The sequence below is a fragment of the Oryza sativa genome, chromosome 12 (genome assembly GCF_034140825.1).
Source record: "Oryza sativa Japonica Group chromosome 12, ASM3414082v1".
NCBI lineage: Eukaryota > Viridiplantae > Streptophyta > Magnoliopsida > Poales > Poaceae > Oryza > Oryza sativa.
This window is the reverse complement of record NC_089046.1, coordinates 28,010,130-28,076,176: the sequence shown is the minus strand read 5'-3', so window position 1 is coordinate 28,076,176 and position 66,047 is coordinate 28,010,130. Positions and strand designations below refer to the sequence as shown.

The window sequence follows — 66,047 nt, the reverse complement described above, 5'->3', positions numbered from 1 at the left end:
TAAGACGAACACCTACAAGAAATTATTTTCACTAGCGGGTCTTGACAGGGATCCCCTATGTATTTTTGCAGGTGGATTTGCTTTTTTTAAAAAAAAACACATCAACTTTATTAAGCAAGAATAGAATTAGGGGATAAACCCTGTTACATAACCAAGGATAAAAATTGAAAGCAAAAGAGCCACCCCTGAGAAGGGAGGGTTAACTGAACTACAGAAGCAATCTTCCTGAAATAACCTAACAGCAGAAAAAGGAGCAAGTCAACAGGGATCTGTGGCGAAGCCGCGACGACTGCTATCCTGGGCCTCAAAAGATGTGCACTCCGCTTGGCAAACCGTTAATCCCCATCGGCTGCATCTACGGAAACGGCACAAGACTGAGGTTTGTTGCTGAGCCGTAGATTTTGGTGTGTGCGTCACCGGACTCAGCGAAGGATCCCCATGAGGCTCATCATTGAATCTAAGGAGCTCTAACATCGACCCTGTCAACCGAAATTGCGCAGGTGGTCCGAGCTCAACCCGAATGACAAACCCGGTATGGTTTCTTCTGTTAGGGAACAACAGGAAGGGTGAATCCGAAGAGCAACCAACCTTCAACGATGGAGCACTTGAATGGCTGCAAATCAACTTCTGTCTTGCTGAGATGATGGAGATGGTTGAGGAAGAGGTGGATTTGCTTTCAGCCCGCGTGCAAAAGTCAAGAGATCATCGGGTGTCCGCGAAAACCATTTGTTATAGTGTATTAAGACCCGACATAGATCATCACTGCACCAAGCTCATCACAATAGACAAGCAACTCTAACTTATTATGACGGACAACTGTCTCAAACCACCCAAATATCCCAACCGTGGAGTAGAAACTTCAAAGTGAAGTCCACCTTCCATAGAGAATACAAAAAAAAAAAGAGAATACAACATCGATCTAGGATGCTGGCAACACCCGAACACTGAACCTGTTATTTACCCGAAGAGAGAACCAGGCCACTTAAAACTCCTCCATCATCGCTAACACCAGTCAGAGACTGGGAAAAGCTAGCTTTCACCCGCCTACCACAATTGCTTCGTCTGAAGTGTAGCAATAATATGTCCCTGTTTGGTTAACTGATCAGTGCCAAACTTTGTCTCGATCACGTGTGACTAGCTAGCAAGTTTGATCAATCGAATTGAAGTTAATTAGCGTTTCATGTAACAGATACGATGTGCCACACGGTCTTAGGCTGCGTTTGACGTAACGATTTGGTAGAGTAACTTGGTGGCACGTGAAATAAGATAAATTGTTAGTATATAATTAATTGAGCATTAATTATTATTAACTTAACAATAAACTATTTTTTTTAAAAAAAATGCATCATGTCGTTTAGCGGTTTGGAAAACATACTATCAGAAAGGAAGTAAGTTGTCGTTTTGTGTAGCTGGAAAGAACTCGGTCTTATCCAATAGGCTCATACGTCGTAGACACGTTGCTTTGACGCAACTTAACACGAGTGTCTTGGCACATTATACAGAAGTTTGTGTGGCAAAGTGTGGAGATGTCATTAAAGCAGAGTCCTAATCTTGGGATCGATGGAATATATATGGCGATGAGATCGACTAGCTAGTGACACCATCTTGCAGTGAATGACCGATGGTGATCTTCATCAAAGATCACAATTGGGACCAAGATACTGTGGTCCGAAATTAAGCAGGAAAATCACTTGCCAACGGACAAATTATTTTATTTAAGCAAGAAATTTCAATCCATTCCTGCCTAACAACTCCACCCAACACTGCAATCTGCACTTATGCAGTGGAGATGCGACGTGGCTGCAATCATAAAGCTTTATTGTAGCTAGGGGTCAGCTTTGTGATTAAGCCCATGGTTGTCTGTAGCATGGGCACACCATGGTTGCTAGGATGGGACTCAACTATTCATTCCCCTTTTGCGTCAAAAAGAAAAAAAAATCCAGTCAAATACTTGGACCACAATAAAGTGTACATGAATATAAAAAATGGATTTTTCTTTTACACTTTAAAGTGTAAAAACTCCAAGTATTTGAAATACTAACTACTACTAGTAAAGTGTAAACACTTTATATAATTAAAAAAGAGAAAAAGAAAAAGAATAATGGGCAGTAGACGGGCCCCTTTGGTTGGCCCAGTCCAGTAGTACAGGTAGAAACTAAAGCCCATTCCATTGAACAAGAAGGAGTAGAAAAGCAAAATTGAAGGAGAAACGTACGAGCGTGCGAATTGGATGCAGCTGAGAAGGTGTTCGTCCGCTGCATCCGCATCCAATCCTTCCCGGCGACCGAATACCGGCCGGGAAACCTCCAAAATCGAGCTGGCCGGCAAGGCCGAATTTCGCTACATCGGTTTCATCTATTTAAGTTGAGTAAGAGGGAATCATGCGCTGGACTTTGAACTATGTAATGAACTTCATTATCATTATTATGACGATGAACTTTAAGGTTGTGGAGTATGTAGGACTTTAGATCTGATCGTTGTTGATGGCTAAACATATAGTTTCTCAATATTTATTCATCAGGACAATATTTCGTTAGAATATTCTACTAGTGAAAAATTTTAGTCTTCTCAACTGTTCATTAGTACCAACTAGGAAGGTGGCCCGCGCGTATGCGCGGGCACTTATATTATTGAAAGGTAAGATTTTTATTGTTTGTTCAAAGATTTTGTCTCATAGATTAAGGGAAAACTAAAGTTCGGATAATGTAATTTTATAATAATTTAAGGTTTCTATTTTTCTTAAAGTATCTTAAAAATCCATTCACAAATTTTTAAGTAGGAGATGGATTAAGTACTTACGACTTTTGAATCATGTTATTTTCTCGAGTAAATAATAAACTATATATTGCTTGTAGTATGGCTACAAATTAAAAATGTGAGAGCAAGATACTCAAAATTCTTGTGATTAAATCGTCTCATGAAGGCGCATGATATAGTAAGAAAGAGAGGGAAGCGTATACATGAAGAAAAGAAGAAAGGGAAAAATGATAAAAGGGAGGGGAAGCATAGGTACCCACGCGTACGTAGGTGCGTATCGAAGGTGGAGAGGTGGGACCTTGTAGTATTTAGTTTCTTCTAAGATCAATTTAATCTAATGGTTTATAATATTGAACCCACCGATTTAAGTGAAAATCAAGTAATAGATAATTTGCTTTTTTTCTTAGAATTTCTAATATGTTCTCTAATTTATTAGAGCACCAAGTGGTAGCTTGAGGGTATTTGAAATTTTAATGGACTTACCACATGTAATGAGAATATTAACATGTAATATATATGTATGGGATATATGTTAATATTCATTCTAGCTTTGTCCATGTTTATATACATGTAGAGAGAAATTAAATATGTTGCTAGCAAACCATTAGATGTCTAATTAATAGCAAATAATTTTGACACATATTTGCAATTGTTCATAGTAGCTCTTAAGATTCATGTTACCACTTTGATTATTCGTTGATCACCATGATTCGCACGAAAAAAATATGTACTACTTAGGGTTTAGGACAACAGAAATTGATGAATTATCTGATTTATGTGATAGCTATTTGAGATTATAAACAAATGAATTAACTTCTAAATAGTTAAAAAGTCGTTTAAGAAAAGCACCATTTATAAACTTGGAAAAGCGTGGAGCGTGCAAATGAAAATGCAAAAGATGGAATCAATAAAAAAAATAGGGCCTTAAAACTCCCTTATTACTCTTATCCTAGTACGAATTCTATTAATATGTGTTAATATTATGCTGAAAATAGGGAGGAGATTGGAGAGGAATGAATAGCATACAACTCGAGCCAGAGATGGGTTGGCAGTGTAACAGTGTTATGCACATGTGATTGGAGAGGGAGGTGGAGGGGACATTGTTTTTCTAATGTTTCTAAATAATGTAGGTGAGAACTCGTTGTTTTCTCATTCTAAAAATCTTTAACAGTTGACATATATGTGGTGGCTTAAGATTTTTTATTAACAAAAGCGGTAGCGTTGCAGCGATCGTGATCACCTAAGATGCCTCAGACACGATGCTTTGTCACACGTGCGAAAGGCAAAGGTGTAGACGTGCATTGTGCAGCGGACCAAAAAGAGAACTTTGGACACTTTAGTTATTAACAATAGATATGTTGATTTAAATAATGGGTCCACCGGTTCTAGTGTAAATGTAAATTAGTTAATATATATTTTAAATTGTTAATTTAATGGGTACACAATATGATGGTGTAGAATTTATTTTAAAATAGTACATTATTTGAGAATAATAGTCCAAATTAATAAAAAAAAAGATCCCATGATTTAAATAATGGGTCCATCTGTTTAAGTGCACGTATAATTAGTTAATATAGATCTTAAATTATTTATTTGATAAGTACACATTATAATTGTGTAAACTTTATTTTAAAATAGTGTATTATTTGAAAATAATAGTACAAATTAATGAGTACACCGGTTTAATTGGAAATTATATTGATTTAATGGGTAAACATATAATGGTGTAAATTTTATTTTCAAAGATTGTAGAGCTAATTTAGTTAACTGTGTTTATAAAGAATTATATGATGGTATATTCTTTGTTTGTAAATTATGTTTATTTAGAATATATATATCAATTATATAAATGGAAAAAAGAAGAGAGAAAAAGGAAGAAATAATTGGAGGGAGGCGTACATACTACATACCAAAATAATTGGAAGGAGGCGTACGTACTGCATACCCATGTACGTACGTGAGTTAGGTGGGACCCATAGTATTTGGTTTATTTTAGGATCAATTTTATCTAACGGTGTATAATATTGGACCCACCAATTTAAGTGAAAATCAAGGGGTAGATGTTTTGCTTTTTTCTTAGAATTTACAGGATTTTCTCTAATTTATTAGAGCGCCATGTGGTAACTTGAGAGCGTTTGTAGGAAGTTTAATGGACTTTTAGTATATAATAATAGAAGATAGATAATAGATAGATAGATTCTACCTCCGTCCTAAAATAATTTAAAATAAGTACAGTGGGTATCCGTATCTAACGTTTGACCGTTCGTTTTATTTAAATAATTTGTAGAAAAACTAAAAAAATTAGTCACACATAAAATAATATTCATATTTTATCATCTAATAACAATAAAAATACTAATTATAAAAAAATTTTAAATAAGACGAACGGTTAAACGTTGCACATTAACCGTGTAAAATTACACTTATTTTAAAACGGAAGGAGTACTGGTCCTAATGAACAGTTGAGAAGACTAAAAACAATCTGCTACATTCTCTCATTCAAAGCTAGCAGTGTATTCATTTATGATTATGAGGTGGAGTAGCTACCTACAGTTTATAGAATATTGTCCATATATATTGAAATTTTCTTAACTAAGGGTGCATTTGGGAGGAAAAGCTCATAACTTTTATTTTCTCATTTTTCATGTGCACATTTTTAAACTATTAAACATTACTTTTTTAAAAAAAATATAGTAAAGTTGCTTTAAAAATAATTTTAATTTTTTTTTATTTTTTAGCTAATACTTAATTAATTGTGTGTTAATGTGTCGCTTTGTTTTATATGGGGAAGAAGTTTTCAAACTTTACATTTGAACACAGCCTAAGGCGGCTGTGATCTAAAGAGAAGCTGGGGTGAGATACTCTATCATTTTTTGTGAGCATACTTTTTAAACTGCTAAACAGTATATTTTTAATAAAAAATATACAAAAGTTTTGACAAATCAAATTTCCAAGTTTACAATAGCTAATACTCCATTTAATTAATTATGCTTGTTTTCGACGTTAACAAAAGCGCAGCCCCAACCTCCATTTTAAACGTATTGTATACTAATTTAGTATAGGTTGACCGGCGGTTGGTGTACTAATATTGCTTGTTTCACCGGTGAAAAATAACAGGCAAAGGTCGCAACCGTCACAGCAACCTATATATGAAATGAATGCATATATATATATATCGTGGAAAATGTTAAGAAATGCACTCTATAAACTAAAGTGAGTGGAGTGAAGTGACAAGCAGCTAGCCCATGCGTTGGTTCATAAATTAATATTGCGGCCCCGAGGGCCACGAGCTGCGGACTCCACACGAAAATGAAAGTGATGCATGCATGATATCTCACTCAGATTCAGAATGCATGCATGGCAGCTAACCTAGCTAAGAAATTAATCTTTCTTTAATTTAGACAACAAAAGAAAGAGTGAAGGAGCTGAACAAAACAAAGAAAACGATCGAGGAGCAATATTTGCAGTGACAAAGAAAATCCAAGGTGGTTGTTAATTAAGAAAGTGGAAACTACATATAATTGAAGAGAGATCATATCTAGTGGTAGGAAGGAATTGAAGGTCGCCATAAGCAGGCAGTTGGTTAGTTGGGGATACGTACAGGTACACACACTTCCTTCCTTGAATCATGCAAGTATGGCAACTACAGATGTACCTCTGCTTCCGGGAAAAAACGAGCAATTGCCAGGTCAATCAGCAATTACAATCGCAAATATATGAAAGCATTGAATTGATGTCAAATGGATTAGCAAGTCATCAGGATCGGAGTACAGTAGCAGTATGTAATGGGTAGTTAATCATCATACATATGTGTCAACGTTGTCATCTCACATTAACATCCTGCAAATATGGAGGGTTTGCCTCTGTCCTATTTTAAGTGCAGTTGATCTTATTTAAATTTTTTTATTAATATTTTTATTATTATTGGATGATAAAATATGACTAGTATTCTATGTGTGGCTTATTTTTTAAAATTTGTTTATAAATTTTTTAAATAAGACGAACGGTCAAATATTAAAAAAAAACCCACAATCATACTTAAAATTAGACTGATGGAACAGCATCTTGTTGGCTACGCCCTCCTACTCCTGCCGGCCTTCAATTATTTGTCCATGAGTTCCTGAGTAGCATTGCTAAATTACTGTTACTCCTCTACTGTAGGTAGATCCTCTGCTCGTCTATTCATTCCCATTCATGTCATGCCCCCATAAATACTTGTATACGTACGTACGTACGTGGCACACTCGTATACATACATATACGTACGCACGCATATATCATACGTGAAATTATTTGGATTTGGAGGTGAGATATACTAGTCCAGTAGGTTTGTAAGTTTGTAGTTGTAGTATATAAATGGCAGGTGGAGGCAGGGATGAGCCGGCGCCCGGCCGGCCGGAGACCTCTTCTTCTTCATCCATCCTTTCTTTCTTTCTTTCTTTCCTAGGCCTAATCTTACATAAATTATTCACACGGACAAATCTAGCTAAGCACAAGGTATGCCGCCGGCGCCGTCGCAGGAGCAAACTAAGCTGGCGCCGGAGAAGCAGCAGCACATCTCCGGCCATGGCGAGCAAGCCGTCCGGTACCATGGATGGAAGGTCATGCCGTACGTCATAGGTATGTACTACTGTATCTTCTAGCTCCTCCATGGTTATATATATATATATATATATCCTCCCGGCCTCCCTAGCTCTTAATTAGCTCCTCACCCTCAGCTCTGTTCTTCTCCTTTAACTCTCTCCGGTTTGGATCCTACTCTTCTCTTCTTTGAGCATGCATGTACTGTATGTTTTTATTTTGAACACAAAAAAAAGTAAGATGGAAATGGACATCCAACATGGCTGCAGCTAGCTATAGCAGATGATGACCTCCTGTAGTTTAGTGAAGTGCATAGTCTCCTACATCACTAGCTAGATCTCTTCCTTTTAGTTAGTTGCTGGCTCCAAATCTCAGCTATCAATTCATACGCAATTTGTGCGCATATATGCTTCAGCTCGCTGGATTTGCATTATTGCTTCATCCATACACCAAAGTACACACTTCCTCTTTTTTTTCCATCTCTTTTTTCCCAATTAAACGTCAATGAAAAAATAAAAGCTTAGTAGAGAAGTTAGATGGTAAATGTGGTGAAGTTATACAATCAAGGAAGCAAGTTAGTCCAAAGGCAACCGATGAAGCAGGCAGATGGAGAGGAGCCATGGAGGTAGAAAGAAGAAGAAAAGAAGAAGAAGAAAGCAAGAAAGAAGATAGACAAGATAGAAGCACTGTGCACTGCAGCTGCACATGCCTGATGGCACCACCAACAATCAATTGCATTAAAGTTACCCAACTGCACTACGCTAGGGAAGTGTCCTCTTCTCAGCCCAGCCCAGCGTGGTAGTACCAATCTCAGCACCTCTCTCTTTTTCGTTTTGCTTTTTCAACCACCTACTGGTTTCAAACTGATTTTTCTTTTCTTTCCCCCCATTGAAACCGTTTCAATTCCAGTAGAAGTAGGGAAAGGGTTCATATGCGTTCCAAAGCACCCCCAAAAAATTATCATCTGCACGGTGCAGTTTTTAAGACCTTGGAAAACAATTATCATTTGCATAGAGGAGTATTTCTCTACTATTATGTCATCCATATTTAAGTTGGTTTTTAAGTTTTTTCGTTTTTGGAAATACATATCCGTGTTTGAGTTGTATTTTAAGTTTGTTTTCTTTAATTGAAGATGTTTTTTGTGGTATTTTGGTATGCCATCTGTATTTGAGCCGGTTTTTAAGCTTGTTTCCTTTTGGAAGCATAAAAGGTGTCGTATAACAAATCTTTTAAAAAAACTTGCATGCTAACTTGAGATGAAATATGGACTAATAATTGCAACTCATGATTTTCTGAAAAAATATCAAGAGAATTCCTAAAGTAAATTTTATCCTAACTAAAACGTATAGCAATAATAAAATTTTAAAAAAATATTTACATGTTGTAATGCACGGACATTTTTTCTAGTCAAACATATATAAAAGAATTACTGACAACTCCCTATTCTTTTAAAATTATTTACCGGATTATGAAATAAATTATTCGCTGCACACTTCAATTTTTCTATAAACTTTTTTCTACTGCATTATTTAGACCACTTATTACTAAACGGAGGAGTATTTTGTTAAGTTTATTTATTACAATATTTCATCCATCCAAATAATAAGTAAATAATGTGCGATAATTAATTAATCCACTCACTAATCTATATCAAATGGGGCCTTTAAGATGATGCCATGTCTAGTAGATCTTATAATACCATTTTGCAAATAATAATTTGTAAATAAAAAAAGAGAAAAGTACGAATTACCCCTGAACTATTGGATGAGTATGAATAACACCACTAAACTCGAAAATCAAACATCGCTCACCCCGAACTTTCAATACCGGACAAGAAACCCCCTAGCACTATTGCGAGCAGTTTAGAGTTCGTATAGCACACGTGGCAGTCCAGTTAGTAATTTTTTTCTAAAAAAAATAGCGGGCCCACTTGTCAGAATCCCCACATCTATTTCTCTCTCTTCTCCCTCTCGTTCTAAAGAGCGCGGCGGCGGTGGGCCGGCCACGCGTTTCTGAAGGAGAGGGGGAAGAGAAAGAGGGTGTGGATTCTGTCAAGTTGGCATGCTATTTTTTAGAAAAATATTGCTGAGTGGACTGTGCCACGTGTAATATTCGAACTCCAAACCGCTCGCAACATTGTTCCCGGGGAGGGTGGGGGAGGGGGGTTTCTTGTTCGGTTTTGAAAGTTTGAGGTGAGCGATGTGTGGTTTTCAACTTTAGAGGTGTTATTCGTACTCACCCAATAGTTAGGGGGTAATTCTTACTTTTCTCTTAAAAAAAAGGGATGGAGTTTGACACGAGACGATGGATCAGGGAACGAGACATGCGAAAGGCTGGGGACGATCGGCACGACGGCGAACCTGCTGGTGTACCTCACCACCGTCTTCCACATCCCCAGCGCCGCCGCCGCCACCCTCCTCAACGTCTTCTCCGGTACCTCCAACCTCGCCCCTCTCCTCGGCGCCTTCCTCTGCGACGCCTACCTCGGCCGCTACGCCACCCTCGCCGCCGCCTCCATCGCCTCCTTCCTCGGCATGCTTGTGCTCACCCTCACCGCCGCCATCCCATCTCTCCACCCCCCACCTTGTGCCTCCTCCTCGTCCACGTCGTGCCAGGGCCCCACGCACCGCCAGCTCGCCGCGCTCCTCGCCTCCTTCGCCTTCCTCGTCGTCGGCGCCGGCGGCATCCGCCCCTGCAACCTCGCCTTCGGCGCCGACCAGTTCGACCCGGCCACCGCCGCGGGCCGCCGCGGCATCGCCAGCTTCTTCAACTGGTACTACTTCACCTTCACCATCGCCATGATGGTGTCCGCCACGCTCATCATCTACCTCCAGAGCAACATCAACTGGGCCATCGGCCTCGCCGTGCCCACCGCGCTCATGGCCCTCTCCTGCGCGCTCTTCTTCATGGGCACCCGCCTCTACGTCCGCGTCCGCCCCGAGGGCAGCCCCTTCACCAGCTTCGCCCAGGTGCTCGTCGCCGCCGCCCGCAAGAGGCGCCTCCCTGCCCCGGCGTCTCCTGCCGACGACCTGTTCGATCCGCCGCACCGGAGCAAGCTGGTGGCCAAGATCAAGCACACGGACCAGTTCCGGTGGCTGGACAAGGCCGCGGTGGTGACGGCGGAGGACGCGGTGGTGGACGGCATGAGCGCGGCGGCGGCGAACCCGTGGCGGCTGTGCACGGTGCAGCAGGTGGAGGAGGTGAAGGTGCTTGCGCGGATGATCCCGGTGTGGTCGTCGTCGATCGTGTACTACGTGATGCTGACGCAGCTGGGCACGTACACGGTGTTCCAGGTGATGCAGTCGGACCGGCGGGTGGGGAGGTCGGGGTTCGAGGTGCCGGCGGGGTCGATGGTGGTGTTCAACATGGTGGCGCTCACGGCGTGGCTGCCGGTGTACGACCGCGCGGTGGTGCCGGCGCTGCGGCGGGTGACGGGGCGTGAGGAGGGGATCAGCCAGCTGCAGCGCATCGGGATCGGGCTGGCGCTGTCGGTGGCGACGATGGCGGTGGCGGTGGCGGTGGAGCAGAGGCGGCGCGGGGCGGGAGGAGGGTCGTCGTCGTCGTGGGCGTGGATGGTGCCGCAGCAGGCGATGGCGGGGCTGTCGGAGGCGTTCGCGGCGATCGGGCTGAACGAGCTGTGCTACAAGGAGTCGCCGGAGAGCATGAGGAGCGTGGCGGGGGCGCTGTCGCCGCTGGCGCTGGCGGTGGCGAGCTACGCGAGCGGGGCGATGGTGACGGCGGTGGAGCGGGCGACGGGGTGGCTGGCGCAGGACATCGATAAGGGCCGCGTCGACCTCTTCTACCTTGTGGTGGGCGCCATGTCGGCCGCCAACCTGGCTTACTTCGTGGTCTGCGCGCTCTGGTACAGGTCCAAGAACATCGCCGACCACGGCGGCGTTGAGCTTCTTCAGACCAGCTCCAAGCACAACGCCGACGCGCCGCCGGCCATGGCGGTCTGACGACACTGACAGCTACTACACACGTACGCTGACTTTTCATACTTACTATATACTACTTGATGCATATGCATGTGTCCACTCCATGATGAACACAACAGAGACAGAAAGAAGAGAGATGATACTTGTACGATCCAGTTTGGAATTGGACTACATTAATTACATTAGGGATGAATGAATGTAATTGTAAATCTGTATTATGAATGTATGGGCCGGCCCATATCATTTCTTCTTAGGGCTGAAACGAGCCCACCGAAAGCCCAAAATCGCCCCGTAACGAAGGGACTCATGTCGGCAACACTGACAGGAGCAAAACAACACGTTTGGGAGAGCTGTAACTCTAAGATAATGAGAATTTCCGTTCCAATCTTTGCTTCAAATAAGCTACAACCTTTGCAGTCAACATAACTTTTAATTGCAAAGCACAATTTAATGAAAAACGAGAGAACTAACTGAAACACTAGCCTAAAGACAGATAATTGCTAAACCTTCACCCTGATTGACAAAATGCTACTTACATAAACAACATTTAGTTTTTGTCATCCACAAACCTTTATAGCAAGGTCTCAAAGTTAAAGCCCAAGTTCTGAAAATTGAATTCAAAGGTGCAAGTAGACTCACCGAAATTTAAGCCTAACCGTTCAGTCGACCAGATCTCGCGCGCACCAACCCTCGATAAAATTGTCTTCGAGCCGTGTGAAACATATTACTCTCTCTATTTCTAAATATCCGACACTGTTGATTTTTTATACATGTTTGATCATTCGTCTTATTCAAAAACTTATGTGAAATATGTAAAACTATACGTATACATAAAATGTATATTTAACAATGAATCAAATGATAGGAAAAAAATAATTACTTAAATTTTTTGAATAAGACAAACGGTAAAACATGTTTAAAAAAAATTAACGAAGTCAAATATTTAGAAACGGAGGGAGTATCAAAAAGTAACTACTAACTGCAAGGCAATGTCTCTCTTCACCGGGGAGAGGGAGAATTGGATGGTGTCGATCGCCGGCACGACCTAACGAGTACACGACACACTAAGGTGTTTGAAACTAATGAAGATAAATAAATTTATTTGATATTTTAAAGCAACTTTTATATAAAAAGTTTTCACATTAGCAGTTAGAAAAATGCGCTAACATAAACTGAAAGAAAATCTTATTTGATAGTGTAGATGAGTAAGATGACCGCAGGAGGTCACCACTGCTGCACTGCATGCAACGGCCCAAGCTAGGACGGTAACGAGGAGTAGTAGCTAATGGTAATACGTACTGTATACCCCTTGTGATGATTAATCCAACAAAACATTGGATTCTACTAGCAGTAACGAAGAATTTAATACTCCTGACGATGCGTGGTGCATCTAGTACGGCTCTCACTGCACCTGCGTTTGTCTTGTTGTTGCAAAATTTAACGTTGGGCTCAGATGAGTTTCAGGACAGATCGATCTTGTTTGAACTTATTTTATTTTAAAAAGGGTGTATGTGGATCGAATCGAATTGGAGTTGGTATGGGCGTGTCTGTGGTTTTGAAACATTCATCAAATGATCAACAAGTTATTGTTTGTTCTTCAGCTACTGTTTCAAGTTTACACGTACTAGTAGTATTGAAGTAGCAACTCAACGGGATTGTGTTGGTGGTGGTGGGCCATCGTCATTCCATTATCAACGGCTACTCCAGTTGCTAACATTATTTTTGTCATTTTGTATTTTGTTGTCTCTGTCTTGCTGTTCCCTCGATCTTGCACACACCAAAGTTAAGTTAATGCATGCAAGGAGTACTATACTTACATGGTGCTCATCTTGTTAGTACAGGCAGGTTACTATGCTAGTGATGCTCATGTAGTAATTATCTTCAATGGCAATGCAGCAGTATTTGCAGTCAGCTAGCTGTCTGTATTTTTTGACAATCCGGCCTTTCCTCCTGATCCTCATCGTATACCATCGCACAACCAACAAGCTTACGTACCGTAGCTCACATATTTACATCTCCAACGTTACGTACCTACCTGGCTTGTAGTATCTGTATCTACGTATTTAAGTCTGTCTTTACATACCTACATACGTGTATTTGTATGTATATACAGGCGGTACAATTTGTCTGTACTGTACATACAGGAGGAGTGCTGAAGAAAGAAAAAGAAAGGAAAGCAAAATTCAGTGTAGCTTGCGCGTGCGACCAGTGTCGTGTTTGGCGGCTTTTGGAGTAGAAAATTGCTACGGCTACCACCACACATCCTTACTCGCCGACATGTGGGCCCGGGAGTCAGGCTGGAGTCCCACATGTCAGATGACAGCAGCTCAGACTAGTCCTCGGCTCGCTCGCTACCTTTCAAAATCCAACCAGCAAAAGCCTCCCTCACCCTCACTCTCACTCCCACTACACTCTAGAGAGAGAGAGAGAGAGAGAGAGAGAGAGACCAAGCCAAGGCCACCATGGACAGCACAAGCAACAAGATGAAGAAGATGGAGCCGACGAGCGGCGGCCGCCACGGGACTCCGGGGCAGGTGGTGGGCCTGTGCGCTGCCCTCGTCACCGCCATGGCTGCCTCACTGCTCTGCTCCACCTCCATGGCCCTCACCCCGGACGGTACCCTCTCTCTCTCTGCGCTGCACTACGCATCCATGGATGGATGGATGGATGGATGAGAGAACGCTTCCTCCAATCTGGCTGTCTCACCGGGGTAGTTGTGTTTTTTCTGCTCCTTGCAGGGCAGGCATTGCTGGAGCTCAAGCTCTCCTTCAATGGCAGCAGCCAGCGGCTGACGACCTGGAAGCCCACCGACCCTAACCCCTGCGGCTGGGAGGGCATCTCCTGCTCCTTCCCCGACCTCAGGGTCCAATCCATGTCCGTCTCCAATTTATCTCTATCTTTCCTTCCTTGCATTTCTCCATTTTGCACCCAGATTAATTAGCCTTATCTTTCATTTTTCTTTTCCCTTTTGCATCTCTCTCTCAAGTCTCAAGCAAAATGTTTCATGGCTCGGCTACCCATGTGCTCATTGGATTCCTCGCCCCCTGAATAATCTCTTCTTTCATGTTTTCCTTTTCTACCAGAAATCTCCCTTACATGCAGCTTGGGGGCATCATTTCACCTAACATTGGGAAGCTCGACAAGCTGCAGAGAATGTAACATTTTTTCTTCTTCACCACTTTTGTGCAACACTTCCCATTTCAACACCATCTTCATTTACACTATCCGCATTGGTCTTTCTTTAATTTCTAACCCCTTTTGTTCAGAGCATTGCACCAGAACAGCTTGCATGGCCCAATCCCTTCTGAGATCAAGAACTGCACCGAGCTCAGAGCGATGTATGTATGCTGCTACGATCTAGTACTTGTTTGGTTCCATCTCCATCTGTCTGCTAATGACTTTGTAGAGCTGAAATGCGGAGGTTTAATTTACTCTGTGTGTGTGCAGTTACTTGAGAGCCAACTACCTACAAGGAGGCATCCCTTCAGAGATTGGCGAGCTCATTCACCTCACAATCTTGTAGGTTCTTAGCAAAATACCCTGATCTGATTCACTGCTTATTCTTGGTCTAATGCGTGCCATCTGCAGGGACTTGTCCAGCAACCTGTTGAGGGGCACAATACCGGCGTCCATTGGAAGCCTTACTCACCTTCGTTTCCTGTAAGTTTCTTGCTGTATAAATTTCCTTATGCCATCTTGTCGGCATTGCTAAAACCAGACGAGTAAATGCTGTTGCAAATCTCTGAAAGAACATATGCTTATTTGCATTGCAGGAATCTGTCCACCAATTTCTTTTCTGGAGAAATCCCAAATGTTGGTGTCCTTGGAACCTTCAAAAGCAGCTCGTAAGCTTTTAGATTTGGGCCCATCTTCCTTTCTACTTTCTTTGATGTGTCATTGCTCTTTATGATGTGGGAGCATAACTGTAGCAAACATGAACAAATTTGTGCATTTCTGCTACTTCTTGAGCACAACCTGTATTCAATGCCATGGTGCATTTCTTCACATGACAATTCAATGGCATTTGCAGGTTCGTTGGGAATTTGGAGCTTTGTGGACTGCCCATCCAGAAGGCTTGCCGTGGAACCCTCGGGTTTCCTGCCGTGTTGCCGCATTCTGATCCCCTCTCCTCAGCTGGCAAGTCTTCCATTTCTAAGCCATCTTCTCAGTGTTGAAGCTCTTCTCACCAAATTTGGTGCAATGTGTGTGTGACTAACTGATGGTTTCATCTCTCTGTCGCAAACAGGCGTTTCACCAATCAACAACAACAAAACATCGCACTTCCTGAATGGCATTGTGATTGGCTCAATGTCAACCATGGCTCTTGCATTGATCGCGGTACTAGGCTTCCTCTGGATATGTCTTCTGTCCAGGAAGAAGAGCATTGGTGGAAGCTATGTTAAAATGGACAAGCAAACTATCCCAGATGGTAATAAAGTCGACACAGCTGCTATCACTCGTTCCGGCCTGTCCAGGCCCTCACTTAATGGAAACTAATTGCTATCTGTGGTGTTCTGACTTAGGTGCGAAGCTCGTGACATACCAGTGGAACCTTCCGTACTCATCAGGTGAGATCATCAGAAGGTTGGAGCTGCTTGATGAAGAGGATGTGGTCGGTTGTGGCGGTTTTGGTACCGTGTACAAGATGGTGATGGATGATGGCACGGCATTTGCTGTCAAGAGGATTGATCTCAACCGTGAAGGGCGCGATAGGACCTTCGAGAAGGAGCTTGAGATTCTGGGCAGCATTAGGCACATTAACCTTGTCAATCTGCGAGGATACTGCCGTCTTCCTACAGCCAAACTACTCATATATGATTTCTTGGAGCTGGGCAGTTTGGATTGCTACCTTCATGGTAAGCCTATTGTCTTTCTTGCATCTTGCTGCATATTGTTTCATCATCATGGTTACAACTGCTTCAATTGTGCAAAAACTTCTTACATTACCTGATGCTCAAAAACGCCTTGTCCCTGATTTCAGGAGATGCTCAGGATGATCAACCATTGAACTGGAATGCACGTATGAAGATTGCCCTGGGCTCTGCTCGAGGGCTGGCGTATTTGCACCACGATTGCTCACCCGTGATTGTGCACAGGGACATCAAAGCCAGTAACATCCTTCTGGACAGAAGCTTGGAACCCCGCGTATCAGATTTTGGCCTTGCAAGGCTGCTTGTAGATAATGATGCCCACGTTACCACTGTTGTCGCGGGTACTTTTGGATACCTAGCACCAGGTACTTATTCTCTATTCCACACTGTGATGCTTTCAATCAAAACAAAAGATCATGCTGTCCTGCATAATTACTGCTCCCCCTTTTGTATTGTACAGAGTACAGACTAACAGTAGAAGCTTATGACTGTTAAGCACTTTCTCCGTCCTAAAATATAGTAACCTAATATTCGATTAGACACCACCTAGTACTAAATCCAGATTCGTAGTAGTTTGTACTACTTTGTAGTCAAGCTACTGGAGATAAATCGAGACAAATCATGCTTTTTTAAGACAACACCAATGCTGCCTGTTTAAATCTGTGTTGAGCACCTTCCATCCAGACTGACATTGGTCATTTTTAACTTTATATGGACAGAATACCTGCAAAATGGCCATGCTACTGAAAAATCTGATGTGTATAGCTTTGGAGTGCTTTTGCTCGAGTTGGTGACCGGAAAGAGGCCTACAGATGCATGCTTCCTCAAGAAGGGACTGAACATTGTTGGCTGGGTAAGAAGAACCTCTCTATATTCCCTCCCTCCTATGAATCTTACAAGTGACAAAAGTAATCTGAATTGCCAACTTTCTTCTGCAGCTCAACACCCTGACGGGGGAGCATCGGCTGGAGGAGATCATTGATGAGAACTGCGGTGATGTGGAAGTGGAAGCAGTCGAGGCGATCCTCGACATTGCTGCGATGTGCACCGATGCAGACCCAGGCCAGCGTCCATCGATGAGCGCTGTCCTGAAGATGCTGGAGGAGGAGATCCTGTCTCCCTGCATGAGTGAGCTCTACTACGAGCAGCACCTGGAACTCTGAGTGAGTACCTCCTATAATGGTTGCTACTACTCATGATTGCAGTGACAAGCAACAAATTTTGTAGATACATGATGATGAACCGTGTAGGAGTGTAGCTGGACAAGTGCAGCTTCACATCTTCTTCTTTTGTGCCCAGCTGGTTCTTTGGGCAGAACCAAATCACTGTGGTGGTCTGTACATAGTGGAGACCTTCTGTTCATCTTTTTTTTTCTCATTTATCTGTCTGGCTGCTGCAAATCCACTTAAACCAAACCACAGAAAAAATGCTGTCAACTAGCTAGGTACTGATGCAAGCCAAAGTGATAAGTTAACAACACTATTTTGGAACAAGAAAATCACAGACAGCACTAAATTAGTTAATAAATAACTTGAGGATCATCAGTTGTGTAGTATAGTAACATACAACAGCTGGGTGAGTAGCTCCAAATATTCCAGGCTTGCATGGCAATCCAATCTTGGTTCTTGGTAGATGTGGCACTAGTTACCAGCTGCAAACAAACAAGATATACAGTCAAGCAAGCACGGGTGCAAAACTTGCACAATGCTCCAGGAATTGAAGAAGGTGAAATGAAAGAAAATATACTACTGGGATGGCAAGAACTAGTGGAGTTTTGCACGCTTCCATTCTTCCATGGCACTTGAGAAGTGAGCCAGGCGGGCCTCATCAAAATCTCCATCCCTTTCGAAAGCTTTCACAACAGACTGACTAGAATAATGAGGAGCATCGTATCATCCTTCTTCTTTAATCCCTAATATATGCAGATTAATGGTTGAGATCTGAACCCTGTCAATGTGCTACTAGCATGGTAATAGTATAGTAGCTTTTCAAGTAACTAGGTACTCAAGGATCAAGATCAAGCATGCGAAATCTAATCTTTCAGAATCAGAGCAATGTTAAAATCCAATCTTTCAGAACCAGAGCAATGTGAAATCGCTCAGATAGAAGCTAATAAGAAAAAAAAAGGAAAAGAAAAATGTGCATTGTCATTGCCATTTTGCCATGACATTATGGTGGAGCCACCCAGTACATGTCATACCGTGTTTAGTAAAGCGCTAATAAAGCCTTTCAAAAGGCTGGCCTGAAGTGACAAATGCTTCCAGACACTGGTATGGTAGCAAAACACAACACATGCATACTTTTACATGCATCTATCAGCTGCTGATGCTGCATGCTACTACAGCACTGCACTGATCATCACTAGTGGATGGTAGTAGTGAGAGAACACTGTAATGGCATGAATTTTTTCTTCTTTTTTTATCAAAGGAATGGAGGGACAACGCTCTCCATTTCTATTAGAGAAAAAACAATTTTACGATTCTTGAGAAGGTATCATTTTTTCTATTCTAAATTTAATACCTATTGATATCTAGGTACTATAAGATAACAAATTTTACATTAAATTTTTGATACCTTCTCAAGTACTGTAAAATTACTTTTATAGAAATGGTAAGCTTGTACGGTACAAAAGAGTCTTTGCCTGAGACAAGTCCATGGTAGCACACACCCTTGAGGCTAGTTATGGTAGAGACGAGAGATGGGGACATGGGGTACATGTACAGTAATAATATTGCACAGAGAGAGAGAGAGAGAGAGAGAGAGAGAGGGCATGCATACTCCATTTTACTCCCACGAGTTAAAATTGTTGGAGTGGTCCACATGTCGATGGCCTTTGCTGTGTTGACAGCCTGGTAACTGGAAAAAGGGTAGTACAGTAAGCAGGCAGAGTAACTGTAGTTCAGATTTTGGGACCCACAATCTGAATTGTGAAGCGAGGCATGAGACACGCGTGAAAGAATGATTGGACGGACCACATACTAATTGTCACTAGCTAGGGTGTGTTATTCTTCACTTCTTAGTGGAGTACTATGAAATACTCATAACTTCTATCGTCGGTTTATTGTATTAGGAGGGATCACATCCCCTTCTAGAATACATTTTCTTTAGGCGGAGGGTTTAGAACTTTAAATTAGAAAGCAATTCATACAGGCATGATGAGTATTAATTCCACATAAAAAAATCAAGGGACAGAATTGATACTACTACTAACTTCTCGTTCAATAAAAGAACAACTTTTAGAAGCGATTGTAGGACGAGTTTGTATAAGCATTTGTTTAGATTTGTCTGTTAATAAAGTTGATTTTTTTTTCGCTAAAGCACGATTAAAAGAGCTATAAGGAATCAGGCCAACCATGCACTGACCTGACCTTGGTAAAGCACTCTTGCAGTTGCCCTTGCTGTCGTGCCGGAGGCGTCGATAGTTGGTCGCCGGCGTGATCTAAGCCTAATAGGGTTAGAGTCAAACTGAGTTGTGATGTGTTTGTGTTGGACTGGTTCGTCATGGGCTGGACGTATGTGCGCTAGCTTTGGTGGGCCTGCAGCCGACCAAGGCCCGGCCCACTATGTACGTTGTGTTTCAACTGCCTGGTACTACTAGTATAGATAGGTGTACATTTACTGCAACCGCGAGATCAGCGGAGTTCGTTTCTCAATGTCGATCATCTAATCTCATCGATGGAGATAAGAAGATGAAATTCAGCCCTTCCTTCACCGAAAAGAAAGAAACCAATCATATAATATACTGTATCTTCGTCGTTAATTAATTCGTTATCTCCATATCTCTCTCTCTATATATATACTCGCAGCCCTATGCTCTGCCCGCGCACTGTAAACAAATTACTAATAGATTCTCCGACGATCGTAGTTGATTGTTCGTCACCGAGATCCGACAAACGCCATCCATGGGTCGCGGCGGCCGCGGTGGAGGTTAGATTCTTCGATCGACCTTAATTTTGTTCTTCGATCGATCAGTCGTGCATTATTTGGTAGATCCGGCCGACCGATCACTGGGTCAATATATCGCTAATAAGTAGTAGCAACAGCTTAACTTTTGTGAATTAAATTATTAGTATAATTAAGCTAGCCAGTAACTAAATTGAATTAATTAATTGGTGCGTACGTGCAGGAGGAGGAGGGAGGTCAAGCTTCCGCGGCAGCAGCACGGGCACGAAAGCAGTACCCCGTGCTGCTCCGGCGACCACGCCGGCGGCGAAGAGCACAGGCACAGCTCCGGCCACCAAGAATACTTCCTCCGGCAGCAATGACTCCGTCATAGGATCCATCGGATCTGCTTTCTTTGATGGTCAGTTAGTTATTCAATTTGCTTACTAAGGCTCTATTCACTTTGTTGCAAAAAAAACATTATCAAATTTTGGTATTTTAGCATAGTTGCCAAAATTTTAGTAATTTGTCAAAATTTTGGCATGATTTCTTATATAGTTATCAAAATTTGGCAGCAAATTAAATGTAGCCATTTTTTTTGATAACTTTATCAAAATTTAGTAAGGTTGAAAATGCATCAAAGTGAACAGACCCTAAATTTCTAGCTAGCTCCACAATGCTATATACTGCTATATATACACTTGCTCTCCATGCATAGATGCAAATTAATCTACTAGCCAAATACCGTGCTTTAATTTGCTACCGATTAAACAAAGTAATAGTAATTTTTTTTAGAATAATTTCATTTATATTGTATAATACTGATGAAATGTGATAGAATCGTACATGTGCAGAGATTATTTTATAACATTAAAGTACATTATTAGGTAGTTAATGGAAAATATGATTGAGTAGGTGATAAATAAAAAAAATACTATACTAAATGGAGTATAGATATTTGACCTTAGTTTTTTTAATCAGATTTTTGTCACTGGATTATTTGCTTCGTGCTTCTGAGAAATATGCATGATTTATCAAAATACTTTTGTACCTATTGTATTGGTCGTACACCTACCACTTAATTGCGAAATTTATTTTCCATAATATTAATTTTTCATGTTAATAAGTAAATAATCGAGCCGCTCTCAAACTGGACGGCATAATCATGAAGTGAAAATGCAGGGTGGGGATGGGGCACGGGTTACGGGATGGTGCAGAGGGGGATGGACGCCGTCTTCGGCCCTCGCACCGTCAACGTCGTCGACGCCACGTCCACTTCGTCTTCTCCGGCGCCGGCGGCCGCCGCTGCGGCTCATCCAATGTTGGATGCGTGCGGCGCCCACAAGAAGGCGTTCCAGGAATGCGTCGCCCAGCAAGGGATCCACGTCAGCAGATGCCAGCCCTACCTCGACATGCTCAACGACTGCCGCCGGGACTCCGCCGCCTCCGCCGCCGTCGGCGTTGCCACCACCACCAGAATTCTCTGATGGATGGATCGCCTGCCAGCCTGATGCATCATATCCATGATAGCAATGCAATCCATCGATTGATTAAATTAGTTTGATTGCTTGTTTATTTATATCCGTTTTGCAGCCACACGTAATAATAATAATCATGCGACGCTGTATGCTACTGCATGGATGGACCTTAATAAGTTAAGTTAATTTATTTGCTTCGATCAGCTTGAACCAACGAAGTAGGATTACGTAGGCTAAAACTACTACACCGACCCCTCTGTTTCTCCTTTTTAATGGTGCATTCTTATTCTACTGCTACTATCGTTTTCTTTCTAGTGTTTGTTCCTTTTTGTTTAATTAGATCACCTTGAATAAATGAACTATTACACTAGTTTCGATTATGACCGTATATATCAACCATTACTGTTGGCAGTCAAATTGAGAGTCATAGCTTCTGAGATTAGTATTGTGTTATCTGACTTGTCTTGATGGATGAGCTGGACCGATGGACATCATTTGTGATGGATAGATGGATGATGCAGAAATGTCAAACGTACAGCAATTAAACTGGACAACTTAAAAGAAAATACCGGAGGATAACGTTTACAGATGCATGATCGAGGGGGTTCGGAGATTAAAACTCCGAACCCCTCTGGAATCTGGATATTCTTTTCTTTTTAACACTGTGTGTTACTCTCTCTTTTTTTTTTCCTCATGTTCGTCGCGTGTCGAAACACTTCATTGGCAACTGGCAAGCGCTAACCAGCTGACAGACAACTAGCAATATTCACTGAAATCTTAATTTGTTGGCCTTTGGTAAAACCATTCAGCTAATTCAGTGTGCCTATGCTTTGAGCCTACTTACTACTCAGTTAGCATTTCTTTTTGATAAAAACATACAACTATTCCTTTCAAAAAGATAAAACATACAACTCGACCAGTAGACGGCAATGTCATCTGATCATGCATATTTATCGTCCTACTCGGTCCCCTGAATCAGACATTCATTCAATTAGATATCTGATCATCCGATTAAAGCACATACCAAACACTTTTAGAACAATTCTTGGACTGCATGTGAAGTTGGGCCTCGGAATTATTTAGTCGGCTCATGCATGCATTCTCCTTAGGGTTTAGTCACCAGGGATGTGTGAGTTGTATCCCTACTTCTGATCTTGTGTTATTGGTTTTGTCATTGATGGCCTTATGATGCGAAATGACATACAACAATTAAGCACGATTAAGTGGAACTGAAGAGAAAATAGCTGCGATAACGCTTGCAGAAGCAAGGTTGAGGGGTTCGGAGATTAAAACGACGACCCTTTGTTTCTTGTTTTTTAACGGCACATTTTCTACTATATATTCTCTTTATTTTTTCTCATGTTCCTTGCTTTCAATCGCCTTGAATGAACTATTACTAGTTTATGCAATTATGACCGGAGCAATGAACCTTGAGTGAACTAGTATTATTTTCTTTACCTTTTTTTTCCTTCTATCTTAATACTAACATGCATTTGGATATTGTCTGGGTAAAAGACCGTATCAATGGCCATGTATTAATGGAAAATTATTGCAAGCAAAATGAGAGTAGCTTGTGATTGGCTTGTCTTTTTTATGGGCTGGACCTGGACAAATGTGATGGATGATGCAGAAAGGTCAAACAATGATTAACCTGGACAAATGAAGAGAAAATACTGAGGATAAGGCTTACATGAGCAGCATCGATAGGTTCTGCGATTAAAACGCCGACCCCTCTGGATCTTATGCAGTTTTGTTTTGTTTTGTTTGTCCTTATATATATGTTCCTCGCATGACGAAACACTTACAAGCAGATAGTCACTGGCAGTGAGCTAGCGATATTCACTGATATCTTAGTTGGCCTTTGGTAAAATACTTGTACTAAAATTGTTCAGCTAAATATTAAGTGTGCCAAGGCTGCTAGCCTTTAAAGCCTACTGCCCAATTACCGTTGATACTCAATGAGGTTACGAACCGGGACTAAAAACGATTTCTCCACCAGTGTTATTTCGTCTTAAAGGATTTAGCTCGATAGATAGCGACAATAACTTCCATTTATTACTAGCCACGTAGTTATGTTTTGCGTGACTTTTAATCCCGTTTAACAAGTTCTGTATCTGATCTATTAGTTTATCTCAGCTTTTAAGAAAGTTATAACATTAGCACAGTATCAATTAGTCTAGCAAATTATAAATTTAGCTAAGTTATACTTATAGATATATGAGAGAAATCACTATAAACCTCTTTTTTTTTCATTATCTTCGTCTCCTCTCTCTTTATATCATCTGTCCAGTAGACAGCAGAAACCTCTAGAGATACATGTTCAGCCTATTTATGATTTTTTATTATCTATATACCCTTTTATCCAACTATCAGTAATTTCTTTTGCGAGAAATGCTCAGTATTGTTTACACAAACTTTCTATTCGGCTCATATGGTTTTGGTAAAATTGGTTATATAACATTAAAAGTTCACGTTTTTTTTATAGCACCAAAAAATACCGGTTCACTTTAGTAGTTATCCGTTCTAATTTTTAACACTTCCGTCAATTCTCGATCATTTTTCATCCGCCTTGATCGCTATTGATCTAGCCACACACGCGATATAATATTTTTACTCACAAGCACAGGTAGAATGCAGAATGCATGGCAATAAGAGATAAAAACGTCGTATCTTGAAAAAAAAAAGTTTATTACTACTCTACTTTCACGCGCGTTCGACATCACACTACACTGCTGCCTGGAATCATGGCGCATGGAGCCAAATCCCAACCTTTTGTAAGCTTTTTTTTTTCTCTTCCTCCTGTAGCAGCACGTGCATCAAGACCAAACTAATCAGCTCACTTTTTCCCTTTCAACTTAATAATAATAATTCAGTCTCATATACTGTTCCTAGTCCTAGAATAACAGAAAATTAAGCTACCGGTCAAATCACTGAGACAATTAAATATAAATCAATCAAATACTACTCGTCAGCTTGTTTAACTACATTTCATGCATTGCCTAGTACATTAGAATTAGCTACTCCTAGATTGCACTGGGTTACTGACATCTTGCTCTGTTTTGGCCCTCGCAGCATGCATTTTGTTGTTAAAAAATAAGCTATTCGATCCTACTTCTTGTATACTTTTACTGTTAATCACATCCTTTTTATCCACCACATCTCCCACGCGCATGCTGTAAGTGTTCACTTTCATTGGACTACTTTCCAACTGATATCCTATACTCAGATGTGGCTGCCTACCCAAACTTTTGAACTAATTAACTTAATTAACTGCATTTTTTAGCCTCACCTCAAAGGCAATCTAAACGGGAGAGAGAAGAAACTAAAATTGTACTGCTACGGTACCTCTTGTACGCTTCCCACTCTTGGATCAAAGTTACTGCATCTGTTCTAAAACGTAAAAGATTTTTATGGTTAGACATGGTTACTTTAAAAAATAGGTGAAATTAAAAAGAAAAAATATTATAATTGGATGAAAAGCAAAGTAGGTGAAAAAAATGAAATGATGGAGGGCTATAATTAATTGGGAAGATAATATTGATAGAGATATTGTTATTTTTTTCGTGAACACGCAAAATGATTGCACGTCAATATATTAGAAGGAAAAAAGGTATTTTTTTACACAACGCAATCAGTCAGACCGGCTTATGCCAGGGGAAGGAAGAAAAAACAAAATAAAAGCTGTAGCTAGGAAGAAAAACTACTACAGCAGCTATACGTAACTCCGATCAGCAGGAAGAGGCGGTGCCACACTACACTCCCAAGAAATCTTTAAAAGCAACAATGCCAGTTAAAGACCACAGATGGCCCTCCGAGCGGATGGACTCCAGAACCACTGAGACCGAAGGAAGTGCGGAGTTGAAAACCCTGGAGTTCTATTCCTTCCACAGCTGCCAAGTGGCCAGGAGAACTAGGGAGTCGAAGCCGACATGGAGATGCTCAGATAAACAGGCCCTAGAGATTGGCTACCAGTCCTGGATCCATCTCAGCGCCACGTCAACTGGTGCTGAATGTTGTGCCACCGCGGATGGGAGGCTAGTCGGCGTGCCAATGTGCATTCAGCGCCGTGTTATTCGGTGCTAAGGTGTCTAAGTTCAGCGCCACAAAAGGTTCGTATTTTAAATAAGTTTTGGCCACGATTCATTTGTAAAATTAGTTTTTGTAAAGGGTTAAATTGTCAAAATTTGTGTTGTTGAAGAGACTTTCTACCGTCTTCAAAACTGTCTTAACTTTTTTTACAAAGTAGTGCAACATTTTTTTTTGAGAACTAGGTTATATCATCCGGATCCGGGAGGCAATCACACGACGTGTCTAGGAGTAGTATATTCCTATCTACGTACTCCCCTTGTCGTCGTGTACAAACATTTACTGTACCAGCTAGCGCTCCAGTCCAGCCTCCAACCGGCCATGCCCATGGCGGCGGCGGCGGCCTTCGCGGCGCATGTGCTGCGAGGCCGGTGGTTCATGGCGTACGGCTCCTTCCTCATTATGTCGGCGGCGGGGGCGACGTACATCTTCGCCATCTACTCCAAGGACATCAAGTCCACCCTCGGCTACACTCAGGAGCAGCTCAACACCGTCGGCTTCTTCAAGGACGTCGGCGCCAACGTCGGCATCCACGCCGGCCTCATCGCCGAGGTCACGTCGCCATGGTTCATCCTCGCCATCGGCGCCGCCATGAATCTCGGGGGATACCTCATGCTCTACCTCTCCGTCACCGGCCGTGTCGGGGCCAAGACCCCGCTCTGGCTCGTCTGCCTCTACATCGCCGTCGGCGCCAACTCGCAGGCCTTCGCCAACACCGGCGCGCTCGTCACCTGCGTCAAGAACTTCCCCGAGAGCCGCGGCGTCATACTCGGCTTGCTCAAAGGATTCGTCGGCCTCAGCGGCGCCATCTTCACGCAGCTCTACCTCGCCTTCTACGGCGGCGGCAACACCAAGCCGCTCATCCTTCTCGTCGGCTGGCTGCCGGCCGCCGTCTCCCTGGCGTTCCTCGGCACCATCCGGATCATACGCACGCCGCGCTCGCCAGCCGCGGCGCGCCGCGAATACCGCGCGTTCTGTGGCTTCCTCTACGTGTCGCTCGCGCTCGCCGCCTACCTCATGGTCGCCATCATCCTCCAGAAGAGGCTCCGCTTCACCCGCGCCGAGTACGGCGTCAGCGCCGCCGTCGTGTTCGCCATGCTCCTCCTCCCCTTCACCATTGTAGTGCGCGAGGAGGCTGCTCTGTTCAAGAATAAGTCGCCTGAAGAAGAGGAAGCCGACGACGTCCCGCGGGCGCTGTCCGTGGTGACCGCGCCCGCGAAGCCGGCGGCACAGCCTTCGCCTGAATCCCAGAGACCGACGACGGCGACGGCGAGGATCCTCCAGGCACTGAGGCCGCCGCCGCGCGGCGAGGACTACACGATCCTGCAAGCCCTGGTGAGCGTGGACATGGTGCTGCTGTTCACGGCGACGGTGTTCGGCGTGGGCGGGACGCTGACGGCGATCGACAACATGGGGCAGATCGGCGAGTCGCTGGGGTACCCGCAGCGCAGCGTCGCCACCTTCGTGTCGCTCATCAGCATCTGGAACTACCTGGGGCGCGTCGCCGCCGGGTTCGCGTCGGAGGCGCTCCTGGCGCGGCACCGGCTGCCGCGGCCGCTCATCCTCGCCGTGGTGCTCCTGCTCACCGCTCCGGGGCACCTCCTGATCGCGTTCGGCGTGCCGGGGTCGCTGTACGCGGCGTCGGTGGTGGTGGGGTTCTGCTTCGGCGCCGCGCAGCCGCTGATCCTGGCGAGCGTGTCGGAGCTGTTTGGCTTCAAGTACTACTCGACGCTCTACAACTTCTGCGGCACGGCGAGCCCCGTCGGGTCGTACATCCTCAACGTCCGCGTCGCCGGCCGGATGTACGACCGGGAGGCGGCGCGGCAGGGACATGGGGTGGCCGCGGCCGCGGGGAAGAAGGCGTTGACTTGCATCGGCGTGAGGTGCTACAGGGAGTCGTTCTTGGTGATGACGGCGGTGACGGTGGCGGCGGCGGCGGTGGCGGCGGTGCTGGCGTGGAGGACGCGGGTGTTCTACGCGGGAGACATCTACGCCAAGTTCAAGGACGGAAAAACGGAGCTCGGAGTGGACAGCAATGGCAGTGGCACTGCCAAGGAATAATATACTAGGATACTGTACTCGTATTTGTTTGAGGAAACCAAGGAATATACTGTACATATTACAAACTTTATGGAATAATGGTCCTGTGTGTCGTCTTCCTTCCTGGAAGGGACGACTCACCACTCTGGCCGGCCGTTCTGTTTTGGTCTAGTCTGTTCTCTCCTCCATTCCGGTCCATGTGTCTATGGCGATCGGCCTTCCAGCCTGAGTGATCAAGGCCATTAATAAGAAGCGTCGCGCCTTCTTGTGGACGGGCATGGACTCGGCTCACGGTGGGCAGTGCCGGTTTTCTTGGACGAATGTCTGTTGTCCCAGAGCTTTCGGTGGGTTGGGAATTCATGACCTTAGGTTGGCAGGTTTTTCCCTGCGTGTTCGCTGGCTTTGGCTCCAGCGCTCAGCGCATCCCTACTGGGACGGCCTGAAGGCCCCAGCCGAGCAAGCCGTCTCTTACATGTTTGAGGCGTTCACCTTCTTCATACCATGTGATGGTGAGACAATTCTTTTCTGGTCTGACCAATTGATCTGCGGCCGCTCGGTAGCTTCCTTGGCTCCGGATCTCCTCTTCGTTGTGCCCCCGCGTCTGTGTGGTTCGCGCACGGTTGCTTCTGGCCTGGCAAACAACGCCTGGATTTCTGACATCCACGGCGCCCTCACTGTCCCGGTCATCTCCCAATTTCTCCTTGTTTGGGATGCGGTACTCCACATTCAGCTTATGCCGGGTGTCGGGGATCATCTTGTCTGGCGTTGGACGAGTGACCAGCGCTACTCGACGCATTCGGCGTACCAGGCGTTCTTCTTTGACCAGCACTCCTTTGCTTGTGCCGATTTTCTCTGGCACGCGAAGGGCCCTGCTAAGTGCAAATTCTTCCTCTGGTTTGCATTTCAGCAGCGCTGTTAGACGGCTGATCTCCTTCAGAAGCGCGGCATTGATAGCCACTCGGCCTGCCCCTTTTGCGCTCAAGAGCTTGAGACGACGAACCACATCCTCCTTGACTGCGTGTTCGCTCGTTAGGTCTGATGACGGGTGTTGTCGTCTCCTGGCTGGGCTGTCCTCTCTCCCCTCCGTGGCAGCTGGCTGCAGGATTGGTGGCCATCTTCTAGGGCATGTTTACCTTATCATCTCCGTGCCAGCTTCAACTCCCTAGTCCTCCTAGTCTCATAGCAACTGTTGAAGGAACGTAACTCCAGGGTCTTTGACTCTGTGTTCTCTTCGGTCACAGTAGTCGTAGAGTCCATCCTTTCGGAGGACCGGCTGTGGTCGTTAGCGGCCGTTGCTTCCTTTGGGGAATTGTTGGGAGCGTAGAGTGGCTCTACCCCCTCCCCCTGTTTGGAGTAGAGTTACCGTCGTTTCGAGTTTTTTTCCTTTCCTTTCTTTGTTTTTCTTCCTTCCTTGGCATAGGCCGGTCTGGCTGAGTGCGTTGTGTATCAAAACTCTATTTTTCTAATATATTGACGTGCAATCCTTTTGCGCGTTCGTGAAAAAATGTTCATTTTTGCACAAATTATTTACACAGTTTTTTTTTAGTGTAGTACGTAGAAGATTAAGTATATCACAAACTCATCAAGTGGATTTTTAAGCTTGGGGATTTGAATTTGTGTAACTTTAAGCTCCAAAATTTAACCATGCAACTAAAAAACTGCAACTTTGTAGACAGGGGGAAAGGGAAAATGCTGCATAGTCCACTGGGATAATATGAAGTTGATACTGTCAAATCACAACAGTATCTCCCAAAGAAGTGGTCTTCGGACTTACTAAATGGCATTGTTAGGGATTGAGATCCTCTAACTTCTCGGTTTCAAAAATAAAAGTTTCATGTCAACCCTCTACTCAATGATCTCACATACCCACATACCAGTGACTCAAAGTTAGAGGGAAGTAAGTAAGAGAATCCTCTCTCAATTGTTAGATGGTGCGATCTCATTGAGGCCTCTTTAGAGCGTAGGATAGAAAAACAGCTGAACAGAAAAAAAAATGCAGAAATCAAAGTGACATGTTTTTTTTATGATACAGAAACTGAGAACACAAGAAGAGAAACCTTTTGATTGCATCACGGGAAAATTGAACCACAGAAAAATTTAAGACTACCAAATCTTTTGTTTTTTCCCTTTAAATTCTACCATAGGAATACAATCCAATAGAGAACATTCTATTGTTTTGCTATGAATGAAAGACGTCTTTTGGAGAAATTCATAAGGAAATTGATCGTTGAAAAGAAGTCCTCCAACAATCCTTCATTTTAAATAGGCCCTGAAATGGAGCAAACTCACTCAAGATTCCCAGCTTTCGCTCTCTGTTATTTTAGTTCAAGTTGGAAATTTCAAGTTTTCAACGCCAAGTTGATACTACTACGTGTTAGTTGTATCCCATGAGTAATGTACGAGTACAACCCCAAGAGATGAGCACAAGTGCACAACAGTAACACAACCAACTCAATTGACAGCGAGCTGTACACAACGTCCACATGCATATCTGCTTGCTTGCAAGCGACAAATTTGACAGCCTATTATAGGTCATCGGACACATCCAAGATTCATATGCATACAGTATGCAACCCAAAGCTAACCATCAATTGAACTAGTATATCCAAGTTGTCAAACAAGAAGAAGATCCAAGAAGAAGAAGAAGAAATTGGGTGTTGCAATGTTTTTTAGAGGGGAGGCCAGATGGCCCAGCTTTTTATAGAAAGCATAAGTCTTACAAACCGTTTTACATAATACTGGGGCTGCCAGTTTTCAATTAAAGGCATTACCATCAGGCATCAGAACATAAGCATCCAAAGAAGGATGACTCTAAGAAGAAGGATGACTCTAAGAAAGGGTAAAGGATAAAGGTTATCTAGCAGAACAGAGACGAAAACTAAACAGATGGGAGCAGAATTATCCAATCCCAGCTCTTCGTAAGGACACCAGTACTCCTTGCATAGCTTGAGTCTTCATTTCCAGGTCATGGGCCTTCTCCGGCTTTAATAGAATCTTCCACTGTAAAAGAAAACCAATCAAGCGGAAAGAGATAATCAGGGGTGAGGAGATTAGTTTGTTTCTAAAAATCATATCATTGCGAGCAGACCAAAGAGTCCAAATCAAAGCAGCCAAAATCATGGTATTAAGTCTAGAGGTTTTAGAAGTATCAAAACCATAGAGTCTAAAGAAGTCCTCAAAATTAAAAGGGATCCTTCCCCAGTCCAAAGCATCCCGACATACACACCAAGCAAAAGTCGCAATAGGACAGTTAAAACAGATATGAACTGCATCTTCACTTCTATCACACAGTTGACAGAATTCAGAGCCTTCCCAATTAAATTTCTTCAGTTGAACAGCCGATTGAATCTTTCCCCTTATAGCCAGCCATAAAAAGTGTTTTTGTTTTGGAGGAATCGGGCTAGCCCAGATAAGTTGAAAATGTGGGTCAATTATCCCTCTAAATGTGGGTGTTGCAATGTTGTAGTATAGCACTTCTTAAAAACTAAAAGAACAGTTATAAAGAAAAAAGGAGTCCTTTTTGCTCCTCTATCTCTCAGATCTTCTGATCGAGCAGCAGAATTGCAGCTCAGGTGCTCGTCGGCGTCATCACCGCCTTCTCCTCCTTGGATTCCACCTTCTCATCTTCTCCGGCGCCGGTGCCATTGCCAGCGCCACCGCCACCGGCAGCCGCCTCCTCCCTGAAGCGCGCGTAGATGTCCCCGGCGTAGAACTTCCTGGTCCGCCACGCGAGCGCCGCCATCACCACCGCCGCGGCCACCGTCACCCCGGCGACGATCAAGAAGGAATCCTTGTAGCACTTCACCCCAATGCACGTCAGCTCCTTCTTCCCCGCCGCCACGGCCACCGCCCCCTGCCGCCTCGCCTCCCGGTCGTACATCCTGCCGGCGACGCGGACGTTGAGGATGTAGGACCCCACGGGGCACGCCACGTTCCCCACGTTGTACAGCGTCGAGTAGTACTTGAGCCCGAACACCTCCGAGATGATGGCCAGGATCATCGGGTACGCCGCCCCGAAGCAGAACCCGATCAGCACCGACGCCGCGTATAGCGACCCCGGCACGCCGAACGCCACCAGCAGGTGCCCCGCCACCGTGAGCAGCAGCACGCCGGTGACCACCACCGGCCGCGAGATGCCGTACCGCGACAGCAGCGCGTCCGACGCGAACCCCGCCGACACGCGCCCCAGGTAGTTCCAGATGCTGATCAGCGACACCAGGGTGGCGATGCTGCGCTGCGGGTACCCCAGCGACTCCCCGATCTGCCCCATGTTGTCGATCGCCGTCAGCGTCCCGCCCACGCCGAACACCGTCGCCGTGAACAGCAGCACCATGTCCACGCTCACCAGGGCTTGCAGGATCGTGTAGTCCTCGCCGCGCGGCGGCGGCCTCAGCGCGCGGACCACCCTCTCCATCGCCGTCGCTGGTGGCGTCTCGGCGGCCGCGGGCGATGGTTTCGTGGCCGCGGACAGCGCCGGGACGTCGTCGGCTTCCTCCTTGGGGGGCGTCTTCCTGAACAGGGCGGCCTCCTCGCGGAGGACGATGGCGAAGGGGGCGAGGAGAGCCGCGAACACGACGGCGGCGCTGACGGCGTACTCGGCGCGGGTGAACTTGAACCGCTTCTGGAGGACGATGACCACCAGGAGGTAGGCGGCGAGAGCGAGCGACACGTACAGGAAGCCGCAGAACGCGCGGTACTCGCGGCGCGCCGCGGTCGGCGAGCGCGGTGCGCGTATGATCCGGATGGTGCCGAGGAAGGCGACGGAGATGGCGGCCGGGAGCCAGCCGACGAGCAGGATGAGCGGCTTGGTGTTGCTGCCGCCGCCGCCGTAGAAGGAGAGGTAGAGCTGCGTGAAGATGGCGCCGCTGAGGCCGACGAACCCCTTGAGCAAGCCGAGCATGACGCCGCGGCTCTCGGGGAAGTTCTTGACGCAGGTGACGAGCGCGCCGGTGTTGGCGAAGGCCTGCGAGTTGGCGCCGACGGCGATGTAGAGGCAGACGAGCCAGAGCGGGGTCCTGGCGCCGACGCGGCCGGTGACGGAGAGGTAGAGCATGAGGTAACCCCCGAGATTCATGGCGGCGCCGATGGCGAGGACGAACCATGGCGGCGTGACCTCGGCGATGAGGCCGGCGTGGATGCCGATGTTGGCGCCGACGTCCTTGAAGAAGCCGACGGTGTTGAGCTGCTCCTGGGTGTAGCCGAGGGTGGACTTGATGTCCTTGGAGTAGATGGCGAAGATGTACGTCGCCCCCGCCGCCGACATGATGAGGAAGGAGCCGTACGCCATGAACCACCGCCCCCGCAGCACCTGCGCCGCGAAGGCCGCCGCCGCCGCGCCCGCCATTGCCGCCGTCTACCAAGCTCCTCGCTTAATTAGCTTGTTGGATAGATAGGAGTGTGTACGGTCGGTGAGATCGCATTAATTGCAGACTTGTAGCAGTAGGAGGAGAGGAAAATCGTTGAAGATGCATGTGACTCACTCAAGTCCACTTCACTGATTGAGTACACGGTTTGAGATAATTTTGACAAAAGTTTTGGTTCAGCGTCAAATTGCCAGCATGATATTGACCTTTGCTGCGATGGTTTGTCCCAAAGTCTGATGATCCTATCCAAATCCCCAATTCCCAAAATCTCATCTTTTATGATGGATATTCTTCAGCATTGAGGAACTCTGCTGTCTTGCCAGTTGCTACTGTCTGAAAAATGCAGATAATTCACTAATCTGATTCTGTTCTATTCCGGAAATCCGGATTTGATACTTATCTGTTCCAGTCTCTTACTCCTATCAACATTGACATACAGATTATGCCAAAACTAAAGAAAAGATCAACTCTTTCTTCAGACGGTATGGCACCAATTTGTTCAAGCTGGTAGGGATAGGACCAGCGGCAGCAAGGCAGCAAGCAGGACAGTTTTTGTTGACTTTGGTAATGCTACTTCATTATTGCACCTCTAGTTTGTGGAAGTGCAACTATAACTGAAAATTTATGTCGGTAATGAAGAAAAGGTTGAAGGGGCAGCTAAAGAGTACTCCTCTGTTCAAAAAAAAAAAACACAATCCTAGAATTGGTTTTTTTATTTTTTTTTTACAGAGGGAGTACCCCTCTGCAAAAATGTTAGAATTATTTTATATTTCAGTTTTTCTTAATATGTTAGTTATATTTGTAGTATTCAAGTATCTAGGATATAAATAAAAAAATATTTGATCAAAACCCGATAAGTTATCTTAATAATCATTGGTTGCATGCATGTATTTTTTAATCTATGTTACATATAAGATGAGTTAATTTTTTCTTAATCTTAGTAATGAAAGTAATATGTCTAAGGGCATTAGTATAGTATACTCAGTAAGTAAGGTGGGGTCTAACAAATGTAGATTTTTGTCGTTGGAACTTTCATAATGTGTGAGGCAATAAGGCGGTCCCATGACTATATAAAAATCCAACGGTGTGCAATGGCATGGATGGAAAGGAGAGAGTCAACACATAGGTGAGAAAATAGTGTTTTTTTATTCCTTACTATTCTCTATCCAAAAGTCTAAGATATATTTTATTTTTTGTTATTTCAAAAGTCTAAGACCTATTTGTAACCTTTACATATCCAAAAGTCTAAGATATATTTTATTTTTTGTTATTTCAAAAGTCTAAGACCTATTTGTAACCTTTACATGCTAAATTTCTCTTAAAAAAATCTTTATGTGCTAAATTAAATTGTTGACGGAACACAAGAAACCATCTTAATACTTATTGGTTGCATGCATGTGTATAATTTATTGGTTTTGTCACATGGTGGATGTGATAATTACTCATTGGTCTTGGTGACAAATGAAATGTCTTAGAATTTTGAATATAGCAAGTACTAGGGAGTTATTGTTGCTTACTACTTCCACAATGTTTGTATTATTGCTTACTACCTGGTTTTTAAGCATATTGTGGATGCCATAACTCTTTTGGATGGAGGGAATATTTCATACTTCCTCCATCCAAAAAAGTCTAAGACCTATTTATAATCTCTATGTGCTAAATTAAATTGTTGACCGGAACCCAAAATGTCATCTTAGTACTTATTGGTTGCATGCATACTATAAGGGTTATTGATACCACATACCCAATAGTAATCGACTAAGCTCGGTGAGGCCCACCACATACCATGTTCTATACGGAAACAAACCTCGTAATCTCGTATATAGAAGGAGTTCCGGATAAGGAATAACAAATAGAGTTCTATATGGAAACGGCAAGGACTACTTGGATTGTATTCATTTTGGTCTCCCTAGTTTTATTTGGACAAGAGGACACCTATGGATATAAATACAAACCCCCTAGGAGGAGAGGAAAAAGAAACCCACAATACACAAGCCAATACGCCGCTGGATATTAACATCAGAGATAAGCCTAGACATACCCCATCTGGTGCCTACGAAAGCCGGCAAGAGGGATCTAGCGCCATCTCTGATCTCGACGAGTTCGTACTTGAGGAGGAAGACTACCCTGTCGTCGACTACGAGTTGGTTATCTAGCCGCCAAGTCGACGACAGCTAGATAGGTTATCCCAAATATTATATTTGTGTGATCCAGATGAATAAAGAGTAACACCGGCTTTGGCCAACAGGATGTAGGGCTATTACCTACCAGATAAGGGGCCCGAACCTATATAAAAATCCCTATCTCCATCTCTCTTTACCTCAATCCCGCATATACCCTGGTGCCAACGATCCCCATACCATATAAATACCGTAGTCGCGATCTCAAACGTCAACACATGTGTATAGTTCATTGGCTTTATCACATGATGGATGAGTTAATTACTCACTGGTCTTACTAACAAGAGAAATATGTCTTAGATTTTTGGATGGAGGGGGTACCAGGCTACCAGCTACTCCCTCCGATTTCATTTTAATTGACGTTTTGGACAATGACACGGTCTACAAAATATATCTTTGACCTTATTTTTCTATTATAATATATACAATAAATAAATGCATGTTTACTTTATTATATTACTTTGAAAGACAAATCTATATATGTTGTTCTTGTTTCTTTAAAACAAATATTTTGAAAGTTATTGATGGTCAAAGTTATAAAAGATTAAACTCAACCTTGTCCAAAGCGTCAATTATTATAATACCGGAGGAAGTAAGACACAACCACCACTAACACAAATAAAAAGAAATAATTGTTATCACCTTCTCGTTTCGACCGCCTCAATAAACACGATGCATGCACCAATGAGATTAGGGTGGATGATTAACAGAAAATTTATGGAAGAGAGAAGTATTAGTGAATTGTATGTAGACATACGCACATCATATTATGAAATACTTAAAAAAAAGTGGCTACACCTTAGTATATTTTAGGATGGATGGGTATAAAGTACTAGCTTTGAAACCCCCAATTTTGAAAAGATATGTGTTTTTAAGTGTGGCTGGGAATCAAAAGAAAAGTAAGGTTTTGGTGTACATATCCATCGTGAACCGGAAATAAAATGGCGGCCACTGTCAAGGCCATAACTGATAGGTTGGATATAATACGAGAATGACACTGCACAGCTCTCATTTACTTGTTGACAGCACTTTCAGGCTGTGCACCACTATATCTATATGTAGATCAGCAGACCTTTAGTAAAGTGAAGGGAATGAAAGGAGTTAAGTTCACACGTTTGCATGTATCTACAAATGAAATCATTATCCAATGGTGAGAATTGTTACACGTGTGAGCACACTCAACTTTTTCTCCTAAAAATAATTAAAAAAAACTTTATCTGCAGCAGCGTATAAACTCATTCGCGGGAAGATTTTAGTATGTGTGTTAACTGTGTAATTGAAAGAGAGAGATAGAGAAATCTGAATTGTTTCCCTTGTTGCGGGGAAATCTGAATTGTTTGCCAAACAAACAAAAGAGACAGGTCCTCACATCTCGCGTTCAAAACTAATTGGGCCAATTAGATAAGCCCGGCCCAAAGAGAGTCCGTGCTGCATGACCAGGCAGAAGTCAGATCCAACCGGCCTGCCTGTCAATCTACAAAGGATTTGGATTCATAAGCATTTGTTTAGTTGGAGGACGGAATGGATCGGATTGAGACGAATTTATTTTCTCAGGGTGTTTATTTTGGGATACGCTAAACCAAGCATACGCTAAGAATTACTACTTATAACTGTCATTTGATTATGTAGCAATAAGGTATAGAAAATCCAAAGGAAATTAATTTCCTTTTCTAACAGTTGTAGAGAAAAAAACATAAAAAATTTCCCATCTACTCATACCTTTTTTTTAATTAGTATGGATTTGTAATTATGCATTCCTGTTCCTACATTATTTTCTATTTCTGTGGAGTTGAAATCCCGGCCTCCAAACCAAACAAGCCTGCGCTGTTTTGAGTATCTTTATACCTTACAGGTTCTTATATATGTCTATATCTCTTAGGGCTCCTTTGGATGCAGGGGAGGAAACCCCGGGAAAAATTCCCGTACAGAGATTTTTCCCTGCACCAACCGATCCCCTTCCACCTCCAAGGGAATCACTCCTGTTAGGGGAATTTTCCCTGATACCATTTGGGAGTAGGGGGAGAGGGTTGATGGGGGAAGGGGGATTTAGACAGGCAAACTGCTAAACAGTGTTTGAACAACATGTCTCTAGAAATATTATAGAAATTTCAGGAAAAATAGAAAGAATATAGAAAATCCATATAAATAGGAAACAACCTACAAAAATTCCAGAAAAAAATATAAAAACATAAAAAATCAACAAGTATTAGAAATTCAGAAAAATACAAAGAAATATAGGTGAGTTTATGTGGAAACCAACTTCGTGACATGACATAAGTTAAACTTTAGAATCATCCATATCATACAAAATTTAAAATCTTTGGAATCATCCTTGCATCCACAAATATAGAACTGTACATTATATTTATATCCACAAATGTCTTGATCAAGAATGAGACATGGGTCCATTTAAATCTTTATCTCTTCTATCTTCTTCATCATCTCTTCAACAAATCTTCATATATTCTAATAAATCTGTCAGGATGAAAAAGATAATCTGAAATTTAAGTAATAAATATAAAATAGTGATACTTCAGCAATCAAATTTGAAGGATGGCCATTGATACTAGCTTAGGAAAAAAATGCATGCACATCAACCAACATATTGCAATTGTCAGCTACATCAGCGTAAACAAACTCTTGGTATAAGCACTTTCTTTTTAGATCAAACATCCTACATGCAGATACACACCATTATTTTTAAATCAAACACATTTGAAGTCCATGTTTTTGTATTGATAGTTTTCCAACAATACTCTATTTCAAGTCCATATTTGAAAGTAAGTTGAGCATGCAATTCAAATTGAATCCTGGCAAGAGGAAGAATGCAAGAGCACAATTATGAATTATCATTATGGACATGATAAGGAAAAAAAAGTAGTAGTAGTAGTTGTTGTTTTAATTAATCGGTACTACTAGGTCACTTTGTTTGGCCAGTGTATTGTGCAGTGAGTGAGAGAGAGGAGATTGAAACATCTGTGTGTGCGTGTCTTTGTATATAGGTTGCTGCCAAAGCTTGTGTTTTTTTGAATGCACAATGCCACCTTGCTCATTTTCTGCTAGTGATACATGACATGAAACTAAAGTTTGGACTAATGTATAAGTATAGAGCATAAAAGACTTCATTTTGTAGTAAGTATGAGTTCCTATCAAAAATATGATTGTTACCATTTATTTAGTCCCAACATGTATGCTAAATTGACCACTAATTCTACAGTTCCCTGACAGAGACTACAAGAATGGATCAGACTAAAAAATACCTCCAGAAAAAACAAAAAACTTGATGCTAGCAGCTCAACCAGTACTGAGATCTACCTCTAGGTTAACAGAGCTGACAGCATCCAACTAAAAGAACTGCATCTCTAATTAACTACAAAAAACTGTTACTGGTTTGCAGACTAAAATTTCTCATATACCTCACTAGTTGAATGATCCTCACTGCATGTGTGATAATTCCTCATTTCTTGGGATTGGCACATTGATCTCACATATTTAGACTACACTAAGCATGATAATTACACTGCAGAAAAAACCAGAGCACAACCTACTCCATCAAATTAGAACATCATCTTACCAAAACTCATTCATGATCTAAAACAAGAGCACCATACGCCCACCCATATCCCCTTCTGAATCGCTTCCATAACAAAATGAAATGCTACTGCAGGGTACAATATCACAATGTATTAGAAAGAACAGGAGAACAGATTACAACTCTCCCAAACCAAATCAAGAAACATGCCATACATACACCAAGAAAACTGAAGTACTGAACGAACCCCCAAGAATCAAGCAGCAGCTACAAGGGCACGCACAAACCTAGCCGGGCAACCGCCGGCGGGCGTCGCGCAGCGAGGAGGAGGAGGAGGCGGATCTGCGCCTCAGCGCCTCCTCTACCGGTGAGTCGCGCCGCCTTGGATCCCCCCTGTCCCCGCCTGCTTGGAGCCGTGTGCCCGCGCTGCCGGCTCGCCGCCTCGTCGTCGTTGCACCGGCTGCCGCGGTGCCACCCGCCGCGCCCACGCGTCGGTGCCTGCGATACAAGCGCTGAGACCGGAGAGCGAGATTGGGAGCTAACTAGAGGAGGCGGAAACCCTAGAGGAGGAGGAGAACGGAAACCCAGGAGGAGGAGAGGATGGGAATAAGGAGAAGGGCTTACCCTTCTCGCCGGAGGAGGAGTCCCGGCGGTGGCGCGTCTCGCCGGAGAAGGAGGCGCGGCGGCGCCCGCTGTTGTTCGCGCGAGAGAGAAGCGACTCCGGTTGCGCGAGCGAGAAGCAGTGGCGGATCGAGAGAGCAAAAATTCCCAACCTCCGAAGGTCGGGGACCTTTCCCTAGGGTTTCCCCGTGGATTGGGCCGGGAAATCCCTGCCTCGTGGGCTTCCAAATGGACATGGAATAAAACCCGTGACAATTTCCCCTGCAGGCCTTTCTCCCAGGGAATGGGCTGGGATCCCGGTGGGATCCCGGGCTGCCAAAGGAGCCCTTATATGATTCCCACGCCCCATTTAAACGGTCATTGCTTAATTTTCTTGTAAGTTTTCAATCTAATGGATTTGAAGCGATATGACACTTTAATCCTGTACCTTTTCAGAAATCAGAACCTGTAGTGTTCCAAAGAGCCCTAGATCGGTGGAGGCTGGAGGGAGAGAAACATCAATGAAGTGTTCATTATAGTATTGCACAACATGATATTTTTTTTAATGAAAGAATCGAGTGGCATATGTTTTTACACGTTTGTTTGTAGCTTTACTAGTACTATAAAATGTACCACTAGTATATAGGAGTACCAAGTCACTGAAATGGACAGACGACAGTTGCGTCTTGTCCGTATACATTGTTACACACACCCGTTTTGTTCTTCAGCTGGTAGTTGTTGCAAAATGTGCAGTGCAAAGTAAGGTGTAAGTTAATCTCAAGACCCTAGCTTGGATGGGTACAGCGTGTGAAAACAGACAAAATAATGGATGATCCGAAACGAAACGGACAGACATGTCACTAGCTCTGTCGTCAGTGAATTAATTATCACAAACACGAATAATGTGGTACAAAATTAATCGTGACCTCGATCGTGTGTGTAGTACTGTAGCCGACCGTCGATCGATCGACGATGAAGATGATGACGAGGATATCGTATATATGGATCTCCTGCAGCCCAATCTCAATAATATGCAGAAGATGAGAGTACGATGGATGCAATGTCAATCTCATCTCATCAATGGTGTCGCTATTACAGCACGTGGTTTTAATAATAATCCACGGTACGTACGGTGTCTAGCTGCTACTTGCACTGTGCCCCTCCTCTACTTAAACGCGCCATCGTCTGGATAGCTAGCTACGTACTGAGCTCGAGCTTAATTAGCTCTAGCTAGCTGCAGCAATGGCCATGGGGGCTCGCCTCTGCAGCAGCAGCATTATTGTTGTGGTGGTCGTCCTGATTGTGGCGACGGCGGCGGAGGCGATGCGGTGTCCGGGGACGACGAGCGTGTACCGGCGGCCGAAGAAGAAGGCGGCGGACATGGTGGACATGCCACTGGACGCCGACGTGTTCGCGGAGCCGGCGGGGAGGAACGCGCCGCAGCAGGTGCACATAACGCTGGGCGACCAGACGGGGACGGCCATGACGGTGTCGTGGGTGACCATGGAGGAGGCCGGCAACAGCACCGTCTTGTACGGCCTCGCCATGGACAAGCTCGACATGGCCGCCGACGCCACCGTCACCACCTACACGTACTACAATTACACCTCCGGCTTCATCCACCACTGCACCCCACTACTAGGAAAATGATTTGTTGCCACGAAAAAAATCGTGGCAATAGATACATATTGCCACCATTTTAAAACCGTTGCTAGCCGTGGCAATAGAAACAGTAGCAATAGGTTATTGCAACAATTTTTATCTAGTGGCAACAAACTTTGATAATGCCACAAAATAATCGTGGCAAAAAAACATATTGCAACACTTAACATCGTTGCAACAAATAATTATTGCCACCACTTCGTGCGTGGCATTAGTTGTGCTTGCCACAAAATAGTTTCGTTGCAATATCTAATATATGTTATTGCCACATAGCATTAATCGTGGCAATATATCATATGGGTTATTGCCACTAAAATATTTTTGTGGCAATAAGTATTATTACAATGAAATGAATTTCTTCTAGCTTTTATAGAAAAGAAATTGTGTTACATCAGTAATTGGATGGATCATTTGGTACTATTGCAACATGAGTAGAAATATATGTTAAATGGCAAAACCCTTGCAACTCATGCGCACAAGAATTATGATGTCTGATATTTCCGCGAATAAGACATAATATATTTCAGATACCCAAAGTAATGATGACAATATGAGTATGTTAAATTTCCAAATGCTGAAATACAAGTTGTCTGATAAAACTAAAAGTTCTGAAACTAATGAGTTTGTAACATTGTTGTCGAAACTAGCTTTTCTAGCCATCACTTGTTTGATTTTGTCGTGGTTTGCTCCAGCCATTCAACAGTAACAGAGTTGATTGTTCCTCCTGTACAAATGTATGGACATATAGTTACAAGTCGTATTTAAAGTAAAGAAAGTCACCATGTAAAATGCAGAGCTATTTTATCTAGTTTTCTGCTAGCATGTATAGTTACCAAAACTTCATAATTTCTTCAAATAAAGGACATTGCCAGAGTCTGCAGTGCAACTAATTTTAGTATCTAACATGATTAAATTGAGTTAGAAGTCATATGCCATAACTATCATGCCACTGTATGGACATGTGTGTTCTTTGGATTGATGGAAACATAAACAAATGTGATTAGTGCTCACTATATCTGACATTTTTTAAGCCATGCCCCTGTTATTTACTGACTTGTGAGACCCACTGAAATATATATGCTTTGTTACATATGTGGTGGCTATATATAGTACTGTGTTGCTAATCATTTATATGGCATGCATGCTTATCTTAGTTAGCTCAGATAAACAAAACAAAGGCCTATGGGGCAGTAACAGAAGCTTAGATGCCCCATATACTAATAAACTAAACAGGCAACTGTTTTTGTCAGCAAAGGGGACGTGCCAAATACTAATACAATCCAATGAGTTAAGTAGCAAAAGTACCAGATCATTACCTGGATGCTACACCAAACCCCGAGCTGATTTAGATATTTCTTTCATTCATTCTTCCATTTTCTCCTCTGGCCTGTTACAGGATTTGGCCATACACAATAAGAAATTATTTTTTTTACAAACAGACCATGAGCAGGAAAACATATTGTAAAATTTTTTGCAAAAGATCATTTCAACATAGCAGCTTGCTGAAGATTTGTAATTACCTGATCAGTTCGGGACCGTACAAAATTTCTAGCAACATTCCTAAGATGTTGTGAAGAAATATTTTGCCGGGTAGTACTTGTTGTTCCTTGCAAATTAGCGCTGTTAAAAAGTGCTTTCACAACTGTGTTGTTCTGAATGCTTCGAGCCTTCTTTGTTGTGTCATGTGGTTCTCTATTCTCAGTTGGACAATCTATTGCCAGATCAGACTTCACACCATAAAACAAGAAATATATATATTATGATTCCACATTTGACATATATAAGATATCAAATATTGGTGAATGTGAACATTTTGGCAATCATTACCTGTTGTTCCGATGCTACGCTTTGCGTAGTAATCATTTTGAGAATATCCTCCCGTAGCATTTCCCTTTCCTTACGTTCTTCTGAATCTTCCCGTGACATTGTCATCATCTGAATCTTCACCGTGGTAAACCCACTGTATGTAACTTTCATCGAATCCATTCCTTAGCAAGTCACTTTGCACTTCGGAGCGTGTTTTGTGTACCACATTAAGGCATCTTCTACATGGACAGGGGGCATTATCCCCAGGATTATCATCTTGAAATGCAAAATTTAAAAATTCCTGCAACCCTTTTTGCCACTCTGCAGTTGCCCTACTCATGCGCATCCAACTCTTATCTACTGACATGCTTCCTGCTTATCACTATACAATATTACTAATAGTATCAAACCACCCATTTAATGAAAAAAAAACAAGGAAAATATGGTTGGCACTTTATGATCTTAAGGAAAATGGAGAAACTGTGTGAACATAAACTCACCTTGCCAGAACTTGTCTCTGTAGGCTGACCAGAAAAAATATTCCTGTACAAAGATATGAACAGATAAATTAGAACTAAACAAAATCATGAGGATTTGAGCTGAAAAATAGACATTGGACAGTAACAGATATATTGGTATTCCCATGGAAGGTGTTTCTTATTTTTCAAAATTCATATGAGAAATTGGACAAACTGAAGAAATTAATAAATATGAGAGACCGTGTATAGCAAATTTGGATATTGTGCAGTATAACCAAGGTAACCTTGTGGGAGACAGAAATTCAGAAACAAAGACAGAAATTCAGAAACAAACATAACTCATCTGAGCTATTCTACGCTAGCAATGCTCGCCCTGCCTGCTCTGCTTGCCTACTAAGATAGCTAATCTGAAGTTCTAAACTACTCACTGTCGCTGCCGCTGCGGCCGTCACCCCATCTGCAGCAAGCAACATCCTTTGCTCTATGTTACCGAGATACAGGGATACGGATATGGATAGGATACATCATTTTCTGAAAAACATGGATACGGGATACGTCTATATATGTATACAAAAATAATATGAATTTATGCCTGGGAAATCAATAGCACTAGTAAAAAAAATAAATCATGTCTTCCAGTCTGATTTCTCTCTATCTTCTCCAATAACTCAATTTAATTACCTCCACAACCCATTGGATGGCAGCTTTGTGCCCTGGCCTACGTGGTAGTGTGGTGGCGATGGCATAGGGCGTCCGGCGGTGGAGGCAGTGCTACGCCCAGCGGCGGCGGCGGCAGCGGCGCGACGCGGCATATTCGGCATCCGACGATACACCCGGCTTCCGTCAACGGCAGCGCTGCGCTCGGCTTCCATCGACGGCGGCGGCGCTGCGTTCAACTTCCATCGATGGCGCCGCGGCCGACCCCCCCATCTGCAGCAAGCGACATCCTCCGGCTCCGCTTCCTCGTCGACGCCGGGGCCGAAGCCGACCCTGTGTACCCTCGCATCCTTCCATTGTAGTGGCTCTCTCATGCGTTGACTGAACCCTCGTCTTCCCCAGCGAACCCTCGTCTTCCCCGGCGGATGTGGCGCCTCTAGCCAGGCACCTCGCTTGGATCCCTCCCGCACACATCTCCGGCATGTTGCTTGTGGAACTAGGGCTGGAGGATCAGATCGGGATGAGGAAGATGAATTGGAGGGGATGCAGGCGTCATCCGGTCGCCGGCGCAAGTGAGGCGGCACAGAAGACGGTGAGCGCCGACGGATTGGGAAATTTGGCTAGACCGTGAAAAAAGAAATTGTGTATTCGAGGAGGATGAGGGGATGAAAACGGAGGATACCTGAAGGCTGAAAGCTGAATCACTGAACGGAGTGGAGGAATTCCTCGTGACGCGGTTGACGGCGGCACCGTCGCGGTGAAATCACCAGGCGCTGCTCCTCCGTGAGACTTTGGAAGTCACGGGAGCACTGCCCAGCCGTGTGAATGGAATAGATTAGATTGATAAATAGTACTAATAACTGAACTAACTTTTTCGGGAGTTAATCGATCTTTTCACGCGCCCAAAACCGCGAAACACAGAAATATTTCGCGCTAAATTTTGGGAGGTTCGGCTGAGTCGTGGCAAATATTGTGTGCTTATTGCCACAAAAATCGAAGTCGTGGCAATAGGGCTTGTACGTTGCACCGATATTTTTTTTGTGGTGATAGCTTAGTTTTTATTGCAACGATATTTTATTTGTGGTGATAACTTATTTTTGTTGCAACGAAAATAAAAGATATTACAACGATTATACATCGTTGCAACAGAATATACTTATTTGCCACGAAAAGTTTTATCGTGGCAATAGTATGATATATTGCCACCAATTATTTTTCATGGTAATACTTTCGTGGCAATAGCTAATTTTTCTTGTAGTGCCCTCACCAACCTCCAGGTATATATCACCAGTTTACCCCCCACACACACTTGTTCCACCCCAACCGTTTCACCTCCAGACTACGGTGGTGTTTGAATCTCCCGAAGATGAAGATAAAGATAAAGATTAAGTGTTTCATATAAAACGAGATGATAATAACGTGTGATTAATTGAGTTTTAATTATTACAAACTTGAAAAATGGACCAATCTGATATTTTAGAACAACTTTCATATATAAAGTTTTCGTACGAAACACACCGTTTAACAGTTCGAAAAGCATGCCACGAAAATCCAAGAGTTTGTCCTAACTTTTGTTGGAGAAAAGAACAACTTTTATATTATTGATTATAAACCGTAACGCTTATTAACATTAATATATAATTTATAAGTAAAACTTTTGTACATATGTTCTTAACACCTTAAAAACAACAATAAAAATAAACTAGGATTTAAATTATAAATTTTGGTTACAACTTATAAGCTGAAAAACAAACGATAGAGCTATATATTATGAATATTACTGTTCTATTGACAAAAATATATTATCAAACTCTGACAAGTCACAAGTCTACCAGAAAATGTAATTGAGGAAAATTTCCGTAATGCTCCTGTTCACATATGTATAAGTATTTCTAACTAGTAATTGAAATTTTTATATAAGTATTTACCCACCGACTCCATATATCAACCAATCAGGTGATGAAAAATATATATGGTATAAAAGTAATTTTACCTCAATCTTAATTTCTCCTAAAACTCCAGAAATATTTAGAGACCATGTTCATAAAGAAATGCTCCATTAGCTATGAAATATATACTGGATCGAACAGTGGTGCAGTGTCTTGATCAGTCGAACGATATACTGGATGTTTCCAAACATTTATACATTCTCAAGCAAGCGGATCGAATGGAGTGGCCCTATTAATTAATTTTGTTTGCAAAGTTAATATATTAATATGAACTATCAAAATATGATAGGTAAATAAATTATTGGCGTTTCTTCCAAAAAAAACTATTGGCATCAAACAAGTGGATATTGGACAGGCATATGTAGATGTATGTGCAGTACCTGCCTCAAGGCAAAATGAAGTACTCCCTCCGTTTCGTAATGTAAGTCATTCTAGCATTGTCCACGTTCATATAGATGCTAATGAATCTAGCCACATATATATGTCTAGATTCATTAACATCTATATGAACATGGACAATACTAGAATGACTTAAATTATGAAACGGAGGAAGTACCACCTAAAAATAAATTAGAAAAATATTTATATGCAAGCGTACATTCATGTCAAGAAAAATATCAGATGCAAGTGTCCAATAAGCTGACATAATTAGCTGAACATTATATGTATATGGATTAATTAATTAATTAGAGTGGAATTATTAATTACGCTTTGGGACGCAGTATGGCGTAAAGTACTATTACGCCATGGGTTTCGGGTTCACGGTGCGCAGCTTCTGGTTCACGACGCCGCCTCGGCCGGGTCCCGACGTGGCCTTCCGGCTGGGGCTCATCGGCGACATCGGGCAGACCTTCGACTCCAACGCCACCCTCACCCACTACGAGGCCTCCGGCGGCGACGCCGTCCTCTTCATGGGCGACCTCTCCTACGCCGACAAGTACCCGCTCCACGACAACAACCGGTGGGACACGTGGGGCCGCTTCTCGGAGCGCAGCGTGGCGTACCAGCCATGGATCTGGGTGGCTGGCAACCACGAGATCGACTACGCCCCGGAGCTGGGGGAGACGAAGCCGTTCAAGCCCTTCACCCACCGCTACCCGACGCCGCACCTCGCCAGCGCGTCGCCGGAGCCGTACTGGTACTCGGTGAAGCTGGCGTCGGTGCACATCATCGTGCTCTCCTCCTACTCCGCGTTCGCCAAGTACACGCCGCAGTGGAAGTGGCTGGAGGCGGAGCTGGGGCGGGTTAACCGGAGCGAGACGCCGTGGCTGATCATGGCGTCGCACTCGCCGTGGTACAACAGCAACAACTTCCACTACATGGAGGGGGAGTCGATGCGTGCCCAGTTGGAGAAGATGGCGGTGGACGCCAGGGTGGACCTCGTCTTCGCCGGCCATGTCCACGCCTACGAGCGCAGCTTCCGCGTCTCCAACATCAGGTACAACATCACCGACGGGCTGTGCACGCCGGTGCGCGACCGCCGGGCGCCCGTCTACGTGACCATCGGCGACGGCGGCAACATCGAGGGGCTCGCCGACGAGATGACGTGGCCGCAGCCGCCCTACTCGGCGTTCCGGGAGGACAGCTTCGGCCACGCGGTGCTGGACATCAAGAACCGGACGCACGCCTACTACGCCTGGTACCGCAACGACGACGGCGCCAAGGTCGCCGCCGACGCCGTCTGGTTCACCAACCGCTTCCACATGCCCAACCACGACGACTCCACCCCCACCCCCACCAAGCGCCATTATTATGGATGATTCATTCATTCGCATCCATCCATCGCTTCCTCTTCATCGTCGTCCATGCCTGCCTACCTAGTGTGATTTTGTACACGTACGTACGTGTGATTTTATAATAACTATATATATAATCGTGCCAATCAATACCATTAGGTGTGTAAGTAGTAACAGTTTACTGTAATCTCTTCCTGCTGCTGCTGTTTTCTGAATAAAGAGGAGGCAGGATATATCTATCGATGGAGGAGCACAGAGCACTGCCTGCTGCTTCCTCTGAAAATATATCTGAATATATATATACACATCTGCAGTTTGCAGGCCAATTATATATCATCGATCTTAGCTAGTTGAAATCCGACCGACTCGACTCGACTCGATTCATACCCCAAGATCGCTTTCAGTCTCTGGCGCAATCATTGTCATGCGGAATATAATCCTCTGCCATGGACTATTGGACTGAGAAGAAAAAAAAGATCAATCTTTTCGGGCGACTCACACCTCACATGTAGAGCCACTGCGAGCTGTTTCTTTCTCCATCGCTAGCTGCTTTTTCTCAGCTGAAAAGAACATGTTCAAGATGCCAATACCTTTCACGCTAGCCTCTCACTCAAAGGTACTTCATAAACACTGGAATATCAAATTTACGAATCCGGATTTTCCGTACGAACATCAAATGAGCCGAGCAGAATGAATGACTGACTGAATGAGTGGTTCCAGTCATTCAGATGGATCGAGTCAGTTCACTAACAAAAGTAAAAAAGAATCGAACATTTGAGGGGCATGAGGGAGTCTTGAATATATATCATGTGTGGTTAGCCAAAACTTAACGGTGGTCGCACTAGGCAGAATCGACACAAGCAAGCACTGAACTGACATTATTGATGAAAGGGTTAGGGCCTTTTTGAATCATAGGAATGAAAAAACAGAGGAGTAGAAAAAACATAAGATTCAGATAGGAATACAAGTGTAAAACAGAGGATTGTAAAACACAGGAAAAATATAGGAATGACCGTTTGATTGAGTCGTAGGAAAAACACAGGAATTTGAGGAGAGATAAAGACTCAAAGTATTCTTAACATGAGGTAGAACCTCATGCTAAATTTTCTCCAAACTTGCATGGGAAGTGGCATTCCATAGAAATTTTATGGGATTACATATGATTCATTTCTTTAATTCAAAGGGCTATATAGGAAAAATTCCTATAGGAATGAAATCCTTTAAAATTCCTATGAATTTCCTTTGGGAGCGGATTCTAATCCCTCGAGGGGATATCCCATCGTATATCTTTTTCTTTTAAATTCGATGTAAATAGTTGTGAAAAATTCTGAAAAAAATTGACAATGTAGAGTATAATGATACCTACTAATCCACCAAAATTCAAGTTCAAATTCGATTTACACGTCGAGAAACAAAAAAGACAAATTTAGATATAAACAGTACGCTACTATTTATATGCTGAATTTGTCTTTTTTATATTTTGACGTGTGAGTTGAGTTTGGACTTAAGATTTTGTGGAGTTGTATATATGTATTGTATGAATGTTGTCAAATTTTTCTAGAATTTTTCATAACCGTTTAGATGGTTTTTAGGTAAACGAGGAACATCCCCTCGAGGAATTAGAATAGTTTCCCATTTCCTTTGAATGAAAGGGGCCTTAGCTAGTAGTGAGCTACTAGTACTAGTTGCCATCGAGAGGTCATCTTCTCCTTATCTTTCTCTTCTTCTTCTCCTCTCAATTAAGATACATGCATCATGTGAAAGCCTCATGATAATACCAGGTCAAGCAGGGCAACAACTTTATTTCTGTTGATTACAAGTTAGTACAATGCGAACTAAAGAAAATTTAGGCATTACTTATTCGAGTCAAAGCTTGCCCGTCCACGACGCCGATAGCCAGTGAGCTTGACACGCGACCTGCCATTGCCACTGCCAAATTTTATGGCATTATTCAGAAAACTTATACTATATGCTAGTTGATTCAGGGAATGAAAGTAGCTAGACTGCTCCTAATTCAGAGTTCAGAAAGTTAAGATGAATGGGTGGTCGGTTTTCAAAAAAAAAAAAAGATGAATGGGTGGTAGCTTATTCAGATTTCACAAAAGGGAAGAGCAATTGTGGTATTTTAACTCGGATCAACCCTCTGAATGATGCTGTCAGTTACTGGCACTAACGGTTTTACACAGAAATTAAACAAAAGTAGAATCTATAAAGGTGAATCTGCTGTCTAGTGCAGCACATAAAACGATATGAGGCAATCATTTTGGGGGCAAATCTGTGAACAAGTGGTTACCAAATCGACCAAAAGGTGGCAGCATGCTTCTCTGTGGCATGCTTTTGGCTAGATCAAGTTGTGAAATTGCGATCTCCTAGCTAGCTTTTTCTTCAAGGCCACCACTGTGTTTCAAAGATGTAGCGAGTGATACATGGATGGGCAAGTAACAGTATGTGCATTATACTGAATTCTACTAGTAAAAAAGTAGAGAGCTAAGTTTCCTTTGTTGAAGAGGTCTGAATGATATGATATCTTTAACATATCTTAACGGAACAAATATAAATTGTGTTATGCTTAATATCATCTGGAATATACTGGCATATGATAAGCAGTTCACATTACATCATTTAAAACGATATCCACGGGTGATGTTTCGACAAAGAAGAACTGCAAGCCTGCAATGCCAGCACACATGTCGCAATCTTTTGTGAATTGGTGGTGTGTTTTGTCAGTCAAAGTAGGCGCCCATACAAATCAGTAGAAGGCAAGGCAAAGCGATGTGAGATTTGTTTGTCCCTCCCTTGCTTGGTTGGTTGTACATGCTGCGAATCGAAGAATAAATCAGTAGGGATAGAAGAGTACTTGTGTTCAAAGTCAACTTGCAAGTCCTTAATCTCCAAGATTGATCCGCATCTCCAACTAAACCCTCTCCTAATCTAATCACGGTCTAATGGCACCATCTATGGATATTCCCCACAAACCATTCAGATTAGTTCAAGTCAACATTAAGATGCACGCAACACTCTCCTATTTAAGAGATGTATCCTTTCTTGCTTGTCCAACGAAACAGAGTAGCACAAGAAGCAGAGTGCGGCTAGCTCACAGTCACCATGGGGATGCTGCGGTGGGGAGCTCACCTCCTCCTCCTCCTCCTCGCCGCGGCGACGTGGACGTGCGCCGGCGCCGGCGCCGGGGTGACGAGCGAGTACCGGCGGAAGCTGGAGGCGACGGTGGACATGCCGCTCGACGCCGACGTCTTCCGCGTGCCGCCGGGCTACAATGCTCCGCAGCAGGTTCAGTCTTCTTCAGTCTCCACAACCACACAACGCGCGACCATCTCTCATCTCTTTCTTTGTCATCAGGTGCACATCACGCTGGGGGACCAGACGGGGACGGCGATGACGGTGTCGTGGGTGACGGCGAACGAGCTGGGGAGCAACACGGTCAGGTACGGGAGCTCGCCGGAGAAGCTGGACCGCGCGGCGGAGGGGAGCCACACGAGGTACGACTACTTCAACTACACCTCCGGCTTCATCCACCACTGCACCCTCACCGGCCTCACCCACGCCACCAAGTACTACTACGCCATGGGCTTCGATCACACCGTCCGTACCTTCTCCTTCACCACGCCGCCCAAGCCCGCTCCCGACGCCCCCTTCAAGTTCGGCCTCATCGGTGAGTAACATTACGCCATGAATTCATCACCATTTCGTTCGTTTCAGTTCATCATCTCATCACATCAATTTAAACAAGTCATTAGGAGTTGTGAACAAAGTAGATCGATCACATATGCAAACAAAAACTGGTTCGATAGGATTTAGGTTAGGTTTAGTCTCACAGTAATCCGTTGCATTCAATGTTGAATGGTTTCTTGTCAAGTTTTTGCATTAATTATATATATCGGGAGACTCCAAAGTCGCTGCAAACCGCCCTCATCCCAACGTCAGTCAGTGTCATTACTCAAGTCTGAATTTCCTCTCGAGTACTCCTACAGTACCGTACTCAATCAAGTAGGTCAGCCGTGTTGACTATACATGCTTCAAAGTCATCAAAAAAACCAAAAATGTACGCAGCTGGAATTGATGACCATTTGACTGTGATGATCGTATGGTATTTGAAACCAATGAAGATGTAGATTACGTTAACGCACATAAAACAAAAGGTCATTATTATATAATTAATTAAATTTTAATTATTATAAAATTTTCAAATGGATATATTTGACATTTTAATGCAATTTTTATATAGAAAGTTTTGCATGACTATTTAATAGTTTTAAATACATGCTAACGGAAAAAACTATTAAACATTTTGTTTCGTGTAAAAAATTTCTACATATAGGCCGTGTTTAGTTCACCCCCAAGTCCCCAACTACTCTAAACTTTCAACTTTCCATTACATCATATCACATCCAAAACTTTCCTACACTCATAAACTTTTAATTTTTTTTCAGGAACTAAACACACTCATAAATTGCTTTAAAATATCAAATATGTTCATTTGACAAAATAGTATTAGTAGGAGTACTCCCCTACCTCGCAGTAACCGTTTCAGCGTGTTACTAATGTATGTTAGTTGACTTTTTTGGAAAAAAAACAACTGTACGAGTTCTGTCAAATGTAGTACTTAGTACAAATACAAACGACGAAGGACCTGTTTAGTTGGCAAAAAAAAATCTCTACATGTCACATCAGAACATCGGATATACGGACATATATTTTATTAAACATAGTCTAATAATAAAATAAATTATAGATTCTGTCAGAAAACTGCGACATGAATTTATCAAGCCTAATTAACATGTCATTCGTAAATGTTTACTGTAGCACCACATTGTCAAATCATGACGCGATTAGGCTTAAAAGATTCGTCTCATAATTTCCTGCCGAACTGTGATATTGGTTTTTTTTTATATTTAATACTCTTTATATGTGTCCAAACATTTAAAAAAAATTGTTTGGAACTAAACAGGCCCTAAATTAATGAAATGAAATGGATGAGTGCACGCAGGTGACCTCGGGCAGACGTTCGACTCGAACAGCACGCTGGCGCACTACGAGGCCAACGGCGGCGACGCCGTCCTCTTCGTCGGCGACCTCTCCTACGCCGACAACTACCCTCTCCACGACAACAACCGCTGGGACACGTGGGCGCGCTTCGTCGAGCGCAGCGTCGCGTACCAGCCATGGATCTGGACCGCCGGCAACCACGAGCTGGACTACGCGCCGGAGCTGGGCGAGACGGTCCCCTTCAAGCCCTTCACCCACCGGTACCCGACGCCGTACCGCGCCGCCGGCAGCACGGAGCCGTTCTGGTACTCCGTCAAGATCGCCTCCGCGCACGTCATCGTGCTGGCCTCCTACTCCGCCTACGGCAAGTACACGCCGCAGTGGACATGGCTGCAGGAGGAGCTCGCCACCCGCGTCGACCGCAAGCTCACCCCGTGGCTCATCGTGCTCATGCACTCGCCGTGGTACAACAGCAACAACTACCACTACATGGAGGGGGAGACGATGCGCGTCCAGTTCGAGCGGTGGCTCGTCGACGCCAAGGTGGACGTGGTGCTCGCCGGCCACGTCCACTCGTACGAGCGCAGCCGGAGGTTCGCGAACATCGACTACAACATCGTGAACGGCAAGGCGACGCCGGCGGCGAACGTGGACGCGCCGGTGTACATCACGATCGGCGACGGGGGGAACATCGAGGGGATCGCCAACAACTTCACGGTGCCGCAGCCGGCCTACTCGGCGTTCCGGGAGGCCAGCTTCGGCCACGCCACGCTGGAGATCAAGAACCGGACGCACGCGCACTACGCGTGGCACCGCAACCACGACGGCGCCAAGGCCGTCGCCGACGCCGTCTGGCTCACCAACCGCTACTGGATGCCCACCAACGACGATGTATAATTATTAATCGACTCCAACCATCTCAAACTTCTTAATTTGTATCACTGCTATGCTATTGCCATTCTTCTTCTTCTTTAGCTTTGGATAATAAATACTCCTACTATGCAATAACAAATACTACTAGCAGAGTCTATCTTGTTAAGCCGTGAGATAATTAATCCCCAAATGGGACACTTGCCAACACATTTGGCTACCAAATTGGATATAATTAAAAATGTTTATATTTTGGAGCAAAGAGAGTAGTACAATCTAAAAGGGAGTCACAAAAGGATTGGTTTCTTTGGAATATTTTTCATGTGGCTTTGTTTGTAACAAAAGAGATTGCATCTAAAGTTCTCAAGGAAAGTTGAGAATTTTTGTACTTCAATGGAAATAAACAGTGAGATTATCCAGAACAGAGATTTTCTTCTATTTGATTGATTTGATTGTTGTCTCCCTTTTCTCTATTCTTAAGTTTCCTGTTACTTTTCCAAACAGAGACACCATATATAAAAAAAAATTAAGCTGAAGTTTTACTAAATTTTAGTGATAACAAAAAGAGAAAAAAAAGTCTTTATGCAGAGAAAAAGGAGAACAACCTAACAAGTTCTTATCTGTAAAGTTCTCTCTTGAAAGTTGCTATTTATGTTATGTATAAGGTGAAGAAAATATTATTTTAATCTTTTTAATCCTTTTTTCTGCAATTTTTTTGCTTTCCTTTTTTTTGCGCTTTTTTATTACTTTTTTAATCTTCACGCATGTTTTTCAAATGTTTTGTATTGAAAGTTTTTAAATCTTGACTTGAATCAAATCTTAACTTTTAAAAAAATAAATCTCAAGTTGAAAGTTTTCAAAATTGAGTTGAAAGCTTTTAAAATCTCGAGTTGAAAGTTTTCAAACCCTAATTGAAAGTTTTTTAAATTTGAGATGAAAAGTTGAAAGTTTTCAAATTTTAACTTCAAAATTTTGTTTTCAATCTGTTACTTAAAAAAAATCTTCCAAAAAAAGAAAAAAATTATCTTAATTACCATCGTGATCTAAAACTAACATGTTAGTTACGTTAGATATACTCGTCTTAGGGAAAAAACCACGGAAAAAATCCACCGGTATACGCGATAATAAAACCACAGAGAAAATAGAACTCCGGAAAAAAAATAAATCTACTGTGGTGAAGAAAGGGAAAAAAGAAAACCCACCCCCAGGCTACGTGCGTGTTGCCGGTGTGCACGCGCCAAGCGGCAATCCCTGCAACTGCAACTAGTGGAATTCGAGAAACGCGGGAAGGTTGTTGATGGATGAATCGTTCATTCCATCCATCGTATTCGTGAATGCCGTTGCATGATCCAGTGCGTGACCCGATTATCGTGAAAAAAATGCAGCATGCATGCCCCTCCTCTCCAACTGATCGATGTGGACTTGGACTAATCTATTTGCTGCTCCTCCGTCAAGTGGCAATCCCTGCAACTAGCTAAGCTAGTGGAATTCGAGAAATGCGGGAAGGTTGTTGATGAATGCCGTTGCATGCGTGCGTGATCGATCCCGATTATCGTGGAAAAAATGCACCATCTGCACTATATATATACTCACTCCTCATCTAGAACACAACAAATTCATTAGATTAGATTAGATCATCCATGGTAATGGAGGCGGCGTGCGTGCTCGCCGTGGTGGTGGTGGTGATGGCGTTCTTGTCCCCGGCGGCGCGCGGCGGCGTCACGAGCACGTACCGGAGGAGCCTGCAGGCGCTCCCAGACATGCCGATCGACGCCGACGTGTTCCGGCCGCCGCCCGGGTTCAACGCGCCGGAGCAGGTCCACATCACGCTGGGCGACCAGACCGGCCGCGCCATGACCGTCTCCTGGGTGACGCCGAAGCTCCCCGACAGCAACGTCGTCCGCTACGGCCTCCGCGCCGACAACCTCACCCACACCGCCAATGGCACCTTCCGGCGCTACTCCTTCGGGCGCAAGTACCGGTCGGGATTCATCCACCACGCCACCCTCACCGGCCTCGACTACGGCACCAAGTACCACTACGCCGTCGGCTCCGGCGACACCGCCAGCGCCAGGTCCTTCTCCTTCACGACGCCGCCCAAGCCCGGGCCCGACGTGCCGTACAAGTTCGGGCTCATCGGCGACCTCGGGCAGACGTTCCACTCCAACGACACGCTGAGCCACTACGAGGCGTGCGGCGGCGACGCGGTGCTGTTCATCGGCGACCTGTCGTACGCGGACAACCACCCGGGGCACGACAACAACCGGTGGGACACGTGGGCGCGGTTCGTGGAGCGGAGCGTGGCGTACCAGCCGTGGATCTGGACGACGGGGAACCACGAGCTGGACTTCGCGCCGGAGCTGGGGGAGACGACGCCGTTCAAGCCGTTCACGAACAGGTACCCGACGCCGTTCGGGGCGTCGGGGAGCACGCGGCCGCTGTGGTACTCGGTGAGGATGGCGTCGGCGCACGTGATCGTGCTGGCGTCGTACGCGGCGTACGGCAAGTACACGCCGCAGTGGAGGTGGCTGGAGGGGGAGCTGAGGCGCGTGGACAGGGCGGTGACGCCATGGCTGATCGTGTGCGTGCACTCGCCGTGGTACAGCAGCAACGGATACCACTACATGGAGGGGGAGTCGATGCGCGTGGAGTTCGAGCGGTGGCTCGTCGACGCCAAGGCCGACGTGGTGCTCGCCGGGCACGTCCACTCGTACGAGCGGACGCGGCGGGTGTCGAACGTGGCGTACGACATCGCCAACGGGATGGCGACGCCGGTGTTCAACCGGTCGGCGCCGGTGTACATCAACATCGGCGACGGGGGGAACATCGAGGGGCTCGCCGACGACTTCCGGTGGCCGCAGCCGGACTACTCGGTGTTCCGGGAGGCCAGCTTCGGCCACGCCACGCTGCAGATCGTCAACCGGACGCACGCCTTCTACGAGTGGCACCGCAACAGCGACGGCGTCAAGGTCGTCGCCGACCATGCCTGGTTCACCAACCGATACTGGTTTCCCACCGACACCAACTAGCTACCCTTAATTTCCTACGGCCTACTTCCTCTGTCACGTAAAAAACCAATCTAGTATAGGATACGGCCTACTTTCTCTGTCACGTAAAAAACCAAATCAGTATAGGATATGATACATTCTAAACCAATCTAGTATAGGATACGGCCTACTTTCTCTGTCACGTAAAAAACCAAATCAGTATAGGATATGATACATTCACCAAATCAGTATAGGATATGATACATTCTAGTACTCCGAATATAGATATACATCTATTCAGATTCATCGTATTAGAATATGTCGCATCCGATTTTAGATTCGTTTTCTGTGGACGGAGAAAATACCTGCTTAATTTTTTCTTTATTACTAGTACTTTTCTTTTTCTAGATTTCGACCTGAATTCTATTTAGTACGAATGCATCAACAGCAAAACAGATTAGCACACTAGAGAGGGAGATGGATTAATAAAATCATTCGGTTCTGTTTGGAGTTTGCTAGTATAATATATTCTTGGTTCTGTTTGGAGTTTGCTATAATATATTCTTTCTTGACGAATTATCTCCATTCGTAAGCGTGCGTTATCCTCGCCTCAACTAATATTGGAATTACAGTTCTTCTGTCCAGAATAGTAGCTTGGCTATCCCTTTGTCTTTTGCTCTGCCGAATAAAACAGCAACTGCAGTTGTTACACAATTTTTCTAAAAAAATCTTAGTCCAAATTCCGAAACAATTCATTCTACTACTTGGGACCTGGGAGTGGAAAAGCAGTTCTGACTGAATAATTCATACGCGTGATAAATTGGGATATTGAGAGCCGTATAGCGAATCAGAATTTTGATATAACGTACTGAATGAACAAGAATGACCTCTGTATTGGGCATATCCGCATATGGCAATTTGTCGACCATCATGGAACAGTTTGATCAAGTTGATGGCATGCGTTTTTAGAGAAAGTTGATGCAATGCACTGGAAATGTAATGTTGTACTCCAAACAGAATTGGGCAAGCCCTGATATGCTATTCCGCCCTTTGCACACAATTCGGCCATGATAGTATGCCTTGATGGTGACTCCTATATATGCAAAGTTCATCTCTTTTGTTTTCTAATAGTCCCCTTCACTGTTTTTTTTTCTGTCGTCCTATATATGCAAAGTCCTTTTTTTTTCTTACCTCTTAATTACCAAAATCCAAAAAAAGGAACTAATTGAGGTTTCTTTCTATACAAATTTGACATCCAAACCATCTACTTTGATTTTGACTATTTTCAAGAGATGTAAATTTTTTTTTCACACCAGTTAAAGAATAGCTGCACAAATTTATTTGGTTTCAAGATTTGCTATTTGACATTCGAGGATGCTCAGCTGACTTCTTTTGACTATAAGGGCTGTAAATGCAACATATATTGTAGGAGATTCCTGTTCCGCGCATACGCGCCGCCAAACGAAATCGTGCGCACGCGGTTTCAATACCATTTGCTATAGGACTTCTTTTATTTTCTGGGAGATGCGCACATCTAACGTAACTAAGCTTGCTAGCTAGTTTAGATGTAATTAAGGTGACATTTTCCTTTTTCTCGAAAGGTTTTTTTTTACTAACAGAATGAAGGAAATCTATACGTGTAAGAAACTTTCAAATAAAATTTAGAACTTTCTATTAAAAAGTTAAAAGCCATATACCTAATAAATTTTACAAATTTCAACTTACAATTTAAAACTCTAAACTCAAATTTTGAAAAATTTAAACTCGAAATTTGAACTTTCAAGTTAAAATTTGAAAAACTTTTAACTCAAAATTTAAACTTTAAAGTCAAATTTTGAAAACTTTCAACTCTATAATTGAAACTTTCTTCAGATTGGAAAACTTTCAAGTTAAGATTTGAAAACTTTTACCTAAAAATTTGAAAACATGTGTGCTAACAATAAAAAAAAATCAGAAAAAGGGGGAAAAAAAGAAAACGCGCGAGGAGAGGCACCAAAATAGGGAAAAAGATAGCGAGAAGAAAAAGAAAATGCGTGCGTGGGGTGCCAGCTGACGTGCGCACCAGATAGCAACCCCCATATTGTATGTTTTAGATACAAAAGAAGGCATCAAATTCACTATATAGATGAAAAAGAAGATCTAAATCATTTTAATCATGGTACAGATCTACTGATAATATAGTTATATATATAAAATGTAACTAATTTCTATATGTTGTTGTAACACGAGTTATACATCAAATCCATGAATTGCATTACCCGAGGTTATTTTCTAGACACTAATAACAGTAATATAGAGAAATACAATAGTCTTTGCTAAATAGTATCATATTGGCTCCGTTCAACAGCAAATTCTTTTTACTGTACTGCGGCCAACAAAAACATTGTTTTGTATTTGTAGTTGCGGCAGCACAACGGCCGAACAGACCCATTACTAGCAGGATTTTAGACGTGGTTTCATGAGAGATAGATGACACGTCAGAAGCCAGAGCGAATTGGATTCTTTGTAAAAGAGAAACTAGAAAATGATGCAAAGAATAATAATAATAATGCAAAAGGAAAAAAAAAGAAAGAAAAGGTAGCCGACCCGACGTAAAAGAGAAGGCGAATAGCCGACCGAGCCCGAGCGCCCTTCCTCCCCTCTTCTTCTCCTTCGACTTTGTTCGACTCCCCTCCTTCCCGGCAGAGGAGAGGAGAGGAGAGGAGAGGACTCATCCATCATCATCAATCAACGCCATGACGAGCTCCTCATCTCCTTCCCGAAAGGTATTATTCTACTCCTTCCTCTCTCTCCCCAATCCGTCTGATTCTCGCTATCTGTGAACGTTTTGGTCTAATTTCCCCCCCTTTTTTTTTGTACCTGCGCGCAGGCGCTGAGCAAGATCGCTTGCAATCGGCTGCAGAAGGAGCTCGCCGAGTGGCAGGTCAGCCCTCCCTCCGGGTTCAAGTACAGGGTCTCCGATAACCTCCAAAGGTCGTCATCTTGTCTTCTACTGGTTGATTTCTTGTTTCTTCTCCTGTGGATGAACCGCGGGATCCCATCTTACAATTGATTCCTTTTCTTTTCTTGACTGTATATGTTCTTGATTTTGGGGATTTTTGGTGGGTTTTTATTATTAGTATTGTTGTTAATCTGTGGAGATGGATTCGTACGATTCGCCTAATAGGTGGGTAATCGAGGTCACCGGAGCGGCGGGCACGCTCTACGCCGGCGAGACATACCAGCTGCAGGTCGACTTCCCTGAGCATTATCCCATGGAGGCGCCTCAGGTGAGCTTTCTTTTCACAACAGATTACTTTCTCATATAGAAACCTTTAATTAATCCTTTCGTTTCTTCTCATCTGTTCCCTGCATTCGATTTGGTTGCAAACTAATTTAACTCTTTCATTCCAGGTCATTTTTCTCAACCCGGCGCCGATGCATCCACACATTTACAGCAACGGGCACATCTGTTTAGGTAAAGTTGTTCCTTATCATCTCAAAAATAAAATAAAATAAGTTGTTCCTCATGTCGGCCTCTTCTCTCTAGCAGATATTTGTTTAGGCTTCCATGTTGATTAACTGCATGTTGTATGAGAATGTTCTTTGCCTAACCTGATGTTCTATCTAGCTGTCAGTTAGGTGCTAAGATTCCATCTGTTAGGGGAAAGCCACCACCTTTGCCAAGTGTGCTTTTCCACTTCCTAGAGTAGCTGTACAATTGAGATGCCCCGACTTAACTTTTCATTCTATTTCTCTTTTACTATGTTAGTAGACAATCTTGATGGGATCACGAAATTCACGACCTTGTTGTAAACATTGTTTCTTGCTTCTGCTTTCTAAGTTTTCTTATTATCTAGATATTGGAGGTTTGTCTTGTTTCCTCGCTATTAATACAGCTGTCACCAGTGCTTCTACTTCTATGATTGTTAGCCATCAGAGGGAAGCTTTAAAATTATGTAGTTTATTTGGTACTGAATCCTGAGTGATAACACCTTTGCTTCTTTTCTTGTCCTCAATTCTCCTTCCACCTCTGAAATTTGATCTATATAAGCTGTTTACGTAACTTCTTATCACCCTTTTGTCTTCTTGTACAATTAGCTACGAGTCTAATGGTATGATAGCACATATGTACAGCCTTCCTTTTTGGTTCCTTTCAGAGTGGCATGCATTTGCTTTTTTTGGTAATTCGTTCTAGTAAGTATTTCTTGTTTAAATCTTATCTTGTGTAGTGATCACACAGAGTTGCAGTTGTGCTTGAAAGGCTTTGATTTGTGATGCAGAGAATACAAACAAGATTTATACTTCTATCTGTTATTTCTTTTGCCTGATATATATATATTTCTTGATTCTAGTTGAGTGCCAAAGTTAGTAAAAATATAATACTAATGGGAATTAAAACATTCCTTACCTTGAACTGTTTGAAGGGAGTTAGGATGCATGTCAGTTAGGTTCGTGTCTGGGTGGTCGAGGGTGTTTTCTTAAATGTCCTGGAAAGGTAATGAGGATTAGACATCTATACAGTAGTACAAACTAGGATGATAGCATGCTTCTATTCATATTTTAAACTATTGTGCAAATATAATGTTGGCCCTCATGTTTCCAATATAACCTTGCCATTTCCACTTTACTAAAATAGCTGCAAATGCATTGGAACAATAGATTGTTATAGTTTGGCAGCTTATGAAGTGAGACACTTAAAAGTAGATGTGCTGAAAAGTTTGTTCTTTCATCATTGCCCTTCACATGGAAACATATGGTATCCGTGTCTTGTCTCTGTTGGATGCATAAATTATGTTAAATGGTCAAATCACAACAACTTAAAGCAAACAAGCTATTGTATAATTAGTTGTTGCCAAATTTGAGCTGTTTTCAGTAGACTTGTCTACCTGTATGCAATAACATAGCACTTATATCCTTTGGCAAACGGAGGTAGTCAAATCTATTTTTTGTCCCCCAAGACTCGGCGACATGCTTTCATGTTTTAAGTTATATATACAACAATTAGCATCTTGAATCTGTTACTTCGACTATCTAACTAGTCTAGATGAGCTGCTTGAGCCAAAGGGTTGTTAATTTTGGAGCAACTTTACTGCTCAGCTGGTAGTTGAGTGTGTGTAGTATTGAATTTGAGTAACTTGGATCACTGATTCTGAAATACAGTGCAGCAGCAGCTGAAAATCATTCATTCAGGAAAATATGTTTCTGAGACACCTTAATCTCTGACTCGTGATTTCATCTTTGAGCATTTGATCTGTCCTTTTTTTTTTAATGTTCCTTCTCCATAGAAACAGGACTACTTCTTGATCCTTGTAATGATGATTTCTCTGTGATTGTGAACCAAAAGAGAGATGAGATACAGTTTTTATGCATAAATATAATGGCCATTAAGAATAACAGCTTGCTGCTGGTCATATATCTGCAGATATACTGTATGATTCTTGGTCACCTGCAATGACTGTCAGTTCGGTCTGCATCAGCATTTTGTCAATGTTGTCAAGTTCACCAGCAAAGGTTATTATATATAACTAACACCCTTCCCATTTTCTTTCGCTGACCAAAAACATTAAAAGGTATCTTGCTATAATGTGGTGTTTGCAGCAACGCCCTCAAGACAATGACCGCTATGTTAGGAATTGCCGCAATGGGAGGTCGCCGAAGGAGACCAGATGGTGGTTCCATGATGACAAAGTGTAAGAGGAACTAGTTGGCACTTTTGCCATTCAGTAATCGTAATACCTTGAAATCTCTTGCAAGGGGAAAATGAGATGAATGTAGGCTTACTGTTAAGCATCACTCTATTGGACCACCAAGCTTAACTGCTGGGTTGGTTTGTACATGAGCTGCCTGCACACATGTCAAGTCATGAATATAATATTACCATAAATGATTATACAGAATAAGCAAGTGTACCATGCTGATTCTCTGATACGATCGAGCACAAAAAGAATAGCGTATTGAACTATGAGTCTGATGATTTGCTAACATGAGCTTGCTGCATGTCTGCATATGAATTTTTTGCTATGATTGTCTTTCTATGATGCGGCTGTGAACGAATGGAAGCAGCGCAGCAACAAGAAGCAATAGCAGCATTTATTCGTGTGAAATCAAGGCGATTTATTTGATTCTTTATATGGCTTACTGATAAAAGAACTCCAAAAGGAATAGTTTTACCCTTGTAAAGATATTATTACCCTTTATTTAATTCTTAAGTCACCAAGAACACCCTTGTACTACCTCCTTCCCTAAATGTTTGACACCGTTGACTTTTTTAAACATGTTTTGATCATTCGTCTTATTCAAAAACTTTTGTAATATGTGTAAAACTATATGTATACATAAAAATATATTTAACAATAAATCAAATGATAGAAAAAGAATTAACAATTACTTAAATTTTTTTGAATAAGACGAACGGTCAAACATTTTTAAAAAAGTCAACGGCGTCAAATATTTTGGGATGGAGGTAGTAACTCTTTCCGGTTTGCTTGATGATACAAGTATTGATTGGTGGGATGGGCTGAAAAGGCTTGAAAACGGAATTGGGCCGTTCCTTCCAATAAAAGGGCTGACACGAGTGGAGTCGGGTCGTTGGCCCGTTAAGTTCCTTCCGATCCGCTCGCTCTCATCCGCCTCTTCCGCCGCAGCGCGCGCCATTGCCTCTCCTCCTCGCCATTGCCGGATCTGTTGCTGCTCCTAGGTTATCTAGACATCTTCCTCTAGAGGGACAACTCTTGTTAGGGCTCCATCGCGGACGATGGCGGATGGTGACCGTCAGGAGGCCGAGGCGCCCGTGGCCGGGATCAAGAGGGTGAAGGAGGAGGAGGCGACCGCGTCCCCAAGTGGTGGCGAGAAGAAGAAGATCCTCCCGAATTGGAGGAAGTCATCGATCCCGTGTGAGGGGAGTGAGATCCTGAAGAAGAAGAAGGAGGCGATTGCGGCGAGGCCTCTCTGGGTGTCGAGGGATGTCCCGGGGGCGATGGAGTGCTGGATTGAGGAGCGCGAGAAGGCCTTGGCGGAGGAGGAGGCCGACATCGCGTCCGGGAAGAAGAAGAGGAAGAAGGTGGTCAAGTACAAGATGCCTAATGAAGTTATCCAACAGATGATGAGATACCCCTACACCTACCCGGAGTGCACCGAGGAGGAGCTGGCCCGACGTTCTGCCTCAAATCGCCAGCTCCACCGCCTCAGAATGTTCATCGATGGCAAGATGTTCGCCTACGAGCAGACCCTCATCGACCAGTACCTCAAACATGGCTATGCGTTCGACGAGGCGGAGATCTCCGACGAGGAGGAGGAGGAGGAGGAGGAGCAGAAGTAGCAACCTGTCTGTGTTGTGGTGCAAGATCCATCTACCCTAAGTAATATCGCTTGCTTGCTTACTGGAGTAGTATCTTCGTGTCCCTGTGTCTGTCTGTGTGATCCACCACCTATCCTTCCTTCCTAAGTGAAGTGTCTGCTCGCCAATGACTCTGGTCTTGGTGTGTGTTATCATCTCATATCTTATTTGCTACTGCATGCTTTGCTACTTGAGCTATATATTTTCCTGATATTACACCTTGCTATACTAATTGAACCAGCTATCGTATTGGAATGAATGAGTCAATGGATGTGTTTTATGCTAGTGAAGTACAGTTTTACAATTGCTGCTGATTGGAACAATTCTAGTATTCTTAGTTGAGATTCCCCCATCTCGATGGTCAGATAACACAAACGATTTACTCTAGTCATAATCTGTTTTGTTTCTGTATGTACGGTTGAATCTGGCTACTCTTTCACTTCTCGGTCCATGTTAATCAATTTGGCTTTACCATCCTAAGCTGTTACATGATTCTGTTTTCCTCGTCAAATAAGTAAGTTGTTCCATCACCAATGCAAGAGTGCACACATTTCTAAGGATTGATCTCATATTGCCAATGAATTGAAATTTTATTGTCTTGTGTGGCCATCAGAATGTTTGATTCCATCACTGCATATTTGGAGGGAATCAATTATGGGCAATTCCTCTGTATGAAATTTGCCGATCCTGTCCATTACAGGTTTTTGCATTCGTGTCCATCACTGCAGAAAGTCAGCATTAGTTGCATTATGTCTGTTCAGGACCACCATTGAATGTTTTGCTCATCTATTAGTAAGAGTTGCCAAGTTGTAGTTATGGTGACATCTCTTCTTTTCAGTCTTCCTCTGTTCATCGGTTACATTTCATATCTCCTATGTGGATCGATCTAAACATTTCTGTGTAGCCAGTTAATTACCTGAGAGAAGGATCTAATTACATTTGGCCTCATGCCACTAGATAATTATTTTGCTTATGGTTATTAGTTTTGCGTGCAACAAAATTACAAGGAGATTAGGCTGTCTAGCATATCTGAGCTGATGACTACAGGCTATTTACTCACCATCTATGAGGTGTCAGCCTACCAGTATTTGGTCGAGGAGGTCAAAATGGACGCCACCGCCTGACACTGCTCAGGGTAATCATGCCCGATTAGTTCACTTGGCCCTTGAAAACACAGGTCTTGGATGCTTGCTTGGCTCGACGAGCTTTTATTTGTTCAACTGTGTGCGCGCGCTTGTTGCTAGGTTATACACCCCTGGAGCTGCCTGCCTGCATCAGATACCTCCTTGATCATGGCGCTTATCTGCATCAAGTTCGCTCAAATGGAAATGTCACTCATCTTCACACCGCTGCAGTGAAAGGTATGAACAGCGTGCTTAGCCTCTGGTATACCCTTAGGATTATCTTTTTCCAATTACAGTTACTACTTGTCTGCCAACCCATCCTGCTAGACGCATGACTGTAAGAAACATCTAGTCTAGCGGCCTTTGCCATTGCCTTGATTTATTCTTCTGTGATGGATCCACATATGAAATCATGCTGGAGATCATTATATGGAAACTAGGGAGAACTGTAAATAATAAAAAGTGTGTTATTCTAATAGCTATTCGAGCCTAATTTAGAATACTATAATATGGTGATTAACTTGCGATCCCTAAATCAAAATGCTCATTGGTGCTTCTATTTTCCTTTTTAACCATAAATTACAATAGGCTCTGGTCTAATCTAATATGCTCTCATATTGTCACGCCCCGAACTAGTCCCGACCGGAACTAGCCCGTGACGCTCCAAATTAACCTGTTAATCGATACCAGTCCCAGGAAACAGTGCTGGTATCACAGGGAGACAGAATATCACAGCAACAGAGGTCTCTTTATTATAGAGTAGATGTACAGTCATGTTGGGCTGCGGACAGATCCCGAGCTCACAACTGCATTACAAAAGGAAAGCGGAAGCCAGGACTTGGACCAATCAACACAGGCGCGACTTGGGAACTAGGCCGAAACCCTAAAACTCATCGTAGCCGGCTTGCTCCTGGAAGAACTCCTCATCAGCAGGATCCGCTTCATCTTCTTCAGCAACTGGGGGGGGGATTATTTATATAGAGCAAGGGTGAGTACGGGAGTACTCGGCAAGCCATGGGAAGTAAGTGTTTAATGCAGGCTTCAAGGAAAGGCTGGTGTTTTTGCAATTAATTTTATTTGAACTCTTTTCTGAAGCAACTAAGTGAGTGCTTCTCAAACGACACGGATGAGACAGTGCGTCTCGTCC

The 66,047-nt window shown here is 43.4% G+C and overlaps 9 protein-coding genes, 2 long non-coding RNA genes and 1 pseudogene across 13 annotated transcripts; 9 read left to right on the top strand and 3 right to left on the bottom strand.

Moving 5' to 3' along the window:
- The first annotated feature begins 7,105 nt into the window (after window positions 1-7,105).
- Window positions 7,106-11,552, top strand: LOC4352905 (protein NRT1/ PTR FAMILY 2.11). 2 transcript variants are annotated; one of them, XM_015764991.3, is made up of 2 exons: window positions 7,106-7,377; window positions 9,652-11,552. In XM_015764991.3, exons 1-2 carry the CDS (start codon window positions 7,257-7,259, stop codon window positions 11,295-11,297), a joined length of 1,767 nt encoding a protein of 588 aa, XP_015620477.1. In that variant the 5' UTR covers window positions 7,106-7,256; the 3' UTR covers window positions 11,298-11,552. The 2 variants fall into 2 exon arrangements, with proteins under 2 accessions (XP_015620477.1, XP_015620478.1); XM_015764992.3 differs by having other exon boundaries at window positions 7,120-7,377; window positions 9,621-11,552.
- Window positions 11,553-13,663: 2,111 nt separating this feature from the next.
- Window positions 13,664-17,524, top strand: LOC4352904 (LRR receptor-like serine/threonine-protein kinase FEI 1). The gene is made up of 13 exons (XM_015763344.3): window positions 13,664-13,892; window positions 14,015-14,150; window positions 14,360-14,431; window positions 14,543-14,614; window positions 14,724-14,795; window positions 14,865-14,936; window positions 15,050-15,121; window positions 15,307-15,413; window positions 15,523-15,705; window positions 15,800-16,132; window positions 16,258-16,512; window positions 16,867-17,000; window positions 17,086-17,524. The coding sequence occupies exons 1-13, from the start codon at window positions 13,739-13,741 to the stop codon at window positions 17,308-17,310; spliced, it is 1,887 nt and encodes a 628-aa protein (XP_015618830.1). The 5' UTR covers window positions 13,664-13,738; the 3' UTR covers window positions 17,311-17,524.
- A 2,260-nt stretch (window positions 17,525-19,784) lies between these two features.
- LOC4352903 (uncharacterized) lies at window positions 19,785-21,710 on the top strand. The gene is made up of 3 exons (XM_026021827.2): window positions 19,785-20,074; window positions 20,274-20,450; window positions 21,212-21,710. The coding sequence occupies exons 1-3, from the start codon at window positions 20,050-20,052 to the stop codon at window positions 21,514-21,516; spliced, it is 507 nt and encodes a 168-aa protein (XP_025877612.2). The 5' UTR covers window positions 19,785-20,049; the 3' UTR covers window positions 21,517-21,710.
- Window positions 21,711-25,724: 4,014 nt separating this feature from the next.
- Window positions 25,725-27,804, top strand: LOC4352902 (protein NUCLEAR FUSION DEFECTIVE 4). The gene has a single exon (XM_015763607.3). The coding sequence runs from the start codon at window positions 25,915-25,917 to the stop codon at window positions 27,652-27,654; it is 1,740 nt and encodes a 579-aa protein (XP_015619093.1). The 5' UTR covers window positions 25,725-25,914; the 3' UTR covers window positions 27,655-27,804.
- A 3,087-nt stretch (window positions 27,805-30,891) lies between these two features.
- On the bottom strand, window positions 30,892-33,036 carry LOC4352901 (protein NUCLEAR FUSION DEFECTIVE 4-like). The gene has a single exon (XM_066306354.1). It carries the CDS (start codon window positions 32,975-32,977, stop codon window positions 31,202-31,204), a length of 1,776 nt encoding a protein of 591 aa, XP_066162451.1. The 5' UTR covers window positions 32,978-33,036; the 3' UTR covers window positions 30,892-31,201.
- A 7,452-nt stretch (window positions 33,037-40,488) lies between these two features.
- LOC4352898 (purple acid phosphatase 2-like) lies at window positions 40,489-47,923 on the top strand (annotated as a pseudogene). Its single transcript, XR_001542331.3, has 2 exons — window positions 40,489-40,961; window positions 46,584-47,923. The product of XR_001542331.3 is annotated as a purple acid phosphatase 2-like (transcript).
- On the bottom strand, window positions 41,468-42,873 carry LOC4352899 (uncharacterized). The gene is made up of 4 exons (XR_003240016.2): window positions 42,798-42,873; window positions 42,491-42,697; window positions 42,287-42,357; window positions 41,468-41,694 (listed from the first exon to the last, which is right to left on the bottom strand). It is a non-coding gene; the product is annotated as an uncharacterized lncRNA (long non-coding RNA).
- On the bottom strand, window positions 43,044-44,079 carry LOC136354700 (uncharacterized). Its single transcript, XR_010738279.1, has 3 exons — window positions 43,937-44,079; window positions 43,277-43,319; window positions 43,044-43,148 (listed from the first exon to the last, which is right to left on the bottom strand). It is a non-coding gene; the product is annotated as an uncharacterized lncRNA (long non-coding RNA).
- A 2,729-nt stretch (window positions 47,924-50,652) lies between the features above and the next one.
- LOC4352897 (purple acid phosphatase 2) lies at window positions 50,653-53,640 on the top strand. The gene is made up of 3 exons (XM_015764986.2): window positions 50,653-50,885; window positions 50,955-51,267; window positions 52,603-53,640. The coding sequence occupies exons 1-3, from the start codon at window positions 50,703-50,705 to the stop codon at window positions 53,496-53,498; spliced, it is 1,392 nt and encodes a 463-aa protein (XP_015620472.1). The 5' UTR covers window positions 50,653-50,702; the 3' UTR covers window positions 53,499-53,640.
- A 1,374-nt stretch (window positions 53,641-55,014) lies between these two features.
- Window positions 55,015-57,037, top strand: LOC107278020 (purple acid phosphatase 2). Its single transcript, XM_066306228.1, has 2 exons — window positions 55,015-56,553; window positions 56,708-57,037. The coding sequence occupies exon 1, from the start codon at window positions 55,112-55,114 to the stop codon at window positions 56,498-56,500; it is 1,389 nt and encodes a 462-aa protein (XP_066162325.1). The 5' UTR covers window positions 55,015-55,111; the 3' UTR covers window positions 56,501-56,553; window positions 56,708-57,037.
- A 2,044-nt stretch (window positions 57,038-59,081) lies between these two features.
- On the top strand, window positions 59,082-62,366 carry LOC4352894 (probable ubiquitin-conjugating enzyme E2 18). Its single transcript, XM_015762642.3, has 6 exons — window positions 59,082-59,223; window positions 59,328-59,431; window positions 59,625-59,727; window positions 59,852-59,915; window positions 61,863-61,951; window positions 62,039-62,366. The coding sequence occupies exons 1-6, from the start codon at window positions 59,194-59,196 to the stop codon at window positions 62,132-62,134; spliced, it is 486 nt and encodes a 161-aa protein (XP_015618128.1). The 5' UTR covers window positions 59,082-59,193; the 3' UTR covers window positions 62,135-62,366.
- A 661-nt stretch (window positions 62,367-63,027) lies between these two features.
- Window positions 63,028-64,002, top strand: LOC9267278 (uncharacterized). The gene has a single exon (XM_015763964.3). It carries the CDS (start codon window positions 63,195-63,197, stop codon window positions 63,756-63,758), a length of 564 nt encoding a protein of 187 aa, XP_015619450.1. The 5' UTR covers window positions 63,028-63,194; the 3' UTR covers window positions 63,759-64,002.
- Window positions 64,003-66,047: the final 2,045 nt, after the last annotated feature.

Excerpts from the sequence above, each read along its gene's own strand:
- LOC9267278 (XM_015763964.3), top strand. The coding sequence starts at position 63,195 with ATGGCGGATGGTGACCGTCAGGAGGCCGAGGCGCCCGTGGCCGGGATC.
- LOC4352901 (XM_066306354.1), bottom strand. The coding sequence starts at position 32,977 with ATGGCGGGCGCGGCGGCGGCGGCCTTCGCGGCGCAGGTGCTGCGGGGG.
- LOC4352897 (XM_015764986.2), top strand. The coding sequence starts at position 50,703 with ATGGGGATGCTGCGGTGGGGAGCTCACCTCCTCCTCCTCCTCCTCGCC. Across the intron at positions 50,886-50,954 it reads GCTACAATGCTCCGCAGCAG|GTGCACATCACGCTGGGGGA; the intron begins GTTCAGTCTTCT and ends CTTTGTCATCAG. Across the intron at positions 51,268-52,602 it reads CTTCAAGTTCGGCCTCATCG|GTGACCTCGGGCAGACGTTC; the intron begins GTGAGTAACATT and ends GAGTGCACGCAG.
- LOC4352894 (XM_015762642.3), top strand. The coding sequence starts at position 59,194 with ATGACGAGCTCCTCATCTCCTTCCCGAAAG. Across the intron at positions 59,432-59,624 it reads GTCTCCGATAACCTCCAAAG|GTGGGTAATCGAGGTCACCG; the intron begins GTCGTCATCTTG and ends TTCGCCTAATAG. Across the intron at positions 59,728-59,851 it reads ATCCCATGGAGGCGCCTCAG|GTCATTTTTCTCAACCCGGC; the intron begins GTGAGCTTTCTT and ends CTTTCATTCCAG.
- LOC107278020 (XM_066306228.1), top strand. The coding sequence starts at position 55,112 with ATGGTAATGGAGGCGGCGTGCGTGCTCGCCGTGGTGGTGGTGGTGATG.
- LOC4352904 (XM_015763344.3), top strand. The coding sequence starts at position 13,739 with ATGGACAGCACAAGCAACAAGATGAAGAAGATGGAGCCGACGAGCGGC. Across the intron at positions 14,151-14,359 it reads GACCTCAGGGTCCAATCCAT|AAATCTCCCTTACATGCAGC; the intron begins GTCCGTCTCCAA and ends CTTTTCTACCAG. Across the intron at positions 15,706-15,799 it reads CAAGCAAACTATCCCAGATG|GTGCGAAGCTCGTGACATAC; the intron begins GTAATAAAGTCG and ends GTTCTGACTTAG.
- LOC4352902 (XM_015763607.3), top strand. The coding sequence starts at position 25,915 with ATGCCCATGGCGGCGGCGGCGGCCTTCGCGGCGCATGTGCTGCGAGGC.
- LOC4352903 (XM_026021827.2), top strand. The coding sequence starts at position 20,050 with ATGGGTCGCGGCGGCCGCGGTGGAG. Across the intron at positions 20,075-20,273 it reads TCGCGGCGGCCGCGGTGGAG|GAGGAGGAGGGAGGTCAAGC; the intron begins GTTAGATTCTTC and ends GCGTACGTGCAG. Across the intron at positions 20,451-21,211 it reads CGGATCTGCTTTCTTTGATG|GGTGGGGATGGGGCACGGGT; the intron begins GTCAGTTAGTTA and ends GTGAAAATGCAG.
- LOC4352905 (XM_015764991.3), top strand. The coding sequence starts at position 7,257 with ATGCCGCCGGCGCCGTCGCAGGAGCAAACTAAGCTGGCGCCGGAGAAG. Across the intron at positions 7,378-9,651 it reads GGTCATGCCGTACGTCATAG|GGAACGAGACATGCGAAAGG; the intron begins GTATGTACTACT and ends ACGATGGATCAG.